The following is a 59,602-nucleotide window of genomic DNA, read 5'->3' on the forward strand; positions in this document are numbered from 1 at the left end:
CCTTCTTCAAGTCTCAGCTGACCTGCTGCGTCCAGATGAACTGAATCAACCTTTTGGATCTGCTTACATGGTTGATTTGCGCATGCATGAACATTGCCATATAGGCAGTTGTTGCATGGCCTTGATCAAAATCAAAGTGAGAATTTTAAGGCAACAAATGTATTTACTAACCATGGAAATGGTCCCACCCTGTATATGGTGTGCTCATATTATAGTCAGCTATTTATAGTGATTGTTATACATACCTTTCTGATATTTGTAACCCCTTAAAATACCTACAAAACATAAGCCTAAACAGCTTAATCATCATTCATTATAGAGGACCAGAATTTTCACATGCACCAAATAATCATTTTGTGCTTTAATAATGAATTGTGCAATAAAGTATGCATCAGTAAATTCACTTACAATTTTATTTTTGAATCGTTTTACTTATTTAGACATTCATCTATTCTCTTTCGCTTATCCTTGTGAGGTTTGGAGCCTATTCCAGCCATCTTAGGGCAAGAGGCAGGGTGCAACCTGGACAGGTCACCAGTCTGTCGTAGGGCTAACACGTAGAGACAAACAACCATTCTGTCACAAAACGGCTGTGTGTAGGCAGGAGAGGACCCAAATGTAAAAGTCACCAAGACGGAATGTGAACTCAAAAATGCAGCTTTATTTGCTAAAAACAAGGCAAAACGGTGGAAAACCAAAGTGGGAAAACTAATAATAAATCATAGATTAAAAACACAGGGAGAATCACACAGCTATCAGGGAGGACGCGAAACTGAACACAGGAAATACACACATGAGATGATCAGGAGAAGTGGCAACACATGGGGAAAAGCTGAAACAAATGAATACAACAACGTCACAAGGGAAACGTAAAACTAAACACAATAAACACAGGACCTCTTTCAAAATAAAACAGGAAACATGAAATGGACAAGGAAGACTTAACAAATGGGTTGAAAACACAAGAGGAAACTAATAAACAAATTAACTTAGGAAACCCAATGAACTTAAACATAAACCATAAACATCAAAATAAACTAAAACTCAAAATCCTGGGTCAAAAGACCCAGGATCGTGACACATTCGCACTCACACCTATAGGCAATTTAATTCAATTAAACTATTAATGCAAAACACATTCCAACAATTTTTGAATTCCAATGTAGAAAACAGGTTTTGGAAGTCTTTTTGAAAAGGAATGAAAGTAAATAGATTTTAAAAGCAAATTATAGATACAGTTTTATTCTAGGAGGAGTTTGGGAACATCTGGAGACACACACACACATGAAAATTATAGTATGATGATGATTAAAACTTGGTGGTTGCATGGGAATTTTGAGATTTTTGGTTTACAATGACAAATAAACAATTTATCAACATGTTGCTTTAACTGTTTATAACCCATAAAGTCATAAAAACACAAAATTTGAGACTTTTTTTTTGTTGCCTGTCCCGTTTGGTTCTTTTGCCATCAGAATTATTGTCTAAAGGCAAAAAAAGATTCCCAATGGATTTACTTTACCAAATGGGCCATCCCAGCTTTGCCGTATTGGTCTATTTGATTCATTTCTGCTTGGCCGTCACCTAAGGATTTACATCCCTGATAAGCAGAAGGAGTCCCACTGTTCAATGTCTCCCATTACAATGGCCTCACTGTGTTAACATTCCACATGCATGCAAACTAGTGACAGGAGTGCTCTTACTATAGTAAAGTGAGAAAGTGTTATTACTATAACTAATGTGATATGATTAAATATGTGATTGATACGTGAGAAAAGAAATTTGCCCTCACAATGCACAGAGGTAAAAAATAAACATCCAAAATTCTCCAGAGAACAGGGAGTAGATGACAGGAGGCTAACCTACAAAATGAAAAAGAGCATAGGAAATACCTTATAAGTGCACAAAAGGGAAATAGTGAAATCTTTCTGATTGGTTGCAAAATTATTTAACCCTTTCACATTTTACTGTTAAATAACCTGATTTTAAAAAGTATAGTAAATTATTTTGATTGCATTTTTCATGACTGTTGAGAGACATGGGACATAGATAGATTGTGTGCTTTTACTAATAGTAACTTTATTCTTAATCAAAAGAGATAAGGTGAAGCAGTGTGTAAGGAAGACTGTGAATAAGGGTGTTCTTCAGGAACTCACTCTGCACCCATCTAAAAATGAAATTGATCTGTTTCTTGACAACGTAACTTTCCCAAAATTACTAGACAGTCAAGCAATGGAACTGGATTCGCCACTGACGCCAAGTGATTTCCAGGAAGCCCTGATAAGTATGCCCAATAATAAGGCTCCAGGTCCAGACGGCTTCCCTGCAGAATTCTACAAAGAATTCTGGACAATTCTGGCACCAGTATTCCACAGCATGTTGCAGGAAATCGAGGAAAATGGCAGACTACCACCAAATATGAATTCTGCCAACATTAGTCTCCTGCTAAAACCAGGCAAAGACCCTTTATTTCCCTCAAGCTATCGTCCAATTTCTCTTTTAAATGTAGACCTTAAAATAATCTGCAAAGCTCTCTCAAAGAGATTAGAGAAAATAACCCCCCTCTTAATTCATCCTGACCAAACTGGTTTCATAAAAGGTCGGCACTCCTCAACAAACACTCGTAAATTACTTAATTTAATAGACTACTCATACAATAAAAACATTGAAACCATAATATTATCTCTAGATGCAGAAAAAGCATTTGACAATTAACTGGAAATTTTTATTCGCAACTTTACACAAATTTGGTTTTGGAAACTCTTTTATAAACTGGATAAGAATATTATACAATTCCCAACGGCTCGTATCAGAACAAATGACCAGACATCTTCCAGCTTCTGTCTCCTGAGGGGCACCAGACAGGGATGCCCACTCTCCCCTTCACTTTTTGCAATTTTTATTGAACTTCTAGCAGCAGCATTTAGACAGGCTACAACAATTAAGGGCATAAAATGTAAGAACATAGAACATAAAATCAGTCTCTATGCGGATGATGTGTTGCAAAATACTGTTAATCTGACCATCTTCAGGTTTTACACGCTTACATACACACAGTTTACTGTCCCTCCATTTACAAAGGCAGAGGCGTCACGGTGTGATTATTTTACATGTAGTTGTTTTTTTCCCCCTGTGTAATAATATTCAACATTGTTAGCAATACATTTTTCAAAAAATGCCTCTCTGTGCAAAATGGGTTTAAAAACATAAATAGCTGTGAGATCCTGTTTGTCCGTGAATTGAACCGGGGGAACAAATCGTGGCAGGATCAGCCTGATGTTATTTGTATCCCGCTGTAACTTTAGTGTATACAGAGCTAACATCTCCAACATGTCAGGAGTAGTTAATCATTACAATAAGTGTTTGTGAACTAAAAATAATGAATGTGGGATACTGTTTGTCCGTGATTTAAACAGCCCAGCACTGCTCCTGACGCAGGGAAGACCAATTCTGCAGGGAGACCTACCTCGGCACTTGTGCAGGTGAAGCCAAAGGGAAGATTTGCTTCACCATATTTTCTAGTCTTTGGCTTAGAATGAAGTTGGTTTGGAAACATATTCAGCGATGCTTCCTCTCTTGCTTTGCATTTCTGTAGGCGCCCGTGCTAGCAGTGTCCAAGCGTTTTGTTTTTTCCCCCCCTTTTCATCCCGTGCCCCCCGTCATGGCTCTGCGCCCCCCCTAGGGGCGGGCCCCACACTTTGGGAAGGTCTGCCCTGGAGGACGAGGCTGTGGCCCCCCCGACACCCTCTAGCAGAGCATCACATGAAGGAACCTTTTAAAGACAAGCGCGTCCATGCTCACAGGTGTACACACGGGTGCTCACACACACAAACTACACCCTTTTTGGCTCCTACCTCAAAGCACACTGTGTGCTGTCGATATTACGTGCTGCACAATAATGTTTAATATTTAGTTTTTACGGTTACATTCCCATAGATCATCGTGATGTTGTTTATTATATTGCTCTTTTTTTTCTGCTTGTTTTCTCTTTTTTCTTTCTCAACAGGTGATCCAGGTGATTGATATATGTATTTTTTGTCTGCTTATTTTGATGTTTTTTGTTCTTTTCCCTTTATCGCTGTCCCTCTTCACCGCTGTTTTTCTTTCCCTTTCTTTCTCCCCTTTCTTTTCCTCATTCAAGTCTGTCCCGTATTTAACAAGTGAAAATAAAATGAAATAAACAATAAAAGGTGAATCAAATAGACCATTACGGCAAGGCTGGGATAGTCAATTTGGTAGAGTAAATCCGTTGGGCATCTTTCTTCGCCTTGTATGTAAATTGCATAAAATGAATGACACATGAAGTGAAGCCTACTCATATGTGACTTAATGTTCATATGAAATGGAATTTTCTATATTGAGAATGAGACTGAAAATAAGAAAATGTAATGGCATGATTTTTAAGTTTTTAAAGTTTTAAAATCAAGTATGTGAGAAAAAAGGTAGAGATAGAATAACAGGGTGGGGCTGGACATGGGATGAACTTATGTAAAAAAGGTGATTGAATGGCTAGATGAAGGAGAGAGGAGGGGGCGAGTAAGCACTAGGCAGCACATTAGTTGGTGGTTGTGGTATTGGTATAAAGATTTTTTTGTGAAAGAACTCTAGGAGAATTTCCACTGAATGCCCCACTGAATGGGGATGCTTCCTGTTGAGTGATTATCATCAACTCAGAACTCAGAGATGGATGTATCTTCGGATTCAGTAGTGCCTATTCTCTCCAAAAAAATCAGCATTAACTCAGAGCAAATTAATTAGGCAAGTATAATGGATGTGGTTTCATTATTGTTTTGTGATTATTGTTTTCATTAAAGCAACATTGCTTTAATACAATTTCCTGCAATTGAAGTCTAAATTTTGGATATGCCACTTTTTAGGTCTTTGTGAAACAGTAAAAGTAAAAAATCTGAATATTAATCCTTTTTAGTGTGATTAGCTCTTACAGGTTACTCCAGCCCTTTAAAAGTAACAGATCCATGATGTCCTATCCTAAAATCAACCCAGATTATCAGTTGCAATAATCGAGAAGGTTGCTGCCTCTAACAGGTGTGGCTGTTAACAATAGACCTGCAAAGCTACTCAGCTCCCTGGCTCTTATCAGAGGAGGCAGGGAAAAAACCTGGACTTCAGTGTGGTCAAAACAATACTAGAAAGGGGGGGACCCAAGTGACAAAGGCTAATAAATATGAGCCTTTATTTTGGAGGCTGAACAAAAACATTAGGTGTGTCCCAAACGTAGGCTGCATCCTCCTGAGGCGGCATTTGTAGACCAATTATGTCACAGTGTGTGTGTGTGTGTATGTTTGTCTGTGTTTGAGCTGGGCTACTCTCACACAGTATTGTGTGCGATCGTTTATCGACCTCCAAAATACAATAATGACTTTGCTGACATGTTGTCAATAGAAAATTGTACTTAGTAGTCAGTATAATCTTTAAATCTTTAATGATATAAGTTTGCATATGGTAGAATACTGCATGTAATCATTTGTGTTTAGAAGTATATAGTTGGTGGCATATTGAAAGAATGTCTCATCCTAGGAAGTCTGTAACAATGGTGTGTACTTTCCAGGGTGTTCTGGCATTCACCCCCACATCCTAGGAACATGGGAAAGGTTGTACCTTGTCTTATTGTTTTACGGGAGGATTAACGTAGCTATGTCAGCTATGTCAACAACCATGCCGGCACACCAATCTGTTGGTTCCTCAACTCGGGTAATGACACCAAGCTCTTCCATTCGTTGGAGTTCCTCCTTTACCCTTCCCATTAGAGGCAGAGGAAGCCTTTGCGGAGTTTTGAGCGAGTATGGCACAGCGTTCGGTTTGAGTTTAATGTGATAGGCCCGCTGCACTTTCCCTAGACCATTGCAAAGTTTAGGGTAAGTAGTCTTCAGAGTGTTCATTGAAACCGCGTCAACTCGCACCAGCAGGCCAAGAACTGTAATGGCGGGCAGGCCTAGCAGTGGAGTGCTCAGGTTTCTTACAACATAGACCTTCTCTGTTGTCTGTTTTGCTCCGTAGCTGAGCTGTAGCTTTGTAAAACCAGCAACGTCCAGTGGTGTTTATCCAGGGCCTGACAAAGGTTTTTCTGGCTGCTGGAGAACTGGTCTGTGTTCGTTAGCAAAAATCTTTGATAAGTCCGAGTCAGCTACTACAGTCATATCTGCTTCAGTATCCAGTTTGAAAATGATTTTTGCATCTTTCACTTGTATGATGGCTGTCCACGCCTGGCTGTCACTGGAAACTGAGCCTAGGAAGAAACCTTGCTCCTCTTCCTCCTCAATACTTTGCACTGTCTTGCTTTGCCTGCAGACGCGCTGGTAGTGACCTTTTTTTCCACATAAATGACATGAATCATTCGCTGGGCACTCAGGTTTCGGCTGTGGAGAGCCTCCGCACTTGTAGCATTTATTACTTTGTCTCTTGCTATACTGCTGTTGTGTTTTGACAGTTTTATTTTTGAACATGTTGAACTTCGTTTTGTCGTGCTTTTGTATCACTCTGTCAACTGTTTTCGTATTTATTTGCATTACATTTGTTTCACTTCTCAAACCTGACTGTTGCTTTTTGATTTCTTCTGACTGCCTGGCCATATTTATAGCTTTATCCAAGTCCAAGTCTTTTTCCATCTGCATGTGCTCAGACAGCCTCGTGTCGACCAAGCCCACTACTATTCTGTCTCTTATCAGCTCATCGTGGAGCGGTCCGTAGTTACAGTGCTCTGCTAATGCATGCAAGGCAGTCACAAATGCAGTCTCATTTGGCTCTTGTTTGCGCATATTAAAACGTGCGCGCTCATAAACAACATTTTTCCTGACAATGAAAAAGTTGTGGAAGCTATCTCTCACTTTACCATAGTCCCGCTGGTCTACATCACTACATAACTCGAGTCCTCTCAGGACGTCATCCGCTTCATCTCCCATACAATATATGAGAGTGTTCACTTGATTTTCCTCCGAGCTCGCGGACAGATTACTTGCCTGACGGAATCTCTCGAAGCCACCCCCATCTTGCCTGAAATGGAGCAAAAACCTGTTTTATACCTTTGATGTAAAAGAAGGATGACAGTTTAACACTGGAATTAACATACCTGAGATTCAGGTGAAAAGAAACATTTAACAGAAAGGTGCCATGAAGATCCACCCATCACCTGACACACCTGGGAAAAACCAGTAAATAGGATGTTATTCAACCTCAGTAAAGAGAGACGCACAGACGATCAGACTGAGCTCAGACCAAACTAGCAGCTTCCTCTGAGTGAGTCCAGCTACAGGAGAGAAAAGTGGAAAACTCCAACACTGCTGCTTCAAGCTGCTGACGCTCCACACACTGAATGTGAGTTTGAGCAAAAACACGACTCAAAGGAAGTTTTAGTGAAGGTGGTAGAGGAGGGAGGGGAGCCAGGACTGACTGTACTTCCTGTCTGCTGTTTTCAGCTTCACTCACAGACTCAATGGCTTCCAGATCAGAGGAGGATCTCTGCTGTCCGGTCTGTCAGGAGGTCTTCAGAGATCCTGTTATTCTGTCATGTAGCCACAGCTTCTGTAAAGACTGTCTGAAGAGATGGTGGAGAGAGAGACCAACACACGAGTGTCCAGTTTGTAACAGAAGATCTTCAAAGGAAGAACCACCTTTAAATCGAGCTTTAAAGAACCTGTGTGAGTCGTTCTTACAGGAGAGAGATCAGAGAGCTTCAGAGGCTCTCTGCAGTCTGCACTCTGAGAAACTCAAACTCTTCTGTCTGGACCATCAGCAGCCAGTGTATGTCGTCTGCAGAGACTCAGAAAAACACACCAATCACAGATTCAGACCCATCGATGAAGCTGCACAAGAACACAAGAAAGAACTTCAGGAAACTCTGGAGCCCTTAAAGAAGAAGTTAAAGGTTTGCAAACGAGTTAAAGTGGAGTTTGATCAAACAGCAGAACACATTAAGGTCCAGGCCCGACACACAGAGAGGCAGATTAAGGAGCAGTTTAAGAAGCTTCACCAGTTTCTAGCAGAGGAAGAGGAGGCCAGGCTGGCTGCACTGAGGGAGGAAGAGGAGCAGAAGAGTGGGATGATGGAGGAGAAGATGGAGGCTCTGAGCAGAGAGATAGCAGCTCTTTCAGACACAGTCAGAGCCACAGAGGAGGAGCTGAGAGCTGAAGACGTCTCATTCCTGCACAACTACAAGGCTGCAGTGGAAAGAGTCCAGCGCTGCCCCCTGCTGGATGATCCACAGCTGCCCTCAGGAGCTGTGATAGACCAGGCCAAACACCTGGGCAACCTGACCTTCAACATCTGGAACAACATGAAGGACGTGGTCTCCTACACTCCTCTCATTCTGGACCCAAACACTGCTCATCCACAACTCATCCTGTCTGAAGATCTGACCAGTGTGAGAGGAGGAGAGAGGCAGCAGCTTCCTGATAATCCAGAGAGGTTTGATCGTTTCTATTCTGTCCTGGGCTCTGAGGGCTTTAACTCAGGGACTCACAGCTGGGATGTTGAAGTTGGAGACAGTAAATGGTGGGGACTGGGTGTGTTAGCAGAGTCTGTGCAGAGGAAGGGAAGCATGCGGTCTACATTATGGAGAATAGGTTTCTTTTTAGGTAAATATTCAGCGCGTTCACCATCAGCAGAATCTGCTCTCTCAGTTCAGAAGAAGCTCCAGAGGATCAGAGTGAATCTGGACTGGAACAGAGGAAAGCTGTTGTTCTCTGATCCTGATACTAACACACACATACACACCTTCACACACACTTTCACTCACAGGATGTTTCCATACATATGGACTGTTGATAAAGTGAAGGTGTGTCCGTTGAAGGTGTCAGTGTCAGTGCAGCAGATGAGTTGAGGATGATGATGTTTCTTTTCTTTTTTTTTTTTTTTAAATGACATCAGAAACAGCAGTATGTGACATTACGTGATGGCAGAGCTTCAGTTCATCCTTTGTCTTTGTCTTTTTTTTTTTTTTTTAATAAATAGGACAGGGGAATAAATGAGAGAAAGAGGGGGAGAGAAAGAAAGAAAACCAAAGGGGAGAAGAGACGGTGAGAAGGGGGGGGGAAGAGAGAGAAAAAAAAAAAAGAACTCCTGGGTCACCTGTATGGAGAAAAACAAAAAAACAAAAAAAAAAAAACAAACAGAGGAGACAGCAAACAACAAAGAGCAACATAATAATAGAGAAAACAAAGCACCATCACAATAAACTAGCTAGTCATAGATATCAATATTTACTAAATAATAAACGATATTGTGCAGCACGCAAGATAGACAGCGCACAGTGTGCTTTGAGGCAGCAGCCAAGAAAGCTTTAGTCCGCGTCTGTGAATACCCATGTGTGCATACCTGTGTGGATCAGCATGCTTGCATTCCAAAGGTTTCTCCATGTAATGATCTGCTAGGGAGTGTGGGGGGGCCACAGCCCCATCCTCCAGGGTGTGAAGCGGGTATGGAGGAGATCAAAACTCCAGACATCCAGAGGCCCCCAGAACACAAGAGACCATGGAAGACCAACAGAGGGGCAGCTGCACCACTGTCCCAGAAAGAGCTGAGGAGAGTCCCAGATGAGGGCTCGCCCAGCAGCCGCGGAGCAGAAGTCAGGGGGAGTTGCAGTGACGCGCCCGTGAGCTCCGCCGGCAGCCAGCTGTAATGATGATGTTTCTAATGTTGTTTCCTGTCAGTGAGTTGAAGCTGTTAAACTGCAGCTGTCCTCCTGCTGCCTCGTTGTTCCAAAGCTCTTTGTTTCTCTTTTAGTTTCACTGTTTCTTTCTGTTTCTGCTGTCCACCTTTTCACATGGAAAATCATTTCACTGTTTCTCACTGAATGACTCCCCAAACTAGATTTGAAATTCTATCAAGTTTCTAATCATTACAAGTGATTCATGTTTCTATTTGATGTGTAAATGGAGATGATGGATATGGACTGACATGTGTTGAATGGGAGGAGCAGTTTGTTGTTGTCTTCTTGTCTGTTTATGACAATGAAAGGCTGGAGTATTATGTACGTGCTTCACTGTCAGTATCTTCAGGGGGATTCAAAGTCATGAGATAAACTAGTGTAGAGGAAAATATCGGAGCTTTATTTTGTATCAAAGCAGAGCGTGTCGTCCAGCCGGAGGAATGTCTCACCAACAAAGCATCTCTTTACAAATAAATTTGCTCCACCATTTTCCTTCATGCTATTGGGTGGCTGTAGCTCAGGTGGTAGAGCAGGTCATCTACTGATCGGAAGGTTGGTGGTTCGATTCCCGGCTTCCCCCTAGTCTGCATGCCAAATATCCTTGGGCAAGATACTAACCCGAAATTGCTCTCCGATGCATTCATCGGAGTATGAATGTGTGTGAATGTCAGTTGTGCTTGTGCGAATGGGTGTGAATGGGTGAATGCACAAGTTGTGTAAAGCGCTTTGAGTGCTCAGAAGAGTGGAAAAGCGCTATATAAGAACTAGTCCATTTACCATGCTGTCCAACCAGTGTCAGAAGATCTAGACCCCACTTTGTCATTTTCAGCTGTGAACACCTTATCACTACATAGACGTTCAAAGTGATTTGATAGAAACCTCGATCCACAATGAAATCCCAGCCACAGAATCTCAGCCATCTCTTCTTCCTCCTTTTCTGGGAAAACCATCAAACTCTACATTACACTCTGCATTTTTCAGGGTCAAGTCCTCCACTGATATCTGTGCAAACCTAACACACTGCTGACTGTTTTATGACTACATCCACTTTGACCTTTGACCTACTTCTGTCTGTTTTTGTGGAAAGTATCATAATAATTATTATTTTGACCTTTGGGCCCTTTCATTTGACATGTTATGTGTGAAGAGTATCATTATTGTTGACTCCATAATTCTCAATTATTCAGTGTGTTTAGCAAGATCAAAGCGAGCAGCTCAGTTATACCAAAGGAACATCTCTTTCTAAACACATCTGAGTGTGTGTGTGTTTGTGTGTGTGTGTGGTTGTGTGTGTGTGTATACATGTTTAGACATCTTTGTGAGTTCAGAATATTGGCATGCTACTGTACTTGTGGGGACCAACAGTTACTTATGAGGACAAAGTGCCATCCTCACAAGTTTGAAAGTACTTTTGAGACTCAAAATATGGTTTTAGTGTCATGGTTACAGTTAGGGTATAGTTTTGTTTAGGGTTAGATTAGAGAATTAAATGAGTGAAAACTCAGAGCTGGGGCACTACATCATCATTCATCGTATTTATTTGTGGATATTTGGTGCCATCACCTGGAGAAATACAGGAAGTAAAAATTGGAGGAGGGTCAGAAACTAAGATCCATCAATTTGAGCCATAAAAATGATCCAAACCAATCTTAGGGCCATTCATTAATACAGGTGACAGGAGAGAAAATATATTACAGTGATGAAAAATGTAGAAACAAATCAACCTATACACACAATTTATTTTTACATCCAAACCAAAATTAAATGTCTTATCACATTTTGAATCCCAAATAAAACACACCAAAAGAGAAGAAATTATTCTTTAAGATAAAAAAGATGAAAGTGAAAAAATGAACTTTGATTTATTTTCCTCCTGACCTCCACAACCAGAATTTGTCATAAAATGTCACAGGAAAGACCGAATAAAAAAATAACCCAAAAAAACTATAAGTGGGAATAAGGAAAGTAAACAAAAGTACAAACACAGAATAAGAAAATTAATTTAGCTGTAAAATATCAGGGAACAGGGAAAGAAAGGTTCGAGAAAGAAATAAGATAAGGATAAGGGAATGAATGAATTTACCTCTAAAATAAAAGGGAAAAAAGGTTTAAGAAAGAAACAGGAAAAAGGGTTAAGGTTGGAAGGAAATAAGAAAAGAAAAGATAAATACAAAAAAGGTGGAGAAAGGGAAATGGCTGAGTTTAGAGAATAATAAAGGAGAGTACTTGTTTAAAACTGTCATCTAAATTATTTAAAGGCACAGGATTCAATTTATTGTGTACCAGCATATCCTTTAGATTTCTACTTCTTCTATAAGCTGTAATCTTTCTCAATTGCTGTAAAGGAGGAAGGGCTTGTTGGGTCATCAATAAAGAAGTATTAAGAGCTCGATTCAAGACTCCGATGTGTCTAAAAAAAGGTGACTGCAAACAGAATCAAATGACTCTGATTATTGCTCCTGACTGATGGCTGATCCTTATTAAAGCGTGTTCTCACTTCACTTTTAATATGTGGTAAGAAGCAGGCTGAGTAACCTCAAGGTCTTAAAGCCTTAAACAACACTGAAGTAGCTTCTTCCATACGCTCCTTAAAGAGACAGATATGATGTACTCTAATCGACTGAGATTTAATAATGCCCCTGAAAACATGGTAGGATCAATGTTCCCTCTAATTTTTCATGTGTCTGAGCGAACACACAAACTCCCTGAGTGGACACTTGGACCGCTGTGAGCGACAGCAGACGTGTGCACTGTGGTCACGCCAGCATCTAATCCATCCAAGTTACATGGTTTCATTAAAATAATCTAATTACAGCGTTTACATTTATGTTAGACTACTTTTAATTAATTGCTTTAGCCCACTTACAATGAAAATTTAAAAAAAAATCTAGTTCATGACCTGTGTAGCATGTTAACACTATTGGAAGTAAAAATAACTTGAACTCCAAATTTGAAAACAAAACTTTCTTCTTCTTCTCTTCTCTTTTTTTTTTATTTTTATTTTTTTATATAAAGCTCTGACTTGTATTATGAGTCTGAGTCTGTGGTCTGGGAGAGAGTCTGTAACTCTCTGTCTGCAAATACCATATATAAAGACCAATGTTGGGCAATTAATTATATAGTTACTTCTTCAAAAAAGTTACTGAGTTATGCAAACAGCAAAGTTTTTGTAGCTGTTTACATAAAAATGCAGCCAAGTTTTTTTTAAATAAACATTTCAAACTATTTACAGAACAATCAGCTGTTCTGCATCAAATTTGATGCCACACAAATTATTTGTGCCACTCCAAAAAAATCATTTCTGTCCACTATGAGATAAAGGAGAACAACAGCCTGATACCTGCAGGCCTGAGAGCAGCAGGTGTATCACTGCTGTAACTCCTGTAACATTCAGCAGTCGCCTCATTGTTCTGACACACATAACAAAACTATTGACTACACTACACACTAACTACACAAGATTTGCGCTAAACGTCGCAAATCTGTCACATCACACGCTGTCACTCCTAAAACTTCTTGACTAGTCGACATGGTACATTTTTCCACCAATAGGAAAGGCTGGGGGCAGGGGTTTGCACAGGTGGAGAGTGCTTTCGAGCGTTTTCCTCAGCGTTTTGAGCGTTGTGACCCAGCCTCTAGTGGAGGAGATCCAACAGTCCCTGATATCAGGAAGTCTCTCCACAGATAAACTGTCTCCTGCTCAGTGGTCAGCTCTGGTCTTCATCTTACTGTTGTTAAGAAATAAATATATATTCTTAATGCTTATTTGCTGATTAGATTGTTTTATGAGAGGCCCAGACTTGACTAGGTCACAGGCTGACAGGAAACTGCATGTTTTTGCAGCATATGAGAAGTAGACAGAGAGTGAAACTAAGTTCAGACGAAGGGTGACAGGTTGCACTGCACAACAAACCTCAGAAAAGGGAAGTTATTGCAAGCTGCATAGGAAGTAAGACACAAAGAAAAGAGGAACGGAGTAAAAGGAGTTGTTTGTATCGAAACTATGTGACGTGTGAAGTACCAAAATAACACCTACATGAGACTCATCTTGAGCTTCTAATGTTAGAGATTCTGCAACTGGCTTTGGGCTGTGCAGGGCTCTCTCTTCCGGAAGATGATTGAATAAAAATATATAAATGTTTTGACCACTCTGAGTCAGGTTTTCTCTGTTCTATCATGGGGATCAAAGAATCTGGTTTAATATTTGGTGTTTTCCGCCCGGTTCCTTTGTAACAGAGAGAACAAATGTGGCTGAAGGTACGATATGATATGAGGCGGACAACATATCATATATTAAAAAGATTTAAAGGTAAGCACAAGCCTGTTCAAAATTTGTGCATATTGGATGAATTCTAATTTATTTGTCTGTTGAGTTAATGATCGTGACCGTTAAATTGGCTCAGTGGTGGTGAAATTAAACTAAATTATAAAATCTGTTAAATAGATTTCAGGTGACATGTCCATGATAATTTTGGGTAATTTGGGATAAATAAAAGTAAAGTTTGGGGACATTTGACAAAATTTATTGTGATTAATCCTGGGGTGAATTTTAAGTTGATGTGTTATGTTGGTTGAGTGTGACGTCATCTAAGAAAAGAGATATTAGTTTAGGATATTTGGTTAAGGGAGCTTTTCCTGTATTGATCAGCGGAGTTAGCCTCGGGCACCAGATAATTTAACTGTGGAATCGACAGTGGTGCTTTTAAATTTATTTAAATTAATCCAGGATAGGAGTTAGACTCCGAGGAGCGTGGTTGCTCAGCGTGTGAGGCTTTTAAATTAGTCCTTGGTGATTGCCTTTTCCTTTGCGCAATTGGATGGACATGCTGTTTGTAGCCATGTGTGTTTCTGTTACAAACTGTGCAAAGAATAGGTAGCTTTTCCTGTGCTATATCTGGTGGTTGCATACAGGTGTCTAGAACAAGACCAGGTTGAAGTTCCTCCTTTTCTTTCTCCATATCTTGTAATGGCTCTCCATTTTACTGTTCAGGCTCCATTAGTTCATTTACATCATGACATGACTCAAGCAGTCCAGCTGTTGTATCTTCAGTGGTTCTTCTTTCTGGTACAATTTGGTGGTCGAAGTTTCTGGGCAGTGCATCTTGAATATCTGCATCAGCAGTGTCATGTTCCGTCTCGATTATCTGATTATTTGTGGGATCAGCAAAAGTAGCTTCATCATCAATAGATACATCTTTGTATTCTGAATGCATCTCTTTTAGCTTTGATAATCCTGTTAACACATTCTTCATGTTCACAGTGTAGAAGTGTTGGTATCCTTTGAATCTGATGTGTCTTTTCAGTTGTACCTGCAGGAGCTGGGCTTCATTGCTAGGTCTGGGAAGACAGTTTACTGTGGTTTCCACATCTGATGGTACACAAACAACAGCCCCATGTATGGCTCTTTGATGTCCTTTTGGTAATGCAATAATTTTGGCAAACGGGAGAATTTTAGCAGTCAGTTGTCGTTCTAGTACATTTAATTCACTCAGTTCAATTGGAATGGGTGCTAGTGCTAAATTGTTTGCCACTGCGATGGATGGCATCTTTCCTCGTTGTAGGTCGCCGTCACAGTTGTAGCAAATCCACTCTTGCATTCTTTGTTTTGGAAAGGTACAATTAGCTGAGCATTCACTATTACAAACATGGACAAATTTTCCTGTCAAGCAAGTGGCAACAATGCAACTATTTTTAACATAATTTGATCTTTTGCAGTGTTTAACTTGATTAGGAAACAGAGTTCTGTGGCACACTGTACAGACATGGGTGGGTCCTAATTGAATTCTTTCACGGAAAGCTAATGTGGCTGCTTGCATGACACTGTTCGCTACAAGCTGGGGCTGTACTTCAGACTGTGGACCTTGCAGGAATTGTGTTACAAGTCGTCTGTATTTCTTCTTTATTCTCTGCCCACACAACTTTTTATAAAGGGTGAAATATGCATTGGTAGCCATTTTGTGTCTCTGGTACTGGGCACACCGCTGTATATGGTGCAGTCTGAATTGTGAGTCATTATGATATCTGGCATGAATTGATTTTTGTTGTTTGTGCCTGTAGTTTGGATCAGATGCATATTTTGTTCTTATGTATGCCCTCTTCCTTTGTCTGACATCATCCTCTCTGTATTTCTGGGCCATGTATTTTTTCTGTCTGCTTCGAAAGTCAGTATCTGTGTTGTATCTTCGGAACACATATTGTTTCTTTCTGGTTCGAAAGCTGACATCCGTAATTTACTTCTGAACCACATATTTTTTCTGTCTGATTTGAAAGTCAGGATCTGTGGTATATCTTCTGATAATGTAGTCTCTCTTTTTTTGTTGAAAATGAGGATCATTTTGGTATCTCTTCACATTGTGGGCTTTTATCTTCTCTTGAATATGAGGATTTGCATAATAATCTTTGGCTGATAACAGTTTTTGTTTATGGTGATGATAGTTTTCAGCATATTGAGTTTTCACAGTCTGTAATTTTTTAATTCGAAATTCATGACAGCAGGCATATTGTTCCTTTTTGTGTCTTTTTTTATCTTCTTTGCCACTTCTTCAGATGAAGATTTTTCTTTATCTTTTACATGCTGCTTGTGACTTTTTTGAGCTTGACGAATAGCTTTCCCACGTTGTCGTTTATTTAATTTGCACACATTTCTTGCTTTTGGGGGGTTTTATCTATGACTTTATCTCTTTCATTATTGAATTCAAGATTTTCTTGTTGTTCTGTCCAGATGTTGCTTGTTAGATCAACAGATGTTTCAAATTGATGTTCACAAATTTGATTTGAAGCCATTTTGTCTTGTGGTGAGTTTAAAGCATTTTCTAACATTGTCATGTAGGTTTGGGCTGATTCTGGTTGAGGCACTTGCACAGTGACATTTGTGATTTGTGGTTCATCATTTTGTGGTGATGATGTAGCTGTTGCTCCTGGTGTTGCCCAAGTTGACTGTGCAGGCTGTTCATTGTGAGTGCTGACTCTTTGGAAAGAAACAGGCACAAACTCATATCTTGCATACTTGTCTTGATTTTGAAAAAGGTTATGCAGGTGGGTGATCAGGTCATTCACATGAGTGAAAGTGAGCATGACTGCTGTTCCATTTGGCTGGGGTAAACCTCCTGCACTTCTTGAATGTGAATCAAATAATCCATACCTCCCAGGTGAGACCATGAGCAAAGCATAGTTCACATCTGTTGACAGACATACAAGGCGACTAGCAAGAGGCAACCACCCCTTTTTTTTTGAGGACTGTTCTCTGCTACTTCCAGGTATCCATAACTTATGTCATCCATTTTCACACTGTAGACATTTATGTCAGTATGAAGTTCTTTGGGTAGGTCCTCCATGGTCAGATGATCCTGTGTATAATGCCTCTCCTGCAGAAGAATTGTTTTAATCCAACAGTATAGAAATATAACGTCATTTGGTTTGTTACATTTGCCTGAGTTTTGTTTTGTTTCTTTGAGCTCAACATTTATTACTTTTGTAAATCTAATTTTTGGGGGTTAAATAAATGAAAAACTATTTTTCTAATAATTCCTGGGACTCCTCCTGTTTTTTAACTTGGTCCATCACAATGGTCATATAAAGAGAACTTTACATTTTTCTATGAACAGAAAGTATCTGTTAATGAGACAGAAAATCTACTGTGAATAAATGCAAACATGTTTGTGATTTATATTGAATAGAAACTTGATGACTGATGTGAGATCATATTTAAATGGTTTGAGTGATGAACCAACATGTAACTGAGTCTGAGTCCCAGTTTAAAACCAGGGAAACCTGTTCCACCATAAACAGTCTGATAGAGCAGAGCTAACAGTTCATAATAGTGTGAAACAAAGTCACACATGTTTCATCTACTTTGGAACTCCATGTATGAAAACCGAGAAAATCCCTCATGTTCCTCTCTCTATCTCCAACTGTTTACATGAACATAAAGAACCAGTTAACTTTCTCTCCCAGCTCAAGACACACAGCTGATGCTAGCCAGGAAAACATTACACACTGACTTTAATACAAACACACACAGTGTGTTGTGTGAAGAAATCCAACATGAGCTGAACAAACAGTGAAGTTCCTAAAGACAAACTGTTAAAGGAGGAAACAAAGCAAACTTACAGTTTCTTCACACAGAGACACCAACAACAAGCTCCACTCCACAGCTGTGGACTTTTTTAAACACCATCCTGTCTTGACTTATGTTATTCTGCCTTTAAACGCTCTTTGCTGTGTTTCTTTCTCCTCCAATGAGAAATCAAATCAAACAAATGTTTGCAGGATTAAAATGGTACAATATCATATTTGTCATTTCCCAAACTGCACACGCTTGATTCGTCCCCTCAACAGCAGGATTCAACAAAATAAGACGTCCTTCAGACTTTAAAGTGCTGTCAATGAAATATCATAAACAGTTTGATTTCACCATAACTATTCCTTACTGATGATGTCACAGCTAACTGTTCATGACACTTTCATTAAATGGACAAAGTGGCCTCAGTAAAGGGCAGAAATGTTCATCATCCTAAATATCTGAAGCAAGTTGCATCATTTTGATGACTTAATTTCATAAACTGTCACTGTTTTTAAATCAATGCTGAATTCTTTCCAGCAGAGTTTCTTCAGTGGTTTGGATTTGAGCTTTGAGTGGATCCCTGAGCAGGAGAAAATGACACAGATGATTTCATTGAATAAGTTAGATGGAGGAGCATCATCAGAGCAGTCCAGATTCCAGGACTGATCCCTGAATCCAAACGCTCAGTCATTACTGAATCCTTTCCTTCTGCTTCTGCTGGAACTCACTGATATAGTGACAACTTCACAGATCAGTGGAAGAAGATTTAAAATTTACAATTTACACTTTCATTACAGGAAACTTTATTAAAACAGTTTAGCAAAATCAAATAATAATAATCAGATGACTTAAACTCTACTGATGTAACTAAGCTACTCTGAGTTTGTTCTTCTCTTTGGTGAGGAGAGGTCAGCCAGGCCTAAAGATGCTCTTATCCCCGAGTTCTGTGTTCATGATAATCCCCCAGCAGGAGAGCAGCTGGGCCTCCAGTGGAAGTGTGATGTCATCCAAATCCTACTGAATGAACCATCTAACACAGCAACAATGAGCAGATGAAGCCAAAAATCACACAATCAGTTGACAGGTTCACAGGTTGGACTGAGGTTCCCCTAGTGTCTCTGCTGGAGTCTTCAACATGAACCTTAGATCCAACCTGCTGACCTGCTCCTCTCACAAAGGACTCATTTATCTTTGATTAACAATAAAAATTCTTTATTATTAGGAAACAGAGAAAAGTTCTGTTTCAGCACTCTGATCATATTTAATCACATAAAGCTGGACATTAAGACCTTTGAACCTCTGAGCTGTGATGTAGACGCAGTCAGGGAGGACTTCTATATCTTTCTCCCCCAGGTCACATGACACTCCTACATTTGATTGTGCTATAAAATGATTGTAGGCCCATTTATTGACTAGTAATTATGAATAAAGCAGAGCTGTGTCTCTCTGTACTCACACAAATACCTGAGGAAGTCTCTGAATGAGGGATGTGAGGATCCACTGTTCTGAACCTCGGCTGACTCGACTCAGACTGAAGGTTGATTTAGACTTCTGTGAGTAATCTGAGTAACTTACGCCGTAACCTTCCACGTGACCTGACGTGCACCTCCTGACAAACGTAACTATGCGTTGGGTGGACACATGGTGACTTGAATGGCGTGGAAGGTTGCAGTGTCAATTCAAGTTAATCAATTCGACAATTTTGTTAGGTGCGCTTACCTGAAGTAAACTGCTATCTATGCTAAGAAAGAAATTTTCTCACCTACTGGTGGTTGAGGTGAGAAAACAGCACCCCAGGTGCATACCCAGTGGGGCTAAAATAGATAAGCACAAAAGAGAGCAGAGAAAAGAGGTCCCATACTTTAGCATTGGCAAGTTGAATTAACCCCATGTTTGGGCTAGTCACTGCTGGCCTTAAGACATTGTTTCAAACAGTATTGATCAACATGTGTTCACAAAGCAAATGGCATAAAGTTTTATTAATATAATTGTAGATAATATTTGACCTTTGGGTCAAATATTATTGTACTAGGACTTCCATATTTGACCTTTGGGTCTTGTGATTTCAGCATGTAGGTTAAATGCTCAGTGATTCCATCATATAAAACACTCAGGTGTATGTATATGTATGGTGTATACAAGTATATATGATTACATAGTATATATGAGAGTATATGTCATATATTTCATTAAAAAATACAAATAAAAAATCAAATCGGGACACAGCTCATCCTCTCTCACCGTCCTGTTTACCATCATCAGCTCCACCTGCAGAGAGAAGAAGGAAGAGCAGAGGAGATAAACGAGTGTTTTTAGAGACTCTTCATCAGCTGTCAGTCAGTGATGCAGCACATCCAGTATAAAGAGCAGCAGGGACTTCAGTGCTGGGACTGTACTAGGACTCATTGTTGCTTCACTTTTTCTAATCTTTGGATTTTTATTGAAGTTAATGAAAATTTTTCTCACTTCTATGTTTTTTGGACTTTCATTCATTAGAATAAGATAAGACAAGATAAGATAAGATAACCTTTACTAGTCCTACAAGTTGAAAATTTATTTTGTTACAATAGAAAGTGGACAGTGCAAAATTATATAGCAAAAATTAGAGAACACTGGAATAGAATAAGAATAAGATAATGTACACAAATTTACATAATACAATAAAATAAAATACTATATACAATAAAACAAAATAAAATATTATATACAATAGGATAAAAATAGAATACAAATGCTGTATGAAACATTTGTATTCTATGTTTTGTATAGCAGTCTGACCAAGGTTATTGTAAAAACACAATAGCCTTGGTCTTTCAACTCTGAGCTCTTAAGGAACCCCAACAATCCAGATGGACGGTTCCAGCTGTTAACTGGAGGAATTCCATCCAAACATCTGCTCTCACTAAATTCTTCCTCACCTACAGACTGTGTTCTTCACTGCTTTAAACTTGGAAATGAATGCAGCCATTGGTCTGTGTGCTGCTTTTTTCAGAGAGCTGATTGGCTGTTGACAGTGTTTGATCAGAGTGTGTCAGCCGTTACTATAGTGACCATTAAGGCAGAAACAGGAAGTGTTTGTTTCCAATCAATAAGCTACTGACCTCAGAGTCTCCAGTCTGCAGTCTGGACTCTGCTGAAGGTCACACAGCTGCTTCACATCTGGATCCTGCAGCTTGTTTAACCACAGGTTTAGCTCTCTCAGATGGGAGGGGTTAGACTTCAGCGCTGCTGCCAGATAATCACAGCTGATCTTCGACAAACCACAGCTTCTCAATCTGTATAAAGAATGAAAGATGTAAGTTTATTAGACAAAGTGTGAGCTTGAAATCATTCAGTGTTTCATCATCTGTTCAGAGCTGAAGAAGGTTCAGAATGTAGAAGTTTAGAAAATGGAAACTCCAAACAGCTGAAGCCAACAGGAAGCAGCTTCAAACAGGAAACTGTGCAGAGTTTTCAGACTATATGCCCCGATGCCGCCAGTTTGAGTTTGGAGATTTAAATCTCTGTTCTGTGACTAAGTCCTTGAATCATTTCTTCCAGTTGATCCAACAAGACAGACTAAGTATTAGACGTGTGTAGTCGCTCCATTAGGGGAGCTTCTAAATGTGATGCGATGGCCCCTCTGGGTCTGTCAGATCACAGGACTGAAGAGAGCTCAAACTGGGCACACAGTTGTTCCAGTCTGGACCAAAGACTCTATACTGGGACTGAGGGACCGCTTTGACTGCACCCACTGGGACTTTTTAAAGGCTCATGTTCTCACTTAGATCATCGATTTCTACTTACATTTCTTTCTGGGGAAAAATGGGGATTACTTTGGAAACAGGAAGTATTTTCCCAATAAGCAGCCATGGATTAGTAAATCACTCCAACATGTTCTCAGGCAGAAGAAGCTGTCTTGTTATGAGGGAGAGAAGAAAAAGATTGAGGCACATAAACTTGTTCAAAGAGAGATAAAGCAGCTAAAAGGGGGGCAGGGATAGCTCAGTAGACAAGGTTATTGCTCCATTGTCGGAAGGTTGGTTGTTTGAATCCATTGAATGGCTACCCTGAGGTACCCATGAACAAGGTACCGTCTGCACTCACTGCTCCCGCTGTGCCTACTTAGTGGCTCCCCACTGCTTCATACATATTTCCCCACAGGGATCACTAAAATTCACAAAATTATTATTTAAAAGTAAAGCAGAGGATGAGCTGAATAAAGGACACTCAAGGCTGGCTTGGAAAGGAATGAAGTCCATGGTGGGGATGCAGAACAAGGACCAAAGATGAATGTGACACTGAATCAGCATAAGACATGGGAGGAAAATGATTGAAGTGTGCTGTGAACTGACTGGGAGATTTTCACACATTTTCCAGTCCTCCTTAGAACAACAGGAAGTTCCTAGCATATGGAAACACAGGTTAAGTGTACTACATACAAACATGGTGACTGACCTCACAATTTCAAGTCTACATCCTGGACTTTCCAGAAAACCACACAGCTGCTTCACTCCTGAATCCTGCAAGTTGTTGTTTCTAAGGTCCAGCTCTCTCAGATGGGAGGGGTTAGACTTCAGCGCTGCTGCCAGATAATCACAGCTGATCTTTGACAAACCACAGCTCCCCAGTCTGTATGAAGAATAAATGTTAGTTTATTAGACAAAGTATGTGCTTGAAATCATTCAGTGTTTCATCATCTGTTCAGAGCTGAAGAAGGTTCAAAATGTAGAAGTTTAGAAAATGGAAACTCAAAAAAGCTGAAGCCAACAAGAAGCACCTTCAAACAAACACAACAAAAGATAAATCTCTGCATTTTCAAATTAAAGTCCTAAATTTATCACAAAAAACATGAAAAAGTCGTGTTTTTCATTCCAGGAACCACATGGCTTCACCTTTAAAAGTAAAGTTAGGAAGAAATGGACATATTTTAAGTCCAACACCTTTTTCCAGTCACATCATTAAAGTAGACAAACTACAAGCTCCTTTTCATTCCAACAAGTCATCTTCTGACCTGGACTAACAACACTGTAGACGGTCCCTGAGCACTGGTCTCACAGCCAGCTGCACATAGAGACTGTGGAGATTAGAGAAATATTTTCCTGCTACTGTTCATAATCATTATCATTACCCTTGCATTAATAATATAATCTACAGCATTGATATTGTATTCAGATGTTTAAACATATTGGTACCCAATTAGCCTTTATTACAGGTGCAGTTATAACCACTTTAAACTGTTGAGTTGAATCTATAATCTTAAATGCTTTTGAATACTTTTCATAATCTTAAATGTTTATATGCAGATTATATTGCATTATAAAAGAAAGGCCCAACTCTGAGTATAGTCTGGGCCTAAAAATCTTGACAGGAAACTGTAGGTTTGCAGAGCATGCTTTGCATCCAGGAAGTGAAACTACGTTAACCCTGATGAATCAAAAGCAATCTGAAGTGTCTTTTTGGGGGGAGATCTACAGCTGATGTTATGCAGTGTACATCTCACCACGTGTGTTCATTAAAATCAATTGTTTGACCAAGCTCTTCTGGACCATGGTTGTTTATACTCTCGTCCTCAATATTGAACCCTTAACAAGACCAAAGTGCAACAGTGAAAGAACATCAGACACAAATTTGTTTCTATTGCTTTCACATAAACATCTACTGTCATTATTTTTACTCAACGCTGTGGAGTCCTTTATTGGAAATTCAAATGTGATTTTTTTCAATATGTTACCATCTCCCAAACTCAGCTATGTGACTTCCAAATGAATAAAAGCAGCAGAAGTGGCTTTACAAATGAAAGAGGAAGAAGAAGAGAAGAGGAGAGGGAGAGGAGAGGGAGGCCACCCTCACCATCACTCCAGCTGAAAACATCACACTTCCATTAAAGTTGGTGAGAAAATGTTGAGCAGGATCAGCTGCTGGCTAATCTGGAGGCTGTAGCAGCTCACAATCACAATGAATTTCCACTCATGAAAAAGCTCAAACTGCTTTATTTCATTACCATATTCCAGTGATGCCTCCATAATGATTTCAGCTTTTCTGTAGACACACTGTGTGTCCTGTATGACTAATTATTGAAGAAGGAAAAGAAGCTGATCATTCAAACTCAGGTGGCGAGGGTCCATCACAAATCTCACTGACAGCCAATAGAAATAAAGAAAAATTCAGACCGGCAGTCTTTATGGGGTTAGGCAGTGAACTGCTCACGCTGCATTCAAATGCATCTCAAACTATTGGAATTGGATTCAACTTTTTGATGAAGATTTCTTCTCAGCTGCTGTTTGGAACATTTCTTATTTGATCATGAACTGTATTAAACTCTGTAAATGAACTGAGAACTATTTCTACATTTGAAACTAGGGATTCATTTTCCATTCACTTCTGTGCGTTAGTGTATAAATGAATGTTAGACTGGGCTCCATGGAAACACTGGTCTCGGCTGCCTTCTTTCTGTAGTCATTCCAACAGAGTCCTTTCTCTTCTCCAGCTTCTGTTTGAAATCGTTTCACAGAGCCTGAATCCTGCTTTGTTGTCATGTTTGGGCCTGTGTTAGGCTGCACTGTGTTCCTCTGCTTTAACACACACCTAACCTGGGTTGTCTTAAGCAGCCATATCAGCTTCTGATACCATGAACATCATCACAGCTCCAAACTTCACCTTTGTTAGCTTTGACATTCATGTCTTTCTTTTCTCTCTCTCTGCTTCCACAGAAGCTCAAAGTCTCTGCAGCCGGTTTTTATCTGCTATCATCAGATCTTCAGCAGCCTCACTCTCATCACTCACACACTCTACAGCCTCATCAGTACTGACCTGATCTTCACTGACTGATGGAGCACAACATGAACCTGTGGAGGCTGAAAAACTGTCCTGTCAAACATCTCTCCATCACCACCCCGCTTCTGTCAGCCTTTAAATGAACCCTGATCAAGTATGTCACTTCTATTTGGAGCAAAAAGGAAAAACTGTTGTTCAGTTATTTGGAAAGACACAACATTTCTGAAAGGACTCAAATTTCTTCACATTTATCTTCAGACACATTATTAAAACCCTATTCTTTAATCGCCATGATAGAACAGAGAAAACCCTACTCATAGTGGTCAAAACATTTATAATTCCATCCATCCTCATCCGCTTTATCCGGGGCCGGATCGTGGGGACAGCAGCCTAAGCAGAGATGCCCAGACCTCCCTCTCACCAGCCACCTCCTCCAGCTTATCCGGGCGAACACCAAGGCGTTCCCAGGCCAGCCGAGAGGTATAATCTCTCCAGTGTGTCCTGGGTCTGCCCCGGGGCCTCCTCCCGGTGGGACATGCCTCATCTCACCAACACCTCACCTAGGAGGCGCCCAGGAGGCATCTTTGTCAGATGTCAACTGGCTCCTTTCGATGTGGAGGAGCAGCGGCTCTACTCTGAGCCTCTCCCGGATGGCAGAACTTCTCACCCTATCTCTAAGGGAGAGGCCAGCCACCCTTTGGAGGAAGCTCATTTCCGCCGCTTGTACCTGCAATCTTGTTCTTTCGGTCACTACACACAGCTCCTGAACATCGCTTTTACACTCAGCTCCCTCTTCCCCATGACAGACCGGTGCAGCGTCCACATTACTGCAGCCGCAGCCCCAATCCGTCTGTCAATCTCTGGCTCCCTTCTCCCATCACTCACGGAAAAGACCCAGAGATACTTGAACTCCTCCACTTGGGGCAGGAACTCATCCCCGACACGGAGTGGGCACTCCACCCTTTTTCGGCTGAGAACCATGGCCTCAGATTTGGAGGTGCTGATCCTCATTCCCGCTGCTTCACATTCGGCTGCGAACCGTTCCAGTGCGAGCTGGAGGCCTTCACTTGATGAAGCCAACATAACCAAATCATTCGCAAAAAGTAGAGATGAGATTCTGAAGCTACCAAAGTGAAAGATTATGAACAGAATCGGTGACAAAGGGCAGCCTTGGGGGAGCACATCACCCACCGGAAATGAGTCTGACTTATTACCAGCAATGCAAACCAAGCTCTTGCAACGGTTGTATAGGGATCGAATGGACTGTAGCAATGGGCCAGACACCCCATACTCCCGCAGTACCTCCCACAGGACACCCCAAGAGACACGGCCGAATGCCTTCTCCAAGTCCACAAAATATATGTAGACTGGTTGGGCAAACTCCCATGCACCCTGCAATCGTGGCACACACTGCAAACAATTCGGGTCTCAGCGCAGCTGGGAATCAGTGCTATGTATGGCCTGTGATCTGGGAGAAAAAGGGAAGTGGCACAAACAATTAAACAAAAAAAAACAAAAGGGAGGTTAGTCCGCCCTTACACAACTTACTCTCAATCAATAACCGCCTTTACGGCTGGACGGACTAACCAAAACAAAATTACAAATCAATCAAAAGAACAAAAAAAGGACAGCAGAGACAGCACAGCTGAAAAACAAACAACATTATCAATTAAAATATTACCCAATAAAATAGCAATTTTATAAAACCATTCAAAATCATGAAGCTAAAACAAACACTCAATATACCTACAATATTGATCAGTTTCCCTGCGCGCAGTCGATCTAGGGCTTGATCAATTCTTCTATTAAAATTCGTGGTCACACTAAAAAAGTCCAATGACACATTAAAAATAGGCACATGCAATAGCAAACGATCCAAACAAAAATGGCAAAAGTCTCTTACCGACAGTATACCCACTCGCACCTGAGTGAATTAATTGCCTCTGGTTTTTTCCACAGAAGAGCGCTCACTTCACCCCACACACCCACTACCTTTTCACAGCTCTTCAGCCAATCACCTGGCAGAAAGCAACAAACTGCCAGGTGACACTTGTTACACTACAAACCTATTGTTAAGAAATTTATTCTAAAACACTTCTTCAGTAAAGACTCAGAGAAGAGAAACACACAGAACTTCTTGCTAGCAAGGGCAGCCTCCAGAACTGAGACTCGTGCTGAGGAACTGCCCCGGCCTTTATTTATACTTCAGTGAGCGTTTGTTCTTTACATTAGAATGTGGAGGTGTACGTGTGTGTGTGTGTGTGTGTGTGTGTGTGTGTGTGTGTGTGTGTGTGTGTGTGTGTGTGTGTGTGTGTGTGTGTGTGTGTGTGTGTGGTGCTGCTGATCAAAGGGTCATATAACATAAAAGCACAAAAGGAAACATCCTTGGTCAGGAAGAGGGTAGTCTCCCCCTCACCCTAGATGGTTCACCCTGGGTAACACAGTGAAGAAGTCCAGCAGTTCATCTAAACAAAAGGCACTTAGACTAAAACAGACATAGCTATGTTAAAACAATAAAACAATAAAACAAGGTGCAACCTCTCCCCATGCTCCCAGGATGTGGGGGCGGACACTAAAACACCTTGAAGTGTTACAGGCCCCCTAGGATTAGACATTCTTTCACTATGTCACCAACTAGACACTAATGATTACATGCAGTATTCTACCATATACAAACTTATATAATTAAAAGATTATACTGACTTTTATGTACAATTTCCTATTGACACCTATCATCCAGTGTTCCGCGACCAGGACGAAAACCGCATTGTTGTTCCTGTATTCGAGGTTCGACTAGCGGACGAACTCCTCTTTCCAGCACCCTGGAATAGACTTTCCCAGGGAGGCTGAGGAGTGTGATCCCCCTGTAGTTGGAACACACCCTCCAGTCCCCCTTCTTAAAGATGGGGACCACCACGCCGGGGTGCCCAGGGGTACTGCCCTTGATCTCCATGCAACATCGTAGAGGCGTGTCAACCAGAACAGCCCTGCAACATCCAGAGCCTTCAGGAACTCGGGGCGGACCTCATCAACACCAGGGGCTCTGCCACCAAGGAGTTGTTTAACTGCCTCAGTGACCTCGCCTCTGGAAATTGGCGGGTCATTCCCCTCATCCCCTGACTCTTAATTTCACTGACATGTCTTCCAGCTCCCCTCAGGTTGGGTTAATAAATGCCAGATCGGTGGCGAATAAGACCTTCATCCTGAAGGATTTCTTTTCTTCCCATGCATTGGATTTCCTCTGTTTGACTGAAACCTAGAGTTCACCCGGTGAGTTAAGCGTTTTTTCTGAACTGCTGCCCGCTGGCTGTGCTTATTTTAGTGCTCCAAGAGCTTCTGGTCATGGCGGGGGGTTAGCTGTTTTTTTAAAATCACACTTTGAGTTTAAGCAACTATCCTCATGGACACATCACACCAGCTTTGAACTTTGCCTGTGTGAACTGGGCCACTCGCCTTCATTGCTGTGTGCAATAGTTTATCGGCCTCCTAAATATAACAAGGAGTTTTTATCTGAGTTTTCAGAGTTTCTCGCTGACTGTGATTTGGAGTTATCATATGGATTATCTGTCTGTATCTTACATGTGGCGCATGCTGTATTCTCTGACCATATGCCCATTCTATTTGACGTTGTTCCTCTTAGTCCTGTTGTTAAACCGGCTGCACCTATGCGATGCTATCGTGCCTTCGGCTCAGATACTGCTGAGGATTTTCCAACACTATTTGAACAACTTGTGTCCAGTCCCTCTGAGTCATCCTCCGTAAATGGATTACTATCTCACCTGGACTCTGTTTGTAAATCTGCCTTTGATGTTGTTGCACCTCTAAGACTCAGGCAGTGTAAACCCAAGTCCAGCCCTTGGCTAACCGATTTTACTCGAGCCATTAGAAGAGAATGTAGGAGATGTGAAAGACGATGGAAAAAGGACATGCTCTACGTTTCTCTGGAAGCTCTTAAGACGAGCTGGAAAGCTTATCAGAGGGCAGTAAAGACTGCCAAAAACTCCTATTTTTCACAACTTATTGCTGTTAATTCACATAACCCTCGTGTTCTGTATAATACCATTAATTCTGTACTGAATGCACAGGATCATGTTCTTTTGCAATCTTCTGAGGTGTAATAACTTTATCTTCTGTTGGCCCGGCTGTGCATGTTCCCTGTTTAAATTTTCTTATTGCTTTCCAACCAATTGTTCTACCTGAACTAGAGAAGCTTGTGTTAACTGCTAAACCATGCGGTTCTCCGAATGATGTCGTTCATCCCCGTTTTCTGAAAGAGGTGTTTCCTACTGTTGGACCACATATTCTGAACATAATCAATACCAGCCTCTTGTCATGTCAAGTACCAAGTGAGTTTAAGCATGCAATTATTTATCCCTTAAGCCAGGCTCAGATATTTCAGTAATGTCAAATTTTAGACCCATCTCTAAACTTCCTTTTCTGAGTAAGATCTTGGGAAAGGTTGTTCACACTCAGCTGATGGATTATCTAAACAACTCTCAAATGTTTGAATTTTTTTAGTCCGGCTTTAGGCCATTTGATAGCACAGAGACAGCTCTCATAAAGGTTATAAACGATATCCTGGTAGCGACGGACTGTGGTAAACACGTAGTGCTTATACTACTAGATATGACTGCTGCATTTGACACAGTGGATCACGACCTTCTGATCTCTTGATTACAGCATTGTGTGGGCCTTTCTGGCTTGGCACTCCTGTGAATAAAATCATATCTCTCAAACAGGAGCTTCTGTGTTAAGTTGGGCTCGTCATCGTCCTCTGTGGCCCCTCTGTCATGGGGTGTACCACAGGGATCTATTCTTGGGCCATTACTGTTTTCATTATATCTCCTGCCACTGGGTGCGATCTTTCGTAAACACAAAGTTGCATTTCATCTATATGCTTAGTGATGTTAAGTCATGGATGGCTCAAAACTTTTTAAATTTTAATGAACGTAGAACGGAAGCAATTCTGTTTGGCCCGAATCGTTTCTCTGACATCCCTGATGTTGACCTTGCTGCTCTGACCCCTTACCTGAAGAGCTCGATTACCAATCTTCGGTTAAAAATCGACTCTGCACTTACCCTTTGATGGCCATGTGAATGAGTGGTGAATCGTCATTCTACCAACTCAGGCGTCTCGTCGAAGGTTAAACCCTTTTCTTTCCAAGAGACTGTTATCCACGCTTTTATAACCTCACGCTTGGATTATGGTAACTCCCTTTTAATAAGGGTTGGACCGGAAACTCTGACACGCCTGCAACTAGTACAAAATGCTGCGGCACGGTTTTTATCTAGTAAAAGGAAATTTGAGCACATTACTCCGGTCCTGGCCTCCTTGCACTGGCTTTCCAATTCAATTTAGGATTCATCTTAAAGTTCTTTTATTGGTTTTTAAATCTTTAATTGGTCTGGCACCTGTGTATCTGTCTGATTTGCTGAAGCCCTATGTCCCCACTCGTTCACTCCGGTCAGCTGAGCAGCTGTTGCTCTCAGTCCCCAAATCACGGCTGAAACTGAGAGGAAACCAAGCGTTCTCCATTGTGGCTCCTACGCTTTCGAATAATCTTCCTCTTCACATTAGGCAATCGACATCAGTGATGGTTTTTAAATCCAGATTGAAAACACATTTGTATTCACTGGCTTTTGACTCTGTGGTTGACTAACTTGTATTTTATTGTTTTTGCTTATTCATTATTTTATCGTATTTATTATTCTTATGGTAACTATTATGTTTCTATTGTTCAGTACTTTGGTCATCCTTGCGTGTTTTTAAAGTACTATATAAATAAACAATGATGATGATGATGATGATGATACAAACACTGCTTATATGGTACAAGTTCCTCTTTTTTGTCTGGCTTCCTGTATTTATTAATATGCTAGTATAGCTCTATACTAACTTCCTGTTTTTCAGTCTGGCTGAGCACTTAGTTTGTGAGTCACAAGTGGCCTTGCTTTACAACCCTTCATTATTAAAGTACATAAAAACAATATAATCAGAAAACAAGCACTAAGAGTATATTAATTACATGACAACATCCTGAACATTTATGAACATCAATCAAAGATCTGAAATATAGAAAAACAAGAACATCTGCTGTCAGTGAACTCACCTCAGAGTCTTGAGTCGACAGTTGGGACTCTCCAGTCCAGCACAGAGAAGCTTCACTGCTGAAAACGTCAGGTCATTTAAACTCATGTCCAGTTGTGTCAGATGGGAGGGGTTGGATTTCAGAGCAGAGGCCACAACTTCACACTGAGTCTCTGAGAGTCGACACTGAGTCAGTCTGTGATTAGAAAATATAAAATGTGTTATTATAAAAGAGGAAATTCTGCATTATAAATAGACTGAATGTACATGAAGACAAAACGGAGTGACGTCACAATCTGATGAACGTCTGCTCTTTACATCTGTGCTTCAGCTCCTCTTACTGTGTTTGACATGACACAATGACTCAGTCTCTCTCAGACCTGCAGACTTTTAATGAGCATTTTTGTTTGGCTTTAATGTGCAGATGAAGGAGGGAAGATGGCATCACTTTAAGGCTTCCATAATGTTCACGGTCTGTCAGTCAGATCTGATCCAAAGTCAGACATTTGGACTGTTTCCTGTTTTGAATCTGACTCCAGAACATTTTGAATGAGTTCAGCTCAGTGAAGAGTTCCAGCGGAGAAAGCTGATCTTTGTTTGCTACCTGCTGCTGTCAGGTACGACTGTTCAATTTGACATGCAGGAAAAATGTGGTAACTGTTACCAAACGGAGCAGAAATCTCATCACTGGACAATAATGACAACTGAACTCAGAGCTGCTGATATCATATCTGATTTCAAGTGAACTAAAAAAAGAAATGATTAGCTCATTTTATCTTTCTTTTTTTTTCTCTGTCACGATTTTTAACATTATAGTTCATTTCACTACAAAGATTCTTATTTCTGTCTTCTCTATAACAGGAGCGTCTGAATGACCAACAACAGCAGCCGCAGATTTAAAATACTGCCCCCAAATGACACAACACATGAACTACATGTAGAAGTGAGTCTACAATACACAGCATATGACTACCAATGCAGGATAATGCACATACACATTTCCTGATAAACAGAAAATATAATTTTATCTGAGAAACTCCAACTAATGAGAGTTACTGTGTACATCTGAAGAACTAAACTACTAATCTACACTAATAAAGTGTGTTAATGATCACATCTGGACTCACCGAGCCTTTTGGCAGTTCCTCACAGCTGGAATCAGTCTCAGTTGTCCCTGCTCTGATATGTTGTACCTCCGAAGGTCAAACTCATCCAGAACCACCTCTGACATCTGCAGCATGAAGGCCAGAGCTGAGCACTGGATCTCAGAGAGTTTCTTCTCTGATCTGTTCTCTGACTTCAGGAACTCTTGTATCTCCAGATGTACTGAGAGGTCGTTCATCTCCATCAGACAGTGGAAGATGTTGATGCTTCTATCAGGATACATGTTATCACTGTTCATCATCTTCAGGTTGTTGATGACTCTCTGGATGATTTCTGTACTGATCACTGTTTGACCCAGCAGACCTCCTAAGAGTCTCTGGTTGGACTCCAGAGAGAGGCCATGAAGGAAGCGAACAAACAGGTCCAGGTGGCCATTTTTACTCTGGAGGAATTTCTCCATGACTCTGTTCAGAAATGCATCGTATGATCGGAGATCCCTTCCAAAAAGCTTCTTGGTCATAGAAGTTATCTTTTGGAAGTAAATCATCTGCATTCTCATCATAGTGCTCTGGTCCCAGACCTCTCTTGGATCCACGTAATCATTCACCAATCCTTCATCATCACTATAATTATCAGTATCACTATCATCATCTTCATACTCTTCCTCCTCATCCCAGATGAAGTTTCCCACCTGGGGACATAAGAAGTTCTCCACCACCTCTGTCTTCCTGTTGGTGAAACAGTGGAACATGTAGACTGCAGCCAGAAACTCCTGAATGCTTAGATGAACAAAGCAGTAGATTGGTTTGTGGAAGATCACACACTCTCGTTTGAAGATCTCTGTACAAACTCTTGAGTACACCGAGCCCTCTGTGACACCCAGACCACACTGTTCCAGGTCTTCTTGGTAGAACATATTTCCTTTCTCCAGATGTTCAAACGCCAGCCTCCCCAGCTTCAGAAGAACTTCCCTGTCAGCCTCCGTCAGCTCCTGTGGACTTGTCTCATGTCCCTCATCGTACTTGTTCTTCTTCCTCTTTGTCTGAACCAGCAGGAAGTGTGAGTACAAGTCAGTCACGGTCTTGGGCAGCTCTCCTCTCTCCTCTGTAGTCAACATGTGCTCCAGAACTGTAGCAGTGATCCAGCAGAACACTGGGATTCTACACATGATGTGGAGGCTCCTGGATGTCTTCATATGGGAGATAATTCTGCTGGACAGCTCTTCATCACTGAATCTCCTCCTGAAGTACTCCTCCTTCTGGGCGTCAGTGAAGCCTCGTAGTTCTGTTATCCTGTCAACACATGTAGGAGGGATCTGATTGGCTGCTGCAGGTCGGGAAGTTATCCAGACGAGAGCCGAGGGAAGCAGATTCCCCTGGATGAGGTTTGTCAACAGCTGGCTGACTGATGACTTCTGTGTAACATCAGACAGCAGCTTCCTGTTGGTGAAATCCAATGAAAGTCTGCTTTCATCCAGGCCGTCAAAGATGAACAAAAGCTGACAGACAGCCAGCTTCTCTGCTGTGACCTTCTGTAATGTTGGATGGAAAACATGGATCAGCTCCAGAAGACTGTACTGCTCATCTCTGATCAGGTTCAGCTCCCTAAATGAAAGCAGAACCACCACACTGACATGTTGGTTCTCCAAGCCCTCTGCCCAGTCCAGAGTGAACTTCTGCACTGAGAAGGTTTTTCCAACACCAGCCACGCCGTTAGTCAGAACCACTCTGATGGGGATGGGTCTCTGTTGGTCAGGTAAGGCTTTAAAGATGTCCTGGCACCTGATTGGAATGCCATGGAGGGCGTCCATCTTGGAAGCTGTCTCCAGCTGCCTCACCTCATGTTGGGTATGAACCTCTTCACTCTGTCCCTCTGTGATGTGGAACTCAGTATAGATCCTGTTGAGGAGGGTTCTACTTCCTGTTTCATCACATCCTTCTGCCACACGTTCACATCTCCTCCTCAGACTGATCTTATGTTCATCTAAAAGCTCCTGCAGACCAACAACTGCTGAAAGAAAGAAAAACAGAAAGAAAACTCTTCAATGTGTGAACAACACAACAAAAAGTCCAGTTTTCAGAAACGAGTCCATCAGCAGACAGATGTTTAGTCTTACTTTGGACACAGCTGCTTTGACTGGCTGTCTGCAGTCCAGCTCTGGTTCTGGATCTTTCTCCACACTGGGGACAGGAGAAGTCTCCTGATGAAGCAGACTGGTCCCAGTATGAGGAGATGCACTGTCTGCAGAACCAGTGTCCACAGCTGGTACAGACTGGATCCTTCAGGACGTCCTGGCACAAAGCACAGCAGGGCAGCTGCTCCTCCTCACAAACGCCACTGTTCTTCCTCTCTCTGTGAACACATTTCTTTATCACTAAAATCATTTACTGACTTTTGCACAAAATATCCAAATTTAAAAGATGGTGCAGAAGTCCTGTGGGTCAGAGCATTCAATCTGGAAACAAAGTGATGATTCATTGATTTCATCAACACTATTGAACTCATTTTCTGTCTGCCTTTCTCATTAAACATTCAGCAATCTGCTTGCAGTTTGCTGTGACTGCACATTTCCCGCAAAGACTTCACAGTAAAAGCCTTCCTTTGGAGGGTGCTGTTTATATCCTTCATGTTTTCCAGTCAGTGTATACAGATTATCTTTGTTTAGTTAATAATTGTGATTACTTTACAGAAGTAACTGATTAGTTACAGAAACATATCCAAGGTGAGCAGGTACCCCTCCAGCATAAACTCTAAGCAGCTAAAACATGAATGAATGTAAAAGGTGTCCCAGCTGTCAGTCAGACTGTACTCGGTGCCACATTAGAGATGTGGTTTCTGACAGCTGCTCCAGCTGCAGGATCAAACAGAAGTCCAAACATCTTTGCCTTTGTTGCTTCTTATTATTGAACAACACAGCTGAGCATTGGTTGAGCATCTGCAGCTCAACGTGGCAAAGACCAAGGAACTGATCGTGGACTTCAGGAAGACCAGGAAACACTTGACCCCTGTTTCAATCCAGGGGTCAGTGTTGACATTGTGGAGGACTATAAATACCTTGGAGTACACATTGACAATAAACTGGACTGGGCTAAAAACACCACAGCACTTTACAGGAAGGGCCAGAGTCGTCTCTATTTTTTGAGGCGACTGAGGTCCTTCAACATCTGCCAGAAAATGCTGAGGATTTTCTATGAGTCTGTTGTGGCCAGTGCGATCCTCTATGCTGTTGCATGCTGGGGGAGCAGGCTGAGGGTCGCAGATGCCAACAGACTTAATAAACTGATCCGTAAGGCCAGCAATGTTGTGGGGATGGAGCTGGACTCCCTCAAGGTGGTGTCGGAGAGGCGGATGCTGTCCAAGATAAAGACAATGTTGGATAACACCTCCCACCTACTCCATGACATGTTGGTCAGTCACAGGAGCTCGTTCAGTGGGAGACTGAGATTACCGAAAAGCACCACTGAACGACACAGGAAATCTTTCCTGCCTGTGGCCATCTCCCTGTACAACGCATCCACTTAACACACTGTTTGCTGCTACAGCTACACATGTTTCTTTTCCAACTATTTATTTATAAGTGACTTATGTATGTATGTATGTATATATATGTATATATTGTACTATTCTTAGTTAGCGTATTGTCTGTCTTGTCTTAATGTTGGTTTAAAATGGAGCACTGTAACAAAAAATAATTTCCCCCAGGGATCAATAAAGTATTCTGATTCTGATTCTGATAATGCAGCCTTTAACATTAGCATTGTTAGCATATATGCAACAGAAATGTGGTCAGAAACTGGTATTGAGGGGCTGGCATAGCGAGAGGAGACGATCGCTGTTCCCACTCTCAAGTATTACAACCAACCCACCGCTGACTCGGTAAGAGTCAGGGGGTCATGCAGTGGGCCAACCCTCTCCCACTCAGTCTGAGGGAAACCCACACTGCACACTGGTCCTAATGTCAAACCACACAACAATTCCAAGGAAGGAGGAGAAGAAAGAAAGACTGAGGAAAGGAAACAATCAAAGGGAACATTAACAGATCAGCTTCTGTAGCGTCTCCAGGTTCTCCTGGTGACCAGCCGCTGTGTCCACACTGGCTCCAGTAGCTTCTCTTAATCTATTTAATCATTTATTAGTTAGGTGTGTAATTCTCATATTCTTTTCCCCCCAACCTCATTTTGATCAGGACAAGTTTTTCTCTGAGTTAAACTAATAAGACTAGACATCTCTGTTCAGCAGCTGTGAGATGAAGGCTCCAGGACATCTTCAAGGATACTAAATATTTCAGAATAAGCTTCACCACAATCATTTTCAGAGCTCTGGTCTCTGCTATCAAACTACAACTGTTAAACTAGAACTACAGATTTCAAAATTTTATTTTAGAAACTTATTCTCAAAGGACAACATGAAAGATTATATCATTTTTTTTCAAATTTTTTTTCATAATTTTTAAACATTATTACATATATTTTGAATGAGTTGTATCCATGAAGTAAAGAAAAAAAAAACATGTTTTAGAAGATCAGTCATTGCAGTACGAAACATCTATGAGATCAAAGACATTTATGAAACATTGCTGACAGTATCTCCTGTGACAACTTTGTGCAGCAACTCTAAACATTTTTGTAACTGTTGATCGTTCATGTCAGTTTGAGTTTGTTTGGTGCTTCTAAAACATTTTCTTACGTTACTTTGACGACAATTACTTGTTTGCTTTGTGTCTGTCTTGCTTTCTCCTGACATTTACTTCATATACACAATATCCTTCTGAGAACCAGCCTATACATTAATGTGATCTGTAATGGACATTTGTTTTTTTTATCTATATCTTTTGAGTTATTCAAGCTGCCATACTAGTCAAAGGAGTTTGCAAAGAAAAGCGTCTGGACTTCTTTAAGTTACTTGAAGACGTTTCACGTTTCACCTCTCGAGGTGAAACGTCTTCAAGTAACTTAAAGAAGTCCAGACGCTTTTCTTTGCAAGCTCCTTTGACTACGATGACCTGGATGACTGAGAACCTTCACAGACAAGCTGCCATACTAAATCCTGATGTACTAGATAGAGGATATCCTGGGCTTTCCATTGATATCTCATATGTTTGGTCGCCTCTTTTAGCTCCAAATAGGCAGGAAATCACAAGAAATGTTCAATGGAGAGATTATTTTTTTGGAGTCAGTGGATACTGAAGTGCAAAGTTTCTGCAGAGCCTATCACTACTTCATTTGGCCATCAGATTAGTTCAAGAACAAAGCTTCATGAAATAGGTTTCCATGACAACCAGCTGCATTCAATCCTGACATCACCAAGCACAATGGTCCAGTGGTGTAGAGCACATGGCCACTGGACTCTGGAGCTGCGGAGATGTGTTCTCCGGAGTGACCAATCACACTTCTCCATCTAGCAATCTGATTCACAAGTATAGATTTGATGGTTGCCAGAGCAAACCATCCAGAAAATTTGATTATTTTTTCACAGCTGAAAAACAACATTTATTCTCTATTGGAATCTGCATCGTCCAATCCAAAGGTTACAATATGAAGGAAACATCTGGTTTTGTTTCCTGTGATTAAATCTGAGCATCAGTATCGTGGGATTTATGCACAACATCCACACCACTGTTGTTCAGTGTTGTCATGATGGCAGTCTCATTAACAGCAGCAATTATGATCCAGGCTTTAGCTGCTTTGGTTGTCACATTCAAAAATATAACTTTTTGTATTCGTATTTAAGTTTTTTGTCTGATTCTAGATTCAAAATGAAAACATAACTGTAAATTCAGACACATGAGGTTGTGCTGAAAAGAATGATACCAAACAAGCCAAATAAAACGTTTTTAAAGGTGAAATATAGATAAATAAAAATAAATAAATAAATATAACCACTCAAAAGTCATTAAAAATGTCCAATTACACCCTGGACCCCAGAGGGTTAAACGTTTTTTTAAAGTAACGCTATAGTTACTTTTCAAGTAATTACTTTTAGAATCTTGTAACTCAGTTATTAACTAAGTTAATTTTTTGATGAAGTAACTTGTAACTGTAAGTAATTACTTTTTCAAAGTAACTTGCCCAACACTGCTCAGTACGCACTTTCCCCACAGACATGAGCATCACTGTCCTCAAACAGCAAATAACCAAGTATAATATTTTGATCTTTTCTCTTTCATTGTTTTCTTTTTAATGAATCTTTGTAACAATCTAAGGATGTTTCAGGTCATATTTATCCAGGAAAAGACAAACATGTAAAGGAGTCATCACAGCTCTCTGACCTCGTTGGTCCAGGTTCACCACTGACGTTTGGATTTTCAGGTTTGGACCAGTCACTCCTCACAGACGGACAGCTGGACCCTGCAGACTGTGACCTCTGACCTCTGCAGACACAAACATGATTGAAGCAGCTGTGATCACACAGACTGCAGATAATGCAGCTGTTTCCTGTCAGTAACAGTCCTCTTAGATTAGAGTTCAACTTTTTACAGGAAAACTGGACAAAACTGAGTTTTGTTAGAAATTCATTTTCATTTCCTCTCAGCTGACAAACACAGTCAGAAATTCAACCAGAATCAACACTAATTATAATGTCAGTGCAGAATTATTTCTGTTACTCAGTGAGTTCAGCTCTCTGACCTCGTTGGTCCAGGTTCAGTACTGAAGTCTGGAGAATTAACTCTGGAGTCGTCACTTTCACAGCTGAATCCTGCAGACTCTGCTCTGTCCTCCTCTTTCTCCATCATCATCTTCTTGTGGACTTTAGTCAGTCTGAAATCACAAACACTCCGTGAGTTCACATTAACAGAAGTAACTGAGTTACAGTCGCTGACCTCTGACCTATCATGTAACCTAGAAAAAAGGTCACATGATCCAGAGCAGCGATCACAGAAACATGATCTCACCTGCTGACTTAGAAATTTAAGTCATTCCGAAACACAAAACGCAAGACAATGACTGAACATTACGAACAGCTCTGAGTGTGATACAGTCAGCTCACTGCAAACTCTGACCTCAGTATGAATTAAAGCTCTTTTATGGCCACTAAGACACTTTAGGATCACATGATGTCCACACATGATATCTGTGACTGTCGTAGTTTAACATGTGAACTTCATACATGTAACATTCATGTTGATGCAGATCTCAGTCCCACATCAGCTCTGCTGAATAATCTAAAGTTTCTCTCTGACATCAGGATTCATGTCATGTCATGAACACACCTCCATGTTTCTGTTTCTCTGACACACTGAATTCAAACAGTCTAAGGAAAAACGATGAATTTAACCCTTTAAGACCTACCATAGAACCAAGTCCGCCAGAGCTTATATTATATTTTTACATGTTGTAGATAGGGTTGCCAACCGTCCCTTAAAATACGGAATCATCCTGTATTTAGAAACAAAAGTACACGTCCCATATTGAGCTAATAAGGGACGCACTTTGTCCCGTAATACAGTGAGAGTCAAAAGTAGTCTATAACTTTTAATGGAATTAACGCTTTGTTTGAAAACATAATTCCCTGCTTTGTGACCAATGAGCAGACAGCACACTTATGACAATTCGATTATGACAATTCAGATTACCGCTCATCTCATTGGTCGAGGAAAGGTCGCTTACGGAGAAAATACCGACAACTAGACAAGACAACAAATGACCACAACAAGAAGCATGGCCAACAGGGAAACAAACGCCGAGACTGCGGTGCAAGTCTCGGACGACAGTACACCTAAAGCTGGGCAAACACTGTGCGATTTTTTTCAGTCACGTTATTCAGCTCCGGCTCACAATGCATGATTGACTCGCAGGGGTTAGAAGTTGGTAGGTCACGATGTACTCTCACACTATACTGCCTGATGCTCTGATGCGACCTGAGAGCTCACACTGTGCGTCCATAAAATTAAGGTTATAACAGAAAATCTGTCGCTCTCTCTCCCTCTCACACAGACACACCACCACCATAAACTTTGCTAAATCACTGATCGGGCAGCTAAGTGCATATGAGCGCATGAGGGTGGGAATGGATATTTGTATCTGTGTGTGCCTGTATGTCTGTGTCTATATGTCAGGTTGGGTATCAGACGCCACCTCTATGGGGACATCTCAGGCCCTCCAAGATTTGAAGGCCTATCTCCCCCCACCACCACCACCACTTCCCCTACCAGTGGCGGACTCCCTCAGACATCGGTGGGTTGGTGGTTCTTTGTGTCTGGGGGTGGGCGTCCAGGTACACACCGGCTCACTCCTTGGCGGCCGCTTATCGGGGCCTGGAGCCTGGGGCTCGCTCGGGCCACTTCGGAGGTGGGGTGCCCCCGACCTCTCGGCCTGGGGCTCGGTCACTCAGGCACAGCTGGCTGCCGGCGGAGCTCACGGGCACGTCACTGCAACTCCCCCTGGCTTCTGCTCCGCGGCTGCTGAGTGAGCCCTCATCTGGGACTCTCCTCAGCTCTTTCTGGGACAGTGGCGCGGCTGCCCCTCTGTTGGTCTTCCTTGGTCTCTTGTGTTCTGGGGGCCTCTGGATGTCTGGAGTTTTGATCTCCTCCATACCTGCTTCACACCCTGGAGGACGGGGCTGTGGCCCCCCCACACCCTCTAGCAGATTATTACATGAAGGAACCTTTTAAAAACAAGTGCGTCCATGCTCACAGGTGTACACACGGGTGATCACACCCACAAACTACACCCTTTTTGGCTCCTACCTCAAAGTACACTGTGTTCTGTTGATCTTATGTGCTGCACAATAATGTTTAATATTTAGTGTTTACTGTCATATTCCCATATATCATTGTGATGTTGTTTATTCTATTACTCTTGTTTTCTTCTGCTTGTTCTCTTTTTTCTTTCTCAACAGGTGATCCAGGTGATCGATATATACATTTTTTTTCTGCCCATTCTGTTGGTTTTTGTTTTTTGCCCTTCTCCCCGTCCCTCTTCTCAGCTGTTTCTCTTTCCCTCTTTCTTTCTCCCCTTCTTTCCTCCAGTCAAGTCTGTCCCGTATTCAGCAAGTGAAAATAAAATAAACAATAAAAGGTGAATCAAATGGACCATTACGGCAAGGCTGGGATGGTAAAAAAAAAAAAAATAATAAAATCTCTGATGGGGCAGCTGTGATTGAGCAGCAATGTAAATCCAACTATTTTCACGGTTGTTGTGGTCGTGATAATTTTGTGATGCCACATCGAAAAGGCTCGGATGAGCTTTCCAAAGTTCTACAAGTTGTGCCTCCATTGCTTGTGTCCAGATCACAGGCTGCACAGTCGTGCTGCTCCGTCTTTTTCCCCGACGTTTATGTGTTTGCGCGTGAGCAGTGTGAGCGGCTGTGGTGACACCCTCACGAGCGATTGATGATCGGGAGCTGGTCGTGAGGTGTTAATCGCTTCTCGTTACACGACGCACGATATGGGACAAAATCGGTCCGATCACCAAAACGGTCGCACGACTCAAAAATCGGCTCAAAATGGGCCTAAAACCGCACAGTGTAAGCCCAGCATTAGAGCAGCAATGTTTGTTCCCCTCAGAAAAAGGGAAGAATGGGAAAAGGAAAACACCTGGCTGGAAAAAGTTAATATGGACATGTGCAGTGAATATCAGCGCTATGTGGCCAGAAGTGTGATAATATAACTTATTTTGTGTAATAAACAACTGCAAGGATAGATGATTACAACAAATAGATGACTAATACATAAAAGTAATACATAGATGAATAATGATGATGAGTTAAGATGCATAATCATGGGAATAAGTGGGTTTACAAACAGGAGCAGCTGATTAGCATTAGAAAAGCTGAAATAATACCTCAAATGAAGCCAATTGTACTAAATGCACTAAATGTGCACTGTTACAAGAATATTTTTTGTTCTATTATATTCTATTATTTTAAGTTAAGCAGGACAGAGTGCTTTTAAAGAAAGATTTACTTATATTCTCAAAAGTTAAGCATGACAGGCTTCTGTTTAAGAAAGAGACCTGTTTTACTGTGTTAATATTGTCATTTTGAGCTAAAAATAAATGTCTAAATGATCATTTGTTTCACATGTGTTCATATCACAAAGAATAGAATATGCATCTACTTAAATCAACTTCAAGTCAAATGGTTAAAAAAAAAATTTCACACACAAAAAAAGAGCTAGAAAATTCACCACACTGGGAAGGGTGAAGACAACTGGGTTGCCCGGCCCTGGCCACGAGGTGTCCCTTATTTATTTTTCAGGGAGTTGGCAACCCTAGTTGTAGAGCCATTTTTGGGAGCATTTCAAGTTGCTATACATCAATACAACCATTACAGCCTAAATTTTAATAATATACATGCATGAAGTGCATAGTAATTACATAAATTGCAAAAAATAGCAATAAACTACAAAAAAATTGAAAATCGTTTTTGTTTTTTAACATATATTTCTAGTTAGAGAAATTTAAGAGGCTTATCCCTCAAAACTGTAACTACAACAAAAGTTGCACAAAATAGTTTCCCACCACAGGAAATTTATTTTGAGTGTCTTCATAGTTTTATTTTTGAAATACACTGTCATGGTCCTGCGACCATGACTCAGTGACTTTATGTTTGTGTTCTTTATTGTTATTACTTTCATTATTATTCATGGCTGTTTTGGGATGGTTTGTGTTTTGGGATTTTAGGTACTGGGTTCTGGGTTTGTGCTCCCTCTATTGGTCCCTGGTGTTAGTGTTCCCCTGTCTCGTCAGGTTAATCAGGTCCAGCTGTATCCCCCACCTGTGTGTGATTTCCCAGTGTCTCTCTGTGTACTTATAGTGTGTGTTTTCCTCTGCTCCTCGTCGCGTCGTCTGTGTTCATACCCGGTGAATTCCCCTGCGTGCTCTCCCTGCTGTTCTCCCTTCATGTTCAGGTTTGCCACTCCTTTGTGTAGTTTCTCCCAGTTTAGTTCGTCCTTAGTTCTGTTTGCCATCTCCTCTTTATGTTCAGTATTGTCAATAAATCACCCTTCACGTCTGAAATAGTGCTGCGTTTGAGTCCTCCTTCCACTCTTCACACGGCCGCTGACCCGGACCGTGACATACACCAATTTCTATACACTGCAGGAAAAACGAAAATAAATATTATAGTGCAAATTTGCAAAAAAGCAGCATATGCATCAAAATAAAATATTTCCAGCAGTGCAATATGAGTCCTAAGCATCCCAGAAACGACACAGAAACTCATAAAGTCAAACATAACTTTTAAAAAGACCAGTATAGGCCCTGAGGCCCTGATGGTAAAAAAGACTACATTTCCGCGAAAATGACGTCACTTCCGGTTTCGGGCAGGTAATGGCGGAAATGCAAAAGTTCGCGCTGACGTCTATTCCAACGTAGGAAGTGTTTTGAACAGCTGATCGGATCGGCAAAGCGTGTTTCTGGAATATTATGTTTTTGTTCCTGCAAGCGCTTTTTATGCAGTTTTTACAAAGCTTCATGTGGAAGGAAACCGTGACCGAGGACAAGCTGATGGCATAAGATGTAAGTACAACTCCTCTGGTTTCATATGCAAAAAAAATTTTTGCGCTAGCTTACGTGGTTGCAGTGCTACTGGGATTTAAAAATAGTAACGCAAAACAGAGCGTGTCCGCTCCGATCGGCTTTAAAGGGTTAAAGTGTTTTACATCTTTGCACCTGAACATTTCCAACAAACTGGCTTCACTGACTGTCTGATGTAGAAGGACTTTATAACAAATTATTCTTAGTTTATTATAAATATTATGCTATTGCTATTAATGGTTAAAAATTGACTGATTTGTGTTCTTTTGTGTATCTGACTGCGTGTTTTGTGGTGATCTTAAACTTTATATGAGTAACTCGTATAACATCAAGTAGCGTCATTCAGACCGAAAACTCACAAGGAACAAATTTTCAAAGTCCTAGACAAAACAGCCCAAAGACAAGAAACTAGAAACACAAGAGACACACACTGACCAACTATTAATGGTTCAAAGCTTCAAATGCTAAAAGAAAATTGAGATCCACTTATTAAAAACACAAAAGCTGCAGAGTCCAAACACTTTGCTTCATATTATGACTCAAGTCAAATCCTCCACAGGCAGATATATGAACGCTGACATTTTTTAGAACAAACTGAGTTTATGTAATTTTTCCAGTTAAAAGAAGCGCAATCATCTATCAGACCAATGATTAGTGTTTGATGGCTCTAAAGTTTCATACAGATCTATTTAAACTGTTCATCACAGTAACCAATGTTTCAGTGCTAAGTTACTGACTGATAATCAGTGTGGATTCAATCAATCAATAATCTATAATACCGTGGATTTGTCTTCAAACACATAAATTTTGTCCTGGAATGAGAGTTGAACATCAGGTCCAAACATTACAGAGTAGAAGCAAAAAGCAAACTTACAGTTTCTTCACACAGAGACAGCAACAACGAGCTCCACTCCACACCTGGACACTAAACAGGGACACACAGTTGAGCTGCTTCCTGGAAGGAGGCGGGACTCCATGTGAAGCTCAGGCGGAGCTCAGCAGGAACAGTCGAGTTCATTTAACTGGACACTGAAACATTTCTCTGCTTTCATTCTCTTTCATTTCCATTAAATTTGCATTTGATGTGCCTGTGTGTGTCTCTGTGTTCAGATGTGACTGACTTCTTTTTGAATTTTTTGCTGCATGTTCATCTCCATTACGGAGATGTGTTTGTCACAAGATTTTATCTTTACTGATTTGGCTTTTAGACCCCAGAAAATGTTTCACTGCTCTTAAAAAACTTACTTAAAAACAGGAAAGTTTGAACAGAAGTCACTTTCACTTCTTTACAAGCTGATCTTTAAAATATCAACCTTTGCATTAAACTATAATTCATAATCACTTTCTTTAACTACAGTGAGTCTTTTAATGAATGATTTAAAGATGTTCCTTTGGAGAAGACAAATCAAATCAGTCCATTAATTTCATTGATGTTGATCATTGTAGAAACTTTACTGAATGTCTAATAAAATGTATTTGTGTTTTTTTTATTCAATGTAGCCTTCAAACTGGTCAGACTGGTTTAGATTAAAGTTTTGATATGAAACCTTGATGTAGCTGCAGTGTGAACACACTGATACCTGATCAGCTCTGACACAGTCACACTGTTTGCAGTATAAATATTTACACTGCAAACATTCAGAGTGAGTTTCTGTTTCTAGTCTATGGATCCAGTCACACTTTCTACCTTTCCCAGTGAAGTAAAGACTGAGAGCAGAGTTGAAACCAACAGTGAGCATCATCAGCACCTGCGTTTCATTCAAATGTGGTGACAGGGTTTGGTTATTTGTTCAGCTGCAGGGGAAATTTCCTTTAACAGATGCAATCATTTAAATGTGAGTTTCCTAATTCTCAGTAATGTGCTGGGACTGAGAGTCTGCAGGATAAAGGAAAGTGGGCAGTGATGTAAAAACAGAGCAGTTCAAACTCTGTAGTACAGAAATAAAGAATCAATCTGGGTATTGTTAGTGTTTTTGTTAGTGATTTTCAGATGAAGCTTCACGAGGCTTTGAACCTTCCAGCTAACTGGTTCACAGAGTTTAATTTCTCAAGGGTCAGAATAAGAAAGACTTTATTTATCCCCAAAGCGCAATTAAGATACAACAGAGCAGCATGACGTTGAAGATAAAGACAGGGCATAAACTGGCAATAAGAGTAAGACAATAAATACACACAGAACATACAGTATATACACAGTTTTAAAATTAAACTGACTGAAAGGTGAATAAATAACTGTAAGTGACTAAAAGTGAATGAAGTGTCGGCAGTATAAAAAGACTGCAGAGTAGTTTATGTTTCTGGGTGTGGGAAATGTTCTTATCGGCTGGAGTTAAAAAGCAGAGTGGCTTTGGGGACAAAGGTGGCGCTCCTCCTCTCAGTCCTGCAGGAAATGCAGCGGAGGCATCGCCCAGAGGGGAGCCATTGAAATGTGGGGTGAAGAATATGAGAGGGGTCGTTGATGATTTTGGCTGCCTGTCTAAGGGCCTGTTGGCTGAAAACCTGTGCCAGAGTTCTGACAGGCAGGCCGATGATTTTGATGCAGTGTGCTGCAGTCTGTTCCTGTTCTGAAGGCTGAGGGAGTGGAACCAGCAGGTGATGGAGAAGGTCATGATGCTTTCCAGGAAGGCATAGTAAAAAGTCATCATGACTCCAAAGGAGTTGAGTTTCCTAAGGAGGTATAGCTGTTGATGACACCGCCTGAGAATCTCCTCTGTGTGAGCAGAGAATTTCAGGAGGTTGTCAAAGATGGTTCCCAGGTATTTGTACTCCTCAACTACCTCCACTGGCTTCCGGTGGATGGTGGTGGTGACTGAAGCAGCCACGGGAAGGTCACCACCATCTCTTTGGTTTTGCTCACGTTCAGTTCAAACTCCTGCAGAGTGGGCCCTTGGTGTTGCGAGGGGCCTGACAACAGTGACAGGACAACTGTGTCGTCAGCATATTTTACCATGTGACAGTTGGGCTGTGTGGGTCTGCAGTCATCAGTGTTATAATATGTATATGTATGTAAATATGTTATAAAGAGCAGGGGGGAGAGCACACAGCCCTGGGGGGAGCCAGTGGAGGTGGAACGGAGACTGGAAAGAGAGTAGTTGACCCGTTGGTCAAAAAGTCCAATATCCACTGGATCAGCTGATCATCCAGGTGATATCGGGAGGAAAGTTTAGTGGCCAGGATATGAGGCAGCAGAGTGATGAATGCTGTTGAGAAGTCTGGCGGTTGAGTCAGGGAGCTCCAGATGTTTGGGGATGGAGTTCAAGATGAAGATTTTTGCATCATCGACACCGGCACGGTAAGCAAACTGGAGTCAATCCATCAGGGCTCAGTTGCTCTTATGATGTGCTGTTTTATGATCTTCTCCATGACCTTCATCACCAGGGAGGTGAGGGCCACAGGACGAAGATCATTCAGAGACTTTGGGTTGTTTCTTTTGGGGATGGGGATGACTGTGGAGTGTTTCCACAGCTGGGGGACGGTGTGACTGTCAGTGTTGAAATAGAGTCCGGAATACACTTCCTAGTTGCCCTACACAGTGCCTCAAAACCTGACTGCTGATGTTGTCAGGGCCAGGTGAGCTCCTTGCCCTGGTCCTCCTGAGAGCTCTCAACACGTCCTCAGTGCAGAGTGCAGAGCTGCCAGGTTTGAGTGAGGATCTGGACTCCTCAAGCTGGGCCATGTTGTCCGTTTCAAACCTGGTGTAGAAAGCGTTGAGGTCATCAGGGAGGGAGGAGGGGTTGCTGCTCTCCACCTGGATGGTTCTGGGGTGAAGACCGCAGTATTCACAGAGGCCATGGTTTTGAGGCCCTGCCAGGCTGAGTGGAGGTCCCCTGTGGTGAATTTCTTTTCAACTGTGTTTTTATACTTCAGTTTAGCAGTTTTTATGGCCCTCTTCACCTCTTTTTTATCCAGAGCAGAGCCGGTGAAGAAAATCCTTTTTTTTTTATCAAGGATTTCCTTGAGCTCCTTGGTGACCCAGGGTTTGTTGTTGGAGACTGTTTTTGAGGGGATAATGTTGTCAACACAGAAGGAGATGTATGATGTCACCGTGTTGACTTGTTCGTCAATGTCATCAGAGGGAGAAAGAAGGCTGTCCCTGTCAGTGGCTTCGAAACCTTCTTGTAAGGTGAGGATACTTTCCTCTGTCCACTGCTTGATACTTTTGGTGACCTTTTTAATCCTCTTGATGACTGGGGTGTAAGCAGGGGCCAGCAGGATGGTGTGGTAGTTGCTAAGCTGAGAGGGGGGAGGGGTAGGGCTTTAAATGCATCTGGTACATAGCCATAGCATTTATCCAGAGATTCATGTGCGCAGAAACCTCCCTGCTTGTTAAAAATAGGCACAGTTATTACAGGTCATTTTAAGAACAGGATTTGTGATACAGACCTTCTTTAGATTTCAGACTATCATCATTTAAAGAAACTGCTGCAGCTTTTTGGACCTCACCTTTGTGTACTTTGTGTATTTGTGTAAACCAGACTTCAGGTTTATGAATTTAGTGACTTTTATATTTCACATTTGTATATCACCATGGAAACCTATGTTAAAGTCTGTGAATAATCTGGACTCCACCTGATGAAGTCACATCATGTGACTTTCCCCCTCACCCTGATGACCTTCAACTGTGCTGTGTAAACAAACAAAATGAAACGAGCTCTCAGTTTGTTTCTGCTCCAAGATCCGACTGTAAACACTGAAACCATGAGTACCAATATTTACCATGAGTACTTGACAGGCTCGAAGAGTGTGAGAGTCAAGAAAAGATAAAAAAAAACACATCTGTTCCACTCGACTAACTGTTCAAAAAGGGCCCTATAGCATTTCATGTGCCGGCAGAGAAACTTGATGTGTTTTTGGTTTAATTCTGGATGAGCTTCAAAAAATATGACTTTTAGACATGTCACAGATTCTTTTGAATGAGGCAAATTGTAAAAAGGTCTTTGAGTGCTCAGGTAGAGAAAGGTCCTTTATAACCAGTGTATTTACCATGACTAGTGGACAGGCTCAAAGAGCGTGAGAGTAAAGAAAAGACAAAACACTCAGCACCGTTCCACTCGACTGATTGTTCAAAATAGGAAGACAGCATTTCATCTGCCAGCAAAAAACATGATGTGCTTAATTCTGGATGAAGTTAAAAAACTTTTAGACATTTCTCAAATTATTTTCTTGCTAACACACATAAGAAAAGAATTCAAAAGAAGTCGTATGTAAGCCACATCATGATTAAGAAACAACAAACACTGCATTTAGTTATGACTTATATTCAGTTTCTCCAACTAAGATTAGTCATCCTTTAATAAGATTTATGGAAATTATAAACATGTGATGAAGGCAAATGGAATCAGTCCAACATGTTTAATGGATCCTGATCATGTGCAGACTTTACTCTGTAGAAACAGATCTTTGGTTTTATAATTTAATGTTAATCTGACTACAGCTTCTGAGCTTCATCAGTGTGTTTGACTTCAGGCTGGTTCACAGTAAAGTTCACTTGTTAACATGAAACCTTGTTGTATCTGCCAGCGTGAACAGACATCTAATACAGCCACACCCAGACTGCTGGCTTTATTTACTGAATAAATATTTATACTGCAAACACTGACAGTCAGTTTCTCTGTTTCCAGTCTACAGATCCAGTCATCCTTTCTGTCTTCACTGTACATTAATCTGCTAACTTTGAACGATTTTCATTAAATATCTGATCACTGGTCACTGAACTGATTTCAGATCATTTCATTCTGTTTTAATGAAAATTTTCCACAAATTGTTCAGATTTTCTGTACATGCAGGTGGAGGAGCAGGGAAAGGTGTGCTGTTGGACGAGGGGTCAGGTGACTGGAAACAGTAGGAACACACTGCGGCCACCTACAGGGCAGGTGGGGAACAGCAGGGATCTGAAACCATATGAGAAGTTAGTGTGTGAGAAGTTAGAACAAACGGACTTAAGATGCTCTAAGCGATCAAAGTTGATCTGAAACAGAAGATAAATCCACTGATTCTTTGTAAAGTTCATCTGCTGCTCACATAAATCCTGTGATGAAAACTTTATTTCACTGAATGTTTCTTCAAAGCTCATTTCAACCTGTTGAAGTCATGAGTGAAAGTGCAGACTGAGAGTGGATCACATGATGTTTAAGGTGTGTCATGTGACATGCTCAGTATTGTCACACATGTCTAGATTGTCCCTGATATCACAACTGCTCAAACACTGATGATTATATTTGAAGGATTCTTACTGATGGCAGCAAAGTTTGAATGGAGCTCTCTGTCTGTGCTGATTTGTCGCCCTCTGGAGGTCAAAACACAAACTGCATGATGTCACTGTTGATAGGTTTGCAGCTTGAACCTATTCGCTGGAACGTTGAAGACAATATAATTACACAGCAAAAGCATTGAACACCAAGTAGGCAAAGTTCTTCGTGTTACTCGTGTGTGTGTGTGTGTGTGTGTGTGTGTGTGTGTGTGTGTGTGTGTGTGTGTGTGACCCCATAAATGACTTCCCTAAACCTGCTGGTCTGGAAGTCCAACAGTTCATCTAAACAAAAGGCACTTAACCTAAAACAGATACGGCCACGTTTATCCTGCCATAAAACAATAAAACAAGGTACGACCTCTTCCCATGCTCCCAGAATGTAGGTGTGCATTCCAGTGTGGAATACACACCAAGCCTTTGCAGCCAGTTTCAATGCAAACATTGTTATACACAGCATATGTCAATCACCCTAAATTACTGTAAAAATACACAGTTTGACAAATGTATTAGCAGTTATCCCATTCCTCATTGATCTCATCCAATGGCAAACTGCATCCTACGAGCAAACAAATGAATTGTTAATTTGATAGTGAAAATAAGAAAGCAACATTTTCAAAGCATCTCAGCTTGGTGATGCTTCCTCCGGGTGTGCAAATCACATGTCTCTCTGCAGAGTGGTTTGCGTTCTGCAGGGCGTCACAAATGTCTCTTCCAATTGTTTCCATCATTGTCCATAGGACCAGAGTCCAAATGTATGTAGAATAAACATTCAAACATACCAGTTGGTTTTGTTGTTTGTCAACATGGGTCTCAGCTATCTCCAACGCTGCAGACCTCTCAGCACTCTAGTTTTATGGCCTCTACCAACCCCCATTACCTCACTTCAGGCCTTCGTCCTGCGAGGGGGATACTTATGACTCCTCCATTGTCCACGCTCTGCAGAAAAACCCCTCTGTGGAAAGGGTGCAGGGTTCAGTTATCTTACTGCTGTTATGATCCCAGCAGTCTTCAATGTGCCAGCGTATGCACAGTATAGTGGCACAGCATTAGGTGATGTTCATAGGAAACTGCTGTCATCACCACCATAGCTTCTGGTTCCTGTGCTTTCACAGGATCATGATGTCATCCTTAGACTCCCTCTGGGCTGTCAATGGAGCTTGGCACGCTCCCCTCATCCTTCAGGTGCCCGTCTGTTGTCCAGAATCTCCTCTGTTGGCCTCTGGAAATCCCCTTTGGCACAGCTCTCATTCCAACGCAGTTTCATGGTCCTTGCTGTGGCTCCAAAGTCTGATCTCATGATGGGCCCCAAACAGCTCGACCTTTGACCTCAACCACTGCCTGGGCTGTCAGCTATGCCTGGAATGGTTCTTGCTTCTCACTGGGCCTCTGAAGATTTCTCAGGAGATCCCTTTCAGCAGACTGCTGCACCTGTATTTCCTTGCTAGGAAGAAAAACTTCTATTTGGAGAGCATGTCAACAATCATCAAGCCACATTCTTTAGTTCAGTGAACTTCACTTATAGGCCATCAAAGCCTAATCTGAACATCGATGCACCACTTACATAGGTTTAATACCTGTAAATAAACGGTTAATCACACAAATCACTGCAACAATCATAAAAAACATTATTTCATGTTAATCCTGGACCCCTCCTCTTGACGCATGGACACACACATGAGTCAACTCATCAAACCTGGATTCCTGTCTTAAAGAAAAAGGTTAGCGAGATCATGTCCCAGGCAACATCAGGGCATCTCCGCTGGAGTAACTCCGTAACCCTGCAATAAAATATGTTAGTGTGTTTTGCATATTAAATTTGCTTAACACCTGGCTCTGCCAAGAGCCTGCATACACACCATCATGGCCTGGAAAGCAAAATCTGGAAGTAAAATCAAACTTCACACTTGTAAACAATTGTATCATAAGAGTAATAAGAATTCAACATCAACAAGACAAGTGTCATGTGCAGGTTTTCTCAAATCAGTAAACTACAACTATTACCATAATTTGCCTCAGACATGGATCATCCCATGTGCTCAGTTAACATTAATGTAATCGGTGACTTCCCTTAAGCAAAGTCACTCCACTCATATATTACTAGGAGCTCAAAAGTGGCCACCAAATGAGCTCCATATTAAACTATTCCATAAACACTGCATCTCTTATTTGTTTTTCTCATGTCACTTGTCCGCTTCTGCTGAATCTTCTACTTGCATTCTCAGAAAAACAAACATTAGCAATACACATTGACCGTGGTCAGACGGTGGTCAGACGGTGGTCAGACGGTGGTCAGACGGTGGTCAGACGCAGGTCAGACGCAGGTCAGACGCAGGTCGACAGGTTCCAGAGGTGCCATAAAAACACCATAAAGTTAGCCATCCATAGCTGTGGAAAGAAGTGACACTAGTTTTCAACACAGGAAATTTCTCGCATGTTATTCACATTATCAAAGTAACCTTCACATTTTCCCAACAACACAGTGTAACAGCATCACCCACTCATAACCTATAAACACAGTTTCTTCTGTGACCAGGAGATATTTTATTTTGTATTCTTATGATCACAGTTATAAGCAGAAGTATCAATCATTAATCATTTACCATTGTTGAACCAGTTGACAGAATAATCTTTGAACTGCATCTATGTTAATATTAATCTACACAGATTATCAGTACTTTAGTCAGTCTATTGTTGTTCGGCATTATTCTTGTTATTTGCTTAAAGCTGTTTTACAGTTCGGTAATCACTCAGAAGCCTGTGGTCCTGCTGGACCCTGCCTTAGTTCTCTGCACGTACGCCGGCCTGTAACCACATGCACGCACTTATATAACACACGCACGTTCACATACACATTTAGTAATCATAGGAGGGTCGTCTGAGGACAGTTTTCTGATGGATATACTTTCACAAAAGGCACAAATGTAGTACACACTTGTTTTTCTCTAAAAACTAGTAGTTCATGTCCATATTAGGTAAACTCTCAGAACAGGCCCAAACTGTTATCAGTTCCAGTAATATCTAACTGTGAGGTCGGCTCAGGACATGCTCTCTGTTCGATATACACACACAATAGACACGAATAGAGATACACACCACACACACACACACGGTTTCTCTGAGTGCTGGACTGAGTGGAAACATCGGGAGGCCATATAGGGGAACTTTCTGAGTTCTCCCTGACTGATACCGATCATGTGACTTGACGTCATCATTGTAATAAAACCCTTGTGAAGAAACTGTTCGGGGAGATCAGCGCTTAGAGCCTTGTACTGCTCATCTTCCCCATATGTACATATGTATAATAAAATCACCTATTCTGACATCCACTGAGACCATGCAGCCGTTTGTCTTTTCCTCAAATTCGAACCATGACAATCTGGTGCCGAAACCCGGTTTGAGGAGGGATGTTTTATGGAGCTTGGCTGACGGCCTAGTGGTGTCGGACGGACACCCAGGAGCTACACTGAGTGATGGGCCCCGAAAATATGAGAGGTAAGCACCGCCTGTTGGAAAATAGGTGCTAAATTAAAGGTTCACTCAGTGGAGCTTCTGTTCTGTCCGTGGTGATTTTGGGGTAATTAGTGTTAGATGTTTGGGGAATATTTTACTGATAAAAGGTATAGCTGTTTGCTGTTTATTGTGGGAGCGAATTTTAAGAGGTTTAAGAGGTTATCTGAGGTTAAAATAATACGGTTAAGGTGAAAAGAATACGGTGTAAGGTTAAGAAACACGGTTTAAAAAGGTATGGAAACCGATGTGGATGGCTGGATGCCAGCAGTCATCTGGTTAGTGTAGGGTTTTTGGTTTAATTGATTAGCAGGGACGCGGTCCCGGGCTTCAGATAATTAAACGGCGCCGAGAGCGCACCGTGAGGCTTTTAAAACAAGGATAACTTGTAATTAAATTTATTTTAGGACTGGAGACGCGGTCTCTTAGGAATGCAGACTTGTTCAGCAGGTGGCGCTGACCCCTACTCGCGGACGCGCGTCTAGGTTTTTAGCCCGGAGTTGGCCTTCCGCGGGGATTCGGACGCCCGTCAAAAAGGCTAGACAATCAATGGGTGACTGTCTTATACTGCATTAATTGGCAGGTAGAGTCGCGGACCGGCTGCCTCCTATTTAAACGTCAGGAGCTTGTGAACTTTAAGTAAAGCCAAAAGCGTGATCTGGGATATTCACGCCGCTGGTGGAGATCCGGGTGTCCGGGCGGGGAAGCAGTTTTAAAGTACTAGAACTTAGTAATGAGGCCGTTTTCAAGGCGGCGTACTTGAAACGGGTAATTGATCAGCAAGAGCGAGGCTCTGGGCTGAAAGATGCTTTTAAATTAGTCAAAAAAGTTAGGTGTAACCTCTTCTGGCATAAGACGTCTATGCGGGCCCGTGTGTAAATACAATGTAAATTATGTGTGAGTCTATATAAAGTGTAAATTACTTGTATAAAACTGTCTGTTAAGTTGTCCTGTGGTTGCAGGTTTTTGAGTGTTTTGAAAAAAGGAAAAACTCTTTTCTGCTCTCTCTGAGAGAGGGGCTGTGTGTGTGTGTGAGACAGGAAGTGTGCATGCCCATATAAGAGAGATGAGGTAAACTCTGGCCAGATAGAGCGTAGGAAGAAATGAAAAGTGTCTCTCTCTCTTTCTCTGTCTCAGGCAGCAGCAAGGAGGGGGGGGTGTCTAACCCCGCAGTGTGTGTATGAGCAGAGAGGGACAGAGAGGGGGGCAGCGTGTGTGTCCATTTGATATTAGAGGAAAGGTGCAAATTTTTCCTCTGTTTCTTTGGTGATGAGTGAGCATGAAGCGAATGCAGCTTTTAAGAAGAGAAATGGAAATCATATTAATGCTATGCTTTAGTGTGCCAATACAGGCTACAGATGAATAAAGGTGGACTTCTCTCAACCTGGAATTTTGAGTACGGCACCAAAACCAGTAGAGTAGCAGTATTGGAAAGAAACAAGCCAAAGTTTGGTTTAAAATTTTACAGCTTGACCTGGCACTTGTCCCCATCCTGAGAAGAAGCTCAAAGGACAGTTAATCTTCTGATGAAGACCAATAGAACATCGTGACCACTTGAGAAGAATTTACAAGCAGTCAAAAGACAGTGCAACTGAACTGTTGACCCTGAAACCAAAAATTGACATGCACTCTGAGTTACAGGCTGGACAGTCGAACGGTGGGAAGCACTGGACACTGATTGTCAGGTTTGCCATACTTGGAGTAATCTTGAAGAGACAGAAAAGAAGAAACCACGTGATGGAAAATGCACGGTGGACTGCAGGCTGGTAAGGACAGTGTGACATGACACTGATTGTGATATTTTGCCAGGCTGGGACTTAATCCAGAAGGAAGATACTGAAGAGAAACAGAGAGGAAACGAACTGTGTTTGTTGGTGAATTCAGGACCACAGATGGACACTGAGAGAAGAGGACGGAACCAGTGAGAGGTGAAGCTTGACTGTAAGAATACAGGGTATAATTAGATTGAAACGAAAGTCTGAACTCATGATGGTGTTTAGAGATGTCCACCAGAAAACTAAAAGAGGTAAATAAAAGAAGATAAAATAAAGAAAGACGATAACTGGCAATTACATGAGTGAATGGAAAACACACATACACAAAGTGTTACATGTGCAATTATGTTCTTATAGAGAATCAGAAGTGAGACAGTTTTAAATTAAGAAATCAGTGACACGATGCATGAATTAATTCTGACTGTAAAATATGGAGGCAATGAAGAAAGCAGCTTACACGCACTGAACATTAACAAAAATACATAGGAATAGCAATGAAGACCTGCTTACACGTATATACATGAGATAAGCTGGTATTGTTGACCAGAGAAGGGAACCTGGTAGTTTGAGTGCTCATGACAGTAATAAAATGTCTCAGTTGTGTTTTTACAGGAGGAAAATAAACAGAACTGGATCAATTCTCCACGTACAGCAGTCGGAAGGAAAAACCTATGGGTTAATTTGACTGGATCTGATAAGGCAAGTTTCTGGTTGAATTGTTCACAGCGCCATGTCTCCACAAACCTGACAAAGTGGGGCCCTAACTTCTGGCAGAGGACCAGGAATGCTGTTAATAAGGTGGGAGTTTATAAATTTGGGTTAGTAAATTGGGGAAAGAAAACTGACGGCTTAAGTGGAGAATTATGAAGGAGTCTGACACGCTGCAAAAGCAACATATGCAAATTCACATACATAAGCAGAAAACGCATTAACCCTACAAAGACAAGACAAGCCCATGATGATTAATGCATAGACATTGATTAAACCTGGCTTAGAACACAAAGAAAAAAGAAAAACAGCTTGCTGTTTGTATGAGTGATAGAATGGTGTGAATGGTTAATAAAAAACATTTGAGTATGTTGAATCTAGGCATGTTAAAGTGCAAAAAGTGCAAATCGTGTGGTTTTATTTAGATTTTCGGTGTATTGAGGAGGTGGAATTATGTGGTGATGACTGACTGATTCTGTCAGTTAGGTTTGGGTGGCTGTTGTTTTTGTTTTAAATAGAGGGAGTTTTAGGAAACACGGACATGTCCGAAAGGGGCCCATTATTTTTGTAACAGTGCACTCAAAGAAAACCTGTCAGGTGATTTTGTTTTGTTTTTGTGTTTTCAGGAGCTAATAATCAGCTCTCTTTTTCTCATTTTTGTTCTAAGCAGGCCTGCAACAGTGAATAACAGCACAAATTATTCGGCTACCGGTGGGGATCTGATTAGGTCGCAAGTCCCTGTCTAAAGGATTGTCGCGATTCAATCCAGTCAAAAACATAAGGAACTATTTTCCGATGGAAAATAAAAATGAAGGATCCCAGTTTGAATAAATCTGGACAAACAATTTGCTTTTACTAGAGAAAGTTTCTGTTTTATTGAGTGGGGTTATATTATGGGATTATAGTATATTGTTGGGAGAATCCTAAAGGTTGAAGAAGGAGAATAGGTTTGTTTTCTTTTTGATTTTTAGAAGTAGTGGCTATAATGTAGGCGTACATCTAAAGTTATTACATAGATTTATTTTTGGGATAAAGGGGAGAACTTAACAAGGAGATGATTTCTCCTATATACATACTGCATTCTGTGCCCTTAAAGGAGTTGTGGCTCAATTCGTCTCTTGAGGGTCACGAGCCTTTGGCTGGCGCTATGATTGGCCAATCTACTGTGAGGAGGATATGAGTCATTGTAGGATTGCACGCGCTTACAGACACAGAGTCCACGAGAGCATTGATTCCAGGCAAAAGGCCTCAAATTCGTTTAGCTTTTAACTGAACTTAAAGACGGACCAAGGAGGAAGGAAAGCATAGATTTTGGTTAAGTCTGATAAACTAGAATTAGAATGTATTGTTACATTAAAAGGAGCCAAATGAAATAAAAAGAGTTATATCAAAACAGGTTATAACACCGGAAATGTGAGGTAAAAGTGAAGTTAGTGTTAACACACAGGAGTTGTTTCTGGGTAGCATTTAGCTATGATGAAATTTATGCAGGAGCAATTGCTTATATGCTTAGACTCAATTGATTAAAGTGGAAATGGGGTTTTGTTTCCTTTGCAGTAGATCTCGGGACCACAAGGGAGGGTTAGAGCGAGGACACAACCTATGGCGCTGAATAATAGAACATCATCACCATTGCATTAATAATATAATTTACACCACAAATATAATTTAATTTGGAGGTTTAAACAGGGTGTGTCTTTCAGAAAGACTAAGGTGCATTCTTTTACTAAGCTCTTAGTGGGGGTTTTTGATGAAAACATTTATTCAGCCTCTAGTCGGGTAAAAGGTCAGAAGGGCAACGGGTGAATTGATTGGGAGACCATTTGAGGACGACACATGCAATGGAGTAATATAGGATTAGCTCATTAGGATCAAACACAATTTTCAGTAGGTAATACTGTTAACATAATCATGTCTGGTTTAGTGAGTGGGTTGAGAACTGATACATAGATGACTGAATTAGTATTGTTTTGGGGAACGTGTTACCAGGAGCAACTAGGATCCTGCAGCCAGAGTCGAAATGACTGAAATTCAATGAGGGAAGCTAGGAGACGTTTGTTGTGTTTTATTTTGGGGTTTTTGAACTATGGGGAAGGTTTTACCCTGCCACCAAGTTTTAGAGTTGGTATTTATTTTTTACCTGTAAGAGAAAGAATATTCAGTGGCAAGTCCGAAGACCCGGGCTTCTGTTTATTTATTTTTGATTTTGTTCTATATTTTGAACAGTGCACTGATTTTTGTTTCTGGATCTTTTCTTTAAGCAGATCTGCACAACGGAAATTACAAGCATTACACGTCGGCGAGAAAATTGTTGTAAGTGAGTTTCTCCGCATTGAAATGGGTTCTGGAGGAAACACTTGTGGGGACAATTAGAAACGAGAGTCCCTCTCTAAAAGAGGATTCAGCGAGGTAATCCAAATTTAAATTCTTGTCTTCTTTTTGAGATGACGTCATTTTGCTGAGGGCGGACATCTAAATGCGGCGATGGTTTCCACAATCAGCAAAGAAAGAAAGAATGGAGGAATGGAAGAATGAATGGATGAAAGACTGGAAATAAAAACAAACTGACTGACTGGTAAAAGATGACAAGACTTGACCATGACTCAAGGTTAACCACCTCCACCTGGATAGGACAAAAGGGTGGACGAATCTATGTGTTTCTTTCTACAGGAGCAGAAAGATGACAGCGACATCTGAGATTGCACGACGATTTAACTTTCTGTGTATGTGAAATTGTGTGTACACACCTGCGCAGCGTTACTATTTACATTTTTCTTCCCTACAGGGGTACAGTTTTTAATGTTTTTCTATTACAGGATTTCTGGGCGGATGTGTGAAGAAACGGTGTTTATGGGTTAGGAGTCGGTGATGCTATTACACTGTATTCTGGTGAGAGTGTTGGGGGAGACACACCCTGTCTTGAAAACTGTGATTCTTGTACAGGAAATGTTTTATAGCACCTATGGAATGAGGATGCCTGACTACGGTCAATGTGCTGCTAATGTTTGCTTTGCTTTGGTGAGAAGGGTGCAGTAGAAAACAGACAAGTGACATGAAAACAAAGAGTAATAATAACAAATAACAAATTTGGGGACAGTTTAACCTAGAGCCCACTAACTGGCCATTAGGGGTTCTCTCTCTTGAAGTAACATTGCCCAAAAGGTGAATAAAACAAATTGTGGCAATAATAGTGATTTAATGATTGGAGAAATCTGAACATGATACTTGTCTGTTGTGCTGAATATTTTATTACTCTTATGATTTGCAGGTGGTTGTAAATAAGCTGTTTGCTTTAACAGGTTTGCTTTTTAGTTGAATTGCAAAATACAACTAGAACGATTAATTGAGACTAATGGCAACTAACCTTAGGGTTACGTGCATGCACGCTTACACACATAAGCATGGCATAGGATTGGAATAAACAAAGTCAACAACATTAGGTTAGGAGAGCCAGCGCAGGAGAGGTGTTGGTTTTCTGTCTCTTGCAGAAAAGGGAGCAGACACCAGACGGGGACACGGAGATATGGGGACCCTTCACAGCAACTGGGGTCAAGTGTCATGGCCTTGGGGCTCCTTGATAAGATGGATCCCATAATCACAGCGATAACCAGGAAGGGGTTGGCGAAATCTAGGAATACCAGAGACCAACGAGGTTCGAGAGGCTTTTGGCAAAAAGGGGGACACGGCGGTGACAACGGACAACAAACCCACAGATCTTTGTTTGAAAGTGTGGCAGAATAATCCCCAGATCTGTGTAACGACTGAAGGGTGGTCTACCCCGGAGGTCGAAGAAAGAAGAATCCGAGGGCGTTTCTTCACTCCAAGAGGAGGTGGTAAAGGGGCCTGAAGCGTGACAGGCTGAAACTCGAGTCTGAAGATAAAAGAATAGCTGGGTTGTGGGACAATTGGAAAACAACGGAGGTGTTAGGGTTGATAAGTGTCATAACGTGTTTGTTTGGTTTGGAAATAAATCCTGGTGTGAGTTGGGCTGGCAAGCCAGCCCAAAGAGGAGGAATGTGACCAGGAGATATTTTATTTTGTATTCTTATGATCACAGTTATAAGCAGAAGTATCAATCATTAATCATTTACCATTGTTGAACCAGTTGACAGAATAATCTTTGAACTGCATCTATGTTAATATTAATCTACACAGATTATCAGTACTTTAGTCAGTCTATTGTTGTTCGGCATTATTCTTGATCTCCTCCT

At 41.2% G+C, this 59,602-nt stretch overlaps 2 protein-coding genes and 1 long non-coding RNA gene across 4 annotated transcripts; 1 reads left to right on the forward strand and 2 right to left on the reverse strand.

Moving 5' to 3' along the window:
- The first annotated feature begins 7,435 nt into the window (after window positions 1–7,435).
- Window positions 7,436–8,844, forward strand: LOC113017343 (nuclear factor 7, brain-like). Its single transcript, XM_026160500.1, has one exon. It carries the CDS (start codon window positions 7,451–7,453, stop codon window positions 8,834–8,836), a length of 1,386 nt encoding a protein of 461 aa, XP_026016285.1. The 5' UTR covers window positions 7,436–7,450; the 3' UTR covers window positions 8,837–8,844.
- A 9,771-nt stretch (window positions 8,845–18,615) lies between these two features.
- Window positions 18,616–44,056, reverse strand: LOC113017344 (NACHT, LRR and PYD domains-containing protein 12-like). Its single transcript, XM_026160501.1, has 9 exons — window positions 44,026–44,056; window positions 38,301–38,432; window positions 37,943–38,044; window positions 33,791–34,026; window positions 31,698–33,684; window positions 30,593–30,766; window positions 22,164–22,337; window positions 20,828–21,001; window positions 18,616–19,994 (listed from the first exon to the last, which is right to left on the reverse strand). Exons 2-9 carry the CDS (start codon window positions 38,408–38,410, stop codon window positions 19,985–19,987), a joined length of 2,967 nt encoding a protein of 988 aa, XP_026016286.1. The 5' UTR covers window positions 38,411–38,432; window positions 44,026–44,056; the 3' UTR covers window positions 18,616–19,984.
- Window positions 25,881–26,446, reverse strand: LOC113017345 (uncharacterized). Of its 2 annotated transcripts, none has more exons than XR_003271457.1 (3): window positions 26,386–26,446; window positions 26,233–26,305; window positions 25,881–25,950 (listed from the first exon to the last, which is right to left on the reverse strand). It is a non-coding gene; the product is annotated as an uncharacterized LOC113017345 (long non-coding RNA). The 2 variants fall into 2 exon arrangements; XR_003271458.1 differs by lacking the exon at window positions 25,881–25,950 and adding an exon at window positions 26,101–26,127.
- Window positions 44,057–59,602: the final 15,546 nt, after the last annotated feature.

Source organism: Astatotilapia calliptera, unplaced genomic scaffold (genome assembly GCF_900246225.1).
Source record: "Astatotilapia calliptera unplaced genomic scaffold, fAstCal1.2 U_scaffold_108, whole genome shotgun sequence".
NCBI classification, from domain to species: domain Eukaryota; kingdom Metazoa; phylum Chordata; class Actinopteri; order Cichliformes; family Cichlidae; genus Astatotilapia; species Astatotilapia calliptera.

Coding starts and splice junctions, on each gene's coding strand:
- LOC113017343 (XM_026160500.1), top strand. CDS start 7,451: ATGGCTTCCAGATCAGAGGAGGATCTCTGCTGTCCGGTCTGTCAGGAG.
- LOC113017344 (XM_026160501.1), bottom strand. CDS start 38,410: ATGATGATGGAGAAAGAGGAGGACAGAGCAGAGTCTGCAGGATTCAGC. Junction 34,027..37,942: donor GGTGAACCTGGACCAACGAG/GTCAGAGAGCTG, acceptor ATGTGTTCACAG/AGAGAGGAAGAACAGTGGCG. Junction 21,002..22,163: donor TGTAGACTTGAAATTGTGAG/GTCAGTCACCAT, acceptor TTCTTTATACAG/ATTGAGAAGCTGTGGTTTGT.